Source organism: Lactuca saligna, chromosome 7 (genome assembly GCF_052625555.1).
Source record: "Lactuca saligna cultivar CGN05327 chromosome 7, ASM5262555v1, whole genome shotgun sequence".
In the NCBI taxonomy this organism is placed as follows: domain Eukaryota; kingdom Viridiplantae; phylum Streptophyta; class Magnoliopsida; order Asterales; family Asteraceae; genus Lactuca; species Lactuca saligna.
Window position 1 is genome coordinate 173,747,006 of NC_136423.1, and position 72,089 is coordinate 173,819,094.

Sequence of the window (72,089 nt, forward strand, 5' to 3'; positions counted from 1 at the left end):
ATCCACTTCTTCCGCATCACGTGGTTCTTTTTGTTCATCATCCATTTTTCCTGTCCCCTTTTCTTTCTTATTACTTCCTATTTCTTCTTTTAAAGGTGTTGCACGTTCCTCACTGGTGTTGCATGTTTCTTCACAGGTTTCCCCACCACTTTTCCCTACAAAAATTATCAAAAATACAGAATGAAACAGAAATCATTTACTGAAGCTGAAAAAGAAATCACTCAAATATAAGAAAAAAATAAGAAAACCAAGGGAAAATCTGTGAAAACTTTGTTTGTTTTAAATCTGTGAAAATTACCAGGTTAAAGCATCGAATAACCAAGTGTCTTGGCCAACTTAGTATGTGTACCAGTGCATCTTTGACCTTCACAATGAACTCCTCTTCAAGTGGAATGGGTATTAAAGCTTCTCCTTGTAAAATTGTTTCCATCACAACTTCAATGTTTTCAACTGTACATAAACATAAAAAATAATTAAGATCCAATCTTCTAAAAAATAAAAATATATAAATAGTAATAATGCAAATATTTTTCAAAATATCCGATGCACTATACTTCATTATGGTTCCTTTAGCGACTACATTTGCAGCAAATTCAACCGCAAGAAGACATGAATTATCCTACAAAAATATAGTATGTTAGTTTGTCGAAAAAGAAAATTCTTTAAATATAATTTTCATAATTGTCTTCAAGGACTTACAAGTGATTCATCCCGTGGTTTTTTTTCAACGTCTACAATGACGCCCCTACTTGGCAACTTGTGGCTTCAGAAACATTAAGTACACCTCTTTTTAGTTTCTCCAAGTCATCTTTAGGTTTGTTGATTCGTTTATCCACCCTCTCGTTCTCAATGTCCAAGTAATACTTAACATCATGGTTGCAGAAATCGCTAATCGGCTACTAATCGGCGGACTAACGATTAAGGATTAATCGGCTAGGCGGGGATTAATCGGGAGATTAATCGGGGACCATTAATTCTTAAGAAAATTATTAAAAAATTTATAAACCTAACTTTAATTCTCCAAAAAAAAGTGATTAATCGGCGATTAGGTCTGATTAGGTCCGATTAAGTCTGATTAGGTCCGATTTTGACCTGCATTGACCAAACCCGATTAGGTCCGATTAACTCCGATTAGGTCCGATTAAGTCCGATTAATTCCAACTTTGACCTGCATTGACCAAGCCCGATTATAGTGACCGATTAGCAATAAATCTCATCGGTGGAGGTCCGATTAGCGATTAATCGCCGATTAATCGGCCGATTAGGCCGATTTCTGCAACACTGCTTAACATTCTTAGGTAAATAAAAGTATTGCTGTGGCGTTATAAATTTACCCATCCCTCGTACACGCCGACGTTGTTCCTAAGTACCCAAGGCCTTTGTATGCACATCATGTGTTCCACATGTAACCTCTCTAAAGCTTCCAGATTTCTGCAGCTCGTCGTGTAAGAAAATTGGGACAAATGTTAGAAAAAAATGGGACAAATGTTATTTTTTTTATATATATTTGGCATTCAATGAAACTTACAAATTTATCAACAATCATCTTGACATCTAATTTGTATCCTCCTGTCTTCAACTCTCTTCATTTTTTCCACAACAGTGTCCTATCAATCTCCTCTTCCGTCTTGCCGGTTTCATGCATCTAAATTATCAAGAATAACAAAGTCAATTAACATAAATATATACAAATAAAATAATCAATACTTAGTGGGAATCATACGATATCATTAATGAGTCCGACATATCCTTTTCTACTCAAACGATGATTGTATTTATGATGTGCAGGGGTATTTTTAGCCTTTGTACTTTTCTCCTGCATTAAAAACATTAAAATTGTAACTACAAACTTTTAAATTTCCACTTTTTTGTAATTCTATGGGATATAAATGACTATAAGAAAAGTTTAACCAACCTCCCACTTTTTTATAACTCTATGGGATACAAAAACTTTCCAGTCTTCTTTCTTTATAAACAGATAATCTTTCGGAGGTTTGAATAGATTTATCTTCGGATCTTTACTTCGGTTCTTAATGAACTTGGCATATAGATAATGTTTGAATTTTCTCCACTTCTTCCTGATCGATTGGGGAGTTTGCTTCTGGCTCTTTGGGTCAACTACAAACTTTTCTTGAAACATAAAAAAAGGGTTGGTTTGAAAACAAATCTGAACATGGACAAAAATAGAAATAGTGGATAATATAACTTGGTTCAAAAACATCAACAAAAACAAATCAAAACAGGGACAAAAACGGGTAATAACAGGAAGAAACAAAGACTTACCAATACATATTGCCATAACCCTTCCCTTACTTCTTCACTAACTTCTAGCCAAGACTCATAGGTTATGGGAACCATTGTTCTTGCAACCATACCCTCAAAAGTAGACAGTTTTGTGGCTTTCTTTCCAACCAGGACACCTTTTTTTATTGTAAGTTACTACAAGTTTCACTTTATTAGCTTTTGCCTTTGTTGTCGGACCTCTTTGTTTGGAGTCCTCATAGTGATCAGAAGCTGAATCCGATTCCATGTCACAAAAACACAACCTGTTTCAACAAGATTCAAATAAAATTAAGTACATTGTTATTTGTTGCAGTTGGAAAAAAATTAATCACATTCAAAATATGAAATAAAAACATACCAAAAACTTTATTATTCTGCAAAAAAAATATATTTAAACTAATATGCCCTAGCCATCTGGGCGCGTACACAAAAAATCATCATCAAGGTCTAATAAAGCGGAGTCTTGTGTTAAATCAAAAGTAGCATCAAATTCCAACATATCATCAGTTTCACCATTTGATCCATACTTGTACATCCTATGTGGTATGAATCCAACAACATGCAAATTCTCATCTTGTTGATCTTGAACATAAAAAACCTGTTTGGCTTGACTAGCTAATACGATGGGTTCAGACTTTTGACCAAGTCTATCAAAGTTAACTAACGTGAATCCTAAGTCATCCTTTTTTACTCCACGACTATCAAACCAATCACACATGAATACAAGAATAGTAAACATGTGATAATCAAGATCCCATATCTCCTTTATACGATCGAAGTAAGTAACAACACCATACACAGGAGTGGAGTCTTTGGCACTAGCAATCTGCATAGTATATGCAACTAAAGATACTCCACTGCATTGAGTTGTTCTAGACTCATCTTGAGATGTTTTATGAAAATGATACTCATTTATGTCAAAACCACTATATTTACTAACAGTAAAATAGGCCCTTTGGCCAACCAACGAACATCATCACAAGTATCTTCCCCGTTAGCCAAACATTTTTCAACCTATTAGAAAAATATCTACTTAATATAATTCAAACAAAATAATTAAAAATATTGTAATTCTAACAATCTTATAGTAAAAATTAACCTCTTTCTTAAACCAACTAATAAATGTCCGACTATGTTGGCTCTGCAACCATGTACTTTTGCGAGCGTGACGGGGGTTCAGATCCTTCAATTCCAACATATGTTGCCTGAAGTGTATTACAAGTTAGAAGAATGTTTTATATGATAGATAATGGTATAAGAGTATACAATTGGAAAAAAAAATCTTACTCTATATACGGCTCCACAACAACAGTGTTTCGTAATACATAAAGATGAGCTTGATCAAGTAACTGAGCATCTACAACATCGATTATAGCCTTTAATAAAGGCTTGCCGCTGCGGATTCTTTCATCAACACGTTCATGAGGATTTCGAATTGATTTCCTGTTTTTTAAGTAGTTTAAACAAAATTCTAAGGCCTCCTCCACCACATAACATTCTGCAATGCAACCCTCAGGTCGATGATGATTTCTCACATACCCTTTAAGTGTTTTCATGTATCTCTCAAATGGATACATCCACCTAAAATGAACCGGGCCACACAACCTCACCTCTCTAACTACACAACTCATTGAAAAAATAACACATGCTTAGGATTGTTCTCCGCACCTTCACATCTAACACCCCTTTGATTGCAAAAGGGAGAAGTTGTTGCATTAGTACATGACAATCATTAGAATTCAAACCATTCATCTTTGAAACATCATCCGACATGGGATTCTTGAAATTAGAGCAATACCGATGCGGAACTTTTATGTTAGACAGGGTATCATAAAATAGATGTTTCTCTGCGGAATTCAATGTGTACTTGGCAGGCGGAAGCCAATGTCGATCCCCTTTTGGTTGAGGTCATAATTCAGTCTTAATGCACAACGCTTCAAGATCTTGTCGTGCTTTTAATCCATCCTTCGTCTTATGAGGCAAATTCAACGCTGTCACATAAACACTCTCGGTCACATTTTTTCTATGTGCATGAGATCTAACTGATGGCGAAAAGGCAACTTCTTCCAATATTCAAGTTAAAAAAAATCAACTTTTTATTCCAAAATTTAGATCTCTCGTCGATACTTTCTTTTTTCTTCTTTGAATTTTCCTTCTTTGGTGTTTCCTTCTTTGACGCTCCCGTCTTTGACTTTATCCTCTTTAACTTTATTTTCTTTGATCCTACCTTGTTTGACTTTATCTTCTTACCCCATGTAGTCTCAAATCCCACAAGATAGTCATAAATATCTTCACATGATGATGGTTATGGCATAAAATCGTGCTCATGTTGATTGTTGAAATGTTTTTTTCTTTTACGAAAAGGATGTTTAGGAATCTTCTATGCCCAAGGAAGCATACTTTCTTGGACTTTGGCAACCATTGTGAACAAGTATTCTGTGAACATATTGGACAAGCATAATAACCTTTGGTAACACACCCCAAAAGATTACCATATGCTGGAAAGTCACTTATAGTCCAAAGTAATATTGCTTTTAGATTGAAGTATTCTTTCCTATAAGAATCGTCTTAACGCCAGTTTCCCACAAGAGTTTTAGATCTTCTATCAACGGTGCCAAGTAGACATCAATATTGTTACCAGGTTGGTTTGGCCCGGATATCAACAAAGTCAACATCATGAATTTTCTTGACATACACAAATAAGGGGGTAGATTATATGTTATTAGGATAACCGGCCAACAGCTATGCTTGGAACTTAATGAGTTGTGAGGATTGATACCATCAGCAGACAAGGCTAATCTAAGATTTCGTTTTTCTTGTCCGAATTCTTTCCACATGTTATCAACAAGCTTCCAAGAAGGGGTATCGCGAGGATGAGTAAGCTTCCCATTATTGCCCGACCTTGTGCATGCCAAATTAAGTCATGTGCAATTTGTGGTATTGAAAACATTCTTCTAAATCTAGGGATGATAGGAAAACACCACAAAACTTTTGAAGGTACATTTTTGGTATTCTTCTTCTAACGAGAAGTGCCACAAGTTGGACAATGAGAAGCATCTTTATGTTCTTTCCAGAATAGAACACAATCATTTTCACATTCATGAATCTTCTCATATTGTAGACCTACTCCTTTTAGCAACTTCTTGGACTCATATATCGAGCTAGGGATGGTATTGTTTAATGGTAAGATATCTTTTAGGACAGACAACAAAGCATCAAAACTAGCATCAGACCATCCAAACCGAGCCTTCAAATGTTGGAATTTCAATAATCCACTAAGTGCATTATACTTTGACCCTACATAAAGTGGCTTATCACATTCTTCAAGAAGTAATTTCAGATCAGGTTCTTCGTATATATATTTGGAGGAATCATATAGCATATCCTTTGTATAAATAGCATCAGGAGGAATGGAATTGTTAGGGTATCTAGAATCACTCTTGGGTTGTTTTTCTCCATGGAAAGACCAAATCTTAATATTTTCATCGAAGTCATGGGCAAACAAATGATAACGGACATTGTCAACTGAGTGGTGACACAAATTGATGCAATTTACACAAGGACATGGAATGACATCTAACTTAGGATTATTACTTTGTGCAAACTCTAGAAAAGCATTCACGCCTTCATCATATGCACTTGATAATCTACTAGAGGACATCCATAATTTATCCATTAAACATTTGTTTCCAACCTACATAATTATATACCATTTAAAGCAACACTAATTATGCATGTATATTTACAAAAACTGTGCAAAAACAAAACTATACAGGGGCCAAAACTGTACAGGGACAAAAAAAACTGTACAAGGGCCAATTTTGACAAAAATACTGCTCAGGGGCCAATCAGATGTCAAATACAGATGGTCAATACACAGAAATATAACATTTTGATGAGGGGAGGTGGATTATTTTTTAAATTTCTCGAGACTATACTTAAAAGAAAGAAAAAAAGAACTAATTTTGTGAAGAGAATTGCTACCATGCGCAATGGAAAAAGCTTCTAGGATGGAATCTTGGATTTTATAAAATAGGAAAAGTACACTTTATTTCTTTATTTTCCAGTTAATATTTAACTTATATATATATATATATATATATATATATATATATATATATTTATGCCATTATTTATGTAACTAAAGTTGTCTTCTTATCTTTTTTGTATTGACTTGAGCAGCTATCTGATGCAATGATTTTCAACCATGACCCACCAAGATGTTTTGATTGTTGGGTAATGTATACATATAGTCTATTTAGAACTACATTTATTGGTGATATTTTTTATGTTCATAATTTTCTAAATAGCTTTATTTTTTATTTTTCACTATAGTTCTAGTTAGTAATAAAGATTTATATTGCCTCTTTACAGGAATGTGAGTTGTTCACTTTTGGTTTGTGTTATATGTGATTCATATCAATTTCATGTTGTTATGTTAATGAAGGAAGTGAGAGATGAGCTTTGTAAGATATTCTTTCTCAGGTAGGATTTTGAGATTTTCATTAACAGAAGCTTTCAGCCATAGCACATGAAAACAAACTTAAAGAATCTCATTTGAAAGTTTTCTCAGAACTAGCTGAATTATGCCAGGCTAACATGGTCAATACACATAAAAATTTAATGAGGGGAGGTGGAGCTGAAAGCTTTGGAGTGAAACAGTTGGTTATAAAAATTTTGATGTTGATTTTATTTTGCCATATGGGACAGGTTGCTCTTTCAAGAAAGTCTCCATATGTTCAAACTGCCCATAGGCCTTTCTTGACAAATAAAGATCATCTTGCTAATGCAAGGAGAAATAGGGGTATTTTGGGCATTTCATATTATTAGTTTGTTATGTCTTCTTACATGTGCACCAAAGACTCGCATCTTTATATGACACACATGCAAAACAATAACAGATTTAACTAACAATGATGTCAGTCTAAACTTTTAATTTACTTATCATTGTATTTGTTTGTATATCATCAATCTTACATTTGTAATTTGGTTTTTTGCTTACTTTTTCTCTTATACTTAAAATTCCCTACTTTTCATTCAAACTCCTTTTTTAAATGTTACTACTACAAAACAAATAGAAACTGTCTTTCACAATACCAAAAACTCTAACTGCAATAAGTAATCAATTCTTATTTCAATATGCACAAAATTACCTACAATATGTCAAATATCCAAGCATCAAGTTTCATTTTAGAAGGCTTCTTTATACCAATCTATATCCTATTCCTAATTGCTATTTATTAAATATTATTTTGTTTTCATGAAATAGATGTCAAGTAAAAGTGGAGGTGAGGCTGCAACAAGTAACATAACAATTGTTGCTTTATCACCCTTTGAGGCTGTAGGAAGTATCAGAACAATTGTAACTCAATGTAACTATATGCATATTGCAATGCACAATTATGAAAAAAATTATCGAACATTAGCATTTAGCAAGTTATGTGTGAAGGAAGGTTCACATAATGCAAGCTTGGATACTATACTTTAAACTAATTGAAACATGCTATCATCACTTTACCACATAAGGTACTAACACATTTAAGAGAATGATACTTGAATATGTAGTTTATTGAATGATTAATAACACATCTAAGCACAAAATATAATAACTACATCAGGTGTTAGTGGGGAGTACATGTTTGCTTGCGTGCCATGAATCTGTCACCGAAGTTTTATCTGAATACAATGTTCGGTTCAATGAGAAGAACATTGGTGTGAAGGATTTGAAGCATGGTACTGTGATAACTGATGCATATATATTCAAGAGAAATGGCCAACTAGAATCGTATTTAGTCTAATATATGAGTAAAAAATCATGGTACTATGATAATTGATGCATACATTGATGTTACTAGACATGTAGAGGGGTATGTTCAGGAAAGAAGTTGTGAAGCATGGTATGTTTTTTTCCAACATAGTTTATTGTTTGATATCAAAGATGAATTAATGATGTTTCCGCATTGATTTTACTATTTATACTTCATTTTAGACAATATACATATTTTTTTTTTATGTTTAGGGTTAATTGTGTTAGTTGATTTGGTATATTCTAAGCGTTTGGGCTCAAAGCATTAAATAGTTATACCAACTCCACAAAACAGGTACCAATTGTTCCAACCGTGCATTTGGCCATGAAACTGTGAACATGACTGGTGTGGTGTGATCTAACCAGTCCAGTTATCAGTTCTCATTATCGGTTTGAACCGGTTTTGGTTCCAAACCAGGTTCACCGGTTTATCGCCCCCAAATTGTAACTAATACCAAAAGGCCTGCTGCTAGTCCAATCATATTGTAGTGAAGGTGATAGACAAAACATGTTAGACAACAATAGTTGAACAATAGGTGATGTTTTTTTACTATAGATGTATTATCTATCTATATACAGGTTTTGTTGTTCATTTTTGAAAAGCTTATAAATTATTGATGTATTAGATATGCACACAATAATAATTGAATAAAAACATTTACAAGGTTTTATTTTATGCATATCAACCGAGCATCAGATTAATAATTAAAATATAGAAAGAAAAGTATACCCAACAGTAAAATCTAAAATGTAAGAAAGTTTTTACAGTGCAAAAATTCAAAGTGAAAGGGTTTCACAAAGGAAAGTAAGTGATGGTGATAGGCTAAAATATTGTTATGTACTGCTTGCTTTAGAGTTTGAGTTTACCAAATCACCCTGACACAAAGTCAGAGTCAAAGTCAAACCAACCCACAGGCAGTTGTTAAGTTAAAAATGAATAACAGCACTAACCAACCAATCCATAAATCGTATGATAATCATAATTAATAATGCCAAAACAGGTGAGAGTGGACAATTACCAACAAACTGAAGAAAAAAACAAAAAACTAAAGGTTGTTAGGTTAGTTTTTTTTCTTCTTGATTTAGTTTTAATTTTTGGGTGTTGATTGAATTTAGTTAGGTCTTTATGATTTAAGATGTAGGAGATTGAGAATATGAAGATTAGGGAAAAATAGTCATTTTACTTTAAAACCTTTTTATTAATGTCGTCGGTGCCAGAGACGAACCTTGCAGGAAACTAAATTTGATGGTGTTACCATTGGATTCTGATACAATTCGAAAAGGCAATTAAATTTACTCTTCTACACTACTAATTTGACAATTTAAAGAGTTTTTTTTTTCGGAAAAAGATGTGTCTTCTCTTTAAGAAGAATCCTCAATATATACTCAATACACAAGCTAATTATCAGCCTAAGTTACAAATTTCTAGCCTATATATTAGCTTACTAGAGTTATATATGAAAATTGCATGTGATACAGAGAAACTAAGGTATTGGCAAAAATGAAAACACATTTGGTTGACAAAATGGATGGAATTGGATCCCATCAGATTCCCGCAAAATGGATAGTGATGCTTGGAAACTCATACTCACAGAAATATGTCAGGCTCTTGTTTTAAATGGATTTAGAGGAAGGTTGAGTCTCAAAATTGAGGGTGAAGATTTTGTGACTTTGGTGACTAAATCAACTCACCAAGACACTGCAACAAGGATGACTATTATTGTACACAGAGCTTAGAACATAGGTAGATCCACAAGGTTGAATGCTAAGAAACAAGTGAGCTTATCAGAATTAATTTGTTGATGGATGAAGTGAAGGATTTGGGTGACAACATAGAAGAGAAACCCTATGTTATTAATTGGGATGGAGCCGTAAGGATTGAGAAGGTTGTTGATGAAACTGGAAGTAGAGAAAAGAAGGTCAACAAACGGAAGGTGAAATCAATTGAAAGAAATGTGCAACTTGAGGCTATGGATGTAGAGCTTGACATGAAGGAAACAGATAAATCAGGCCAAGTAAACAAGACTAACCTCGTTGGATTGGTTAGAGATGATGGGAAGACTTTTGTTTTAAGCACGAAAGAAGAGCCAAAGTTTGAAGAATCTGAAGAGAAACATCGCACAGGGGAGTTTGATAAAGAGAAGTTTGAGGGATTTTTCATCACTTTTCTTGGGCCACTAATATTATACTTACACGGTTAGCCAATCCTCACGGTGAAAGTTTAGGATAAAAACCAGACCAAATGTTCGCAAGATGAAAGAAGGGGATAAAAACATTACATACAACTTGAGAAGCTTGAGATTTACCTTGTGTTCAACTTGAAAAGCTTCAGTAAGTGAGAAACCCTTGAATGTGTTCAATTTAGCATCAGATTCATGGCTACCAGGCACTTCTTCCCCTTGTGTCAACTTTCTTCTGCTCTTTCTCTTCTGTTACTTGGTTCTCTAGCCAACAAGGAAGTTCACTTTGCCTAAATCGTTTCAACATGAACACCTTAATCGGAACTAGGGCATGCAAATTTGAGTAGTCTCTAATGATGTTAGTTGAGCCCAAGGTCGTTGGCGAGGCAAAATCAGCTGGAGGAGAAGTACCCTAATGTCGTCGGAGGAGACGTCGTCTGCAATGGGAGGCGAGTAAAGGTCTCAGAGTCGATCAATTGCAGAGAGTAAAGTGAATGATGCATAGTGATTTTTAGGATATTTTAGTAGTAACCTCGATTATTGCGCGCCTTTCATTAAAATTATAAGGCAACATTTATTGAGATGACACACATTTTACATAAAATGCGCTCCGTGTTTTAAGTTTTTTACATTAGACACTAATTTAAGGGCATGCAATAATACGCGACCTAAATCCTTCAAAATTTTGAAGAGATGCCGCGTTTTTAATGTCACTCTCTTTTGCGTAACATAGATAAATGAGCGTCGTGTTTTGTGCGTCATAAAAGGGTCTTTTTCTTGTAGTGAAGAGTTGTAGTGTTGTTCGAGAATTGTCTTAACAAGTGAGTGTAGTTACTTTCTTCTACCGCATAGATATGAAGTATTTGCTATGAAATACGTGCTATGTGTTTATACGTTGTTTGTTTACTTGAGATGGTTGTTAAATGAATGTTTATATAGGTTTTTAAATGATTTAAACTATATATGTAGTTTATATCTACAAATATGTTGGGTAGAACATGGGTAGATGAAATAGTTGGTGTGTGATGAAAGATGAGTTTGAGGAGGAGACGGAAGATGATATAGATCTTGAGATGACGGTGACAGGCAAAAAATGAGTGAAACCTTTACCCAAACGATGGACCTTGTCATTTAGCAGAGTAGGGATGACAACCATGGACTATTCTAGACAGTCATATGGAACACTAACAGGCTCGCAACTTGTAGGTGTTGTGGACTTGATGTTCACCGGTGTACTCTAAAAACCCATTGACATGTATTGCTATAGGAGTCTCGTAACCAATACTGTTAATAAACGAGATAAACCCCGACGACTTTGGAGTTAGCGCTTGGTAACTATGGATATAGTGTCTGTTGAGAAAACCCTGGCAATGATGGATTTTGTACCGATTCCTAAGGATAATCCTTAGGAATAAATAAACGAGGAAGAGTTGATTCTTAGGGTAATCTTTAAGAAATAAAAGGGAGATAATGGGGTGGGTAATTGGGTTGATTGTGTGATGATTAAATATAATATAATATTTTATTGTGGGTTGAAAACCCTATATGCTCACCAGACTCCCAAGCTTGACCCACTTAGTTTTCTTTGTATCACAGGTAGTGGCACAAGAGAATAAGTTAGTTGAGATGACAAGAGATTTTGGATTATAGATCAGGAGTTATAAATAACTGTTCTAAGGTCTATTTTATACTGTTTATGCTTTTGGTCTATATCGGAACATGACATCCCGAGATTTTGTTATTTAATGAAAATATATTTCTTTAAAGAAATGCTTTGATAAATTCTTATCATATGCATTTTGTTTTGGGAACGAATTCCGCAACAGTTTTCTTTAAACGATTACTATGATTTTTAAAACAAAGCATAAAGAAATCAGTATTTTCTATCCGTGAAAATTGGGGATGTTACATGCTTCCCTATTTAAAGGACATGATGGCCTCATTTGTGGTTACCATTCCCAGACATGAACCCTTTCAAACCCTAATTTATCGTCCATAGCTTGCTATCAGCTCCTTTGAGTGTTTTTAGTGGTGTAGAGTCATAAAAATCGAGACTTGGATGTTCAAATCAAACCATGCATGAGATATGAGCAATTTTGAGAATAGAGAGTGAGACTTTTGGTGTTTGTGACTTTTTCAGCCATGCAAAGGCTTAAAGTCACAGACTTTATGGAGTATGAGCCTTTAGGGAGTCCATATCGGAGATTTAAGATAAGGTCTTAACGGATTAAGACCAAGTGAGTAGGAAGAGCAAAACTGGGACATACGCTGAGCATAATCCCAATAAGCACATCGTAGGGTCGTGAATCCCGATGCATGCATGGCGATGGACTACGCCTAGCGTAGAGAGCTGGTACGCACGACGTACGCACTGCCATTAACTTTTAGTTGAATTTTAGGGTTTGATTAATTTGTGGACTATTAATGCCATGGAAGGGTAAAATGGTCTTTTATCCTTCTGTGAGTTTGTAGAAGGGTTAGTCTAGAATCTTTGAGAGTTGTTATTAAATAGACATAATTATCGTTTGTGTTAGGTGGAGGCTAGACCGGTGATTTGAGTTCGAGGTTATCCGATTTTGTGCGAGGTGAGTCTTCTCACTATACTTACCATGAGTGGTATCTTTGTGTGACCAAGGTGCCTTATGTACTTGCTGTGTACTGTGATATCCTGCATTATTTATTTGTGATTTATGCTGAGTATTATTATTATGAGCTTATTGAGTTAGGACCTGAGGGTCCACCCGATTTATGGGACCAAAGGGTCCCCACTGAGACACATTGACCGGAGGTTTGTATGTAGTTAGCCTCGAGTGGCTAATGTGATGTGTGTGGTATTTTGGGGAACTCACTAAGCGCTGTGCTTACCGTGTTATGTGTTATGTGTTTCAGGTACTTCTCAGGATCACAGGAAGGCACCAACTTGATTGTACACACGAGGCGGAGTCACATTTTGAGGATCCTGGATTGTGTTTAAACATTTTCTGAATATGTGTTTTTGAAAATATTGTCATTTGGGGTGTTGTGAACTATGTTATGAGGATTATGTGATTTTTACAAATGAAAACTTTATTTGAAAATTTATGTTGTTACAAGGTCAATACAATACCCCCACCCCTAGAATAGACCATACCCTTTGTCGATAACTTGCGCCATGGCGTGCTTCCGGACAACCCAGAGGAAGCGAGGAAAGTCAAAATCAGAGCACAACATTTTGCAATCAGGGATAATCAACTTTACCAAAGAGGATACTTAAGCCCATGGCTCAAATGTGTGTCTAAAACAGAGGGGCAGACGTTCCTCGAAGAAAGCCATTCCGGGGACGCAGCAGCACATGAACGTGCTCGTGCACTTACAGGAAAAATACACCGCCTAGGAGTATATTGGTGGGACGTGTACACCGATGTTGCAACTCTAACAAAGAAATGCACAGAGTGCCAAGCCTTCGCTCCTTTCCAAAACCAACTTGCCATGCCATTAACCTGTTGGATTAATGTCTAAGTCAGTAACCATATTTGGTATATACTTGACCCGAGTGTGCATGGTCCTTTTGGGTTGCCTTCACCAAAGCAACTTGACAAGGTAATTTGATATGAGAGAGGAGATATTATGATTTATTAATATATTATAAGAATAATATATTAAAGGAGAAATCATATTTATTTGATTAGTATTAGTCATAAATTAATTAGGAATTAATTTGGTGACTAAAAGAGACAAATTAAATAAAGGGGTATAAACTGTCAATTGTGTGATAGTTGAGTTTTGGGCTAGGAAACCTAATGGACTAATGGGGAACGAAATTATGATGAAGGATCATCATATTTTCATCTAAGGCCTCATTCCATAAGGTTTCTTGGGCTGCTTGGTGGCTAAGCTGTCCATTAGGGTTTTGACTGAAACCCTAGCACCCTATAGTATAAATACATACCCTATGCTTCAATTTAAGGCCACTTGATTCCAAGGGAACCCTAGGGCCGAAATTAGCATCATTCCCTTCTCTCTCTTAGTTGCCTTCTTGCTTCAAGGTGTTTGTGAGCCATTAGAGGCACTACAATTGTGGTGCTTGCTTTCAAGAGTTTTAGAGAGTTCAAGAGATCAAGGAAACTAGTTGTTATTGCTATATAACAACAAAGGTATGTTTTTCTACACTTCTATGTAAATTTCGAAAATTATAGAAGCATGCTAGGGTTTATTTTGTGTTCATAAAGTTGATCCAAACTAGGGTTGCATGCACACATAGGATTGTTTGTATAAAACCTAACAGTGGTATCAGAGCCATTGGTTTTTTGTTTTCAATTGGATTTGATGCATATTATGAACTTGACAAATTAGGGTTTATGGCAAGTAAACCCTAAGGCTTGGTGATTTTCGCAAATTAGGGTTGCCAAACCCTAGTTGGCGGTTTTTGATAGGGTTCTTGAAACCTTTTTGCCTAGCCTCCAAATTTCGAAATTAGGGTTATGAAACCCTAGGGATTTCGAAAATCCCTTGTCCCCAAGATAAGATCCCAAGATTTTAGGGATATGGATAATACTATCTTTGTGATTATCAATTTAATTGTTTAAACTAGATAATTGAAGATCTTGTATTATCCTTTCCATAAATTTAAAAATAAAAAGGCTTAAATAAATTAATAGTTTAATTTTATGATAATCCCTAAAGATTTAATATTTCAAATTAATTGTTTGATTTTGATAATTATTAAATCAAAGATTTTTGGTGTTTAAAATTTTAAATTAAATAGCCTTAATTCCGAAAATTTTTAAATACACATTAAGATACTAGTATTTTTGAAATGTTTTAAAATACACCCTTATACAATTATGATATTATAAGATTAATTATTATATATGTATAAGAATAAGCTAGTCTTATCGCTAGTAGGCCTCATTCACGAAGCCGGTCTATAAGGTGGGTATAAGGTTGATGCGTATAAAATGGCGCTTAATGGATGTACACTCACATCTACCGCTTGCTTGACTGGTGGAGGGTCGTTAGCCGAACGGATAGGATAGGGCACTTAATTCCTCATTAAAAGTATAATGGAAATATTAAAGTAACTACATTGTTTTACAAATTCCCACTCTTAGTTACTTTAGGGTAAAATGTGAAAATGATGCTAATCCATGGAATTACACTTCGTACCCTTGTCAAACGTTGATGGAGCGTGTGTGGTTAACCGGCACATCAATTTGGGGATGACATTGGTAGCGAAGGGTGACTCGAGTTTTGTCATAGATCAATGGAGCGTGTGTGGTTCACCGGCACATTGATTAGGTGATAAAGACATTGAGTGCACCGCGTTGATTCGCATGGTTATTCACAAATTTGTTTGCGATCCTCGGCATACCAGTCGCAAATTTGAAATGCATATCGAGATTTAAACATGCCATTGAAAAGTTCGATGAATCTCAAAGATCTAGGAGTTTTCAATACATTTAAAACCTAAATTGCTTTTTCGTTTTTCATGGTGAGAATTAGTGAATCGTCATTCACTTACCTTCAAATTATTTACTTTTAGAGTACGGCATCCCTTTCTAAGTTGTAAATAATGTTGTTGGATCCTAGCCCTAATTACTCATTTGGGTGTTTAATTAGGGATTCATTTCTAATCAAAATTTGTTCCTTTTCAGATGTCAACAAACAACAACAACAACGCTTCTGGGTCATTCTCGTTGATGAACTTGTGTCAGAAAGTGACATTTGATGGTTCAAACTTCACCGAGTGGATGAGGTATATCCGCATGATCACACGCTACGAGGACAAAGAATATGTCCTCGATGAAAAGCTTGAGAAGATCATCCCAGATGTTGCTACTCCTGAGGAATTGGCCGCCTTTGAGGCCCACGAGCGTGATGCCACGAAAGTTCACTGCATCATGCTGGCCACCATGAATCCCGAACTCCAAAAGTCCTATAAGGACATGTATCCATATGAAATGCATCAGGATTTGCTGGAAAGGTATTACCAGAGCGCGAGGCAAGAGCGCTATGAGATCATTACTAACATGATCACCGCTAAGATGGGGAGTGGAGAATCCCTAACCTCTCATTTGCAGAAAATGCAGAGGTATGTTGATCGTCTTCTCAAACTTAATGTTAAGTTTGATGAGGATTTGGCTATCGACATAATCCTCCACTCCTTGCCCTCCTGCTACAATCAGTTTAGGATGACCTACCATATGAATAAAGAGGAGGTCTCCTTGAGCAAGCTCCAAGGACTCTTGAGGACTGCTGAGAGCAACCTCAAAGACAAATCCGTTGCACCGTCCCCTGCTGTGGCCGCTCCTGTGATGGCGATAGGTCAAGGAAAGGGTAAAAAGAGGAAGGCTCCATGTAAGAGCCACCATAAGGGGAAACCCCGTGATGGTTCGTCCTCAAGTGGGACCAAAGTAGGCCCTGCTAGACCCTCTTCTGATCCTAAAGAAGCAGAGTGCTTCTATTGCCACCAAAAGGGCCACTGGAAGCGAAGCTGCCCACAATATCTGCAGGACATAAAAGATGGGAAGATCAAGCCCACATTTGCAGGTATGTATTCTATTAAATCTAATAACTCATCATTTGCTACTTCATGGGTTCTTGATACAGGATGTGGTTACCACATTTGTTCTGATTTGCAGGGCCTAAAAAGAAGTAGGGAAATGGAGCATGGGAAGATGAACCTGATTATGGGAAACAGAAGATCATCGCCTGTGACCAAAGTCGGTGTTTATTCTTTAGTGTTGAGAAATGGGTTAGGAATAGATTTAGAGAATTGCTGTTATTCGCCAGATATGGCAAGAAACATTATTTCTTTTCACGGGTTGTTTAGACAAGGTTTCAGATATTCTTTTGATAATAGTAATGGTTCTATTAATGTTTATTTGAATGGTGTCTTTTATTTCAATGCATTACCTTGTAATGGGATTTATGAATCTGTGATGGTTGTTGATAATTTCGGAAATAATGTTTTGAATATTGATTCGTCTACTAGTCTAGACAAAGCATGCTTGTGGCACTGTCGCCTTGGCCATGTCAACAAGAAACGCATAGCCCAACTCCAAAAGGATGGAGTGTTGGAGTCATTCGACCTTAGGGACGATGATACGTGTGAATCTTGTTTACTTGGGAAGATGACCAAGTCACCCTTTACTGGCACTTGTGAAAGAGGTGAGGGTTTATTGGATCTCATACACACTGATGTGTGTGGGCCCTTTAGATCCACCACAAGGGATGCTTGCCGCTTCTACGTGACTTTTACAGATGATTATAGCAGATATGGATATATCTACTTGATCAAGCAAAAGTCGGAAACCTTTGAAAAGTTCAAAGAGTTTAAGAGTGAAGTGGAGAATCAGCTGGGCTGGAAAATCAAGATGCTTCGGTCAGACCGAGGAGGAGAGTACCTAAGTCTTGAGTTTCACGACTATCTAAAAGAATGTGGAATCGTTTCGCAATTGACGCCTCCAAGAACGCCACAATTGAACGGTGTGGCTGAGAGACGTAATCGGACCTTGTTGGACATGGTTCATTCTATGATGAGTCGGACTTCGTTACCAATAGCTTTCTGGGGGTATGCCTTAGAGACTGCCGCCCGTATACTTAACTTAGTTCCCACTAAGAAGGTTTCCAAGACTCCTCACGAGATGTGGACAGGGAAGGCTCCCTCGTTGGCACATATTAAGGTTTGGGGTTGTGAGGCTTTCGTACGATGAGAGACTCACGACAAACTTGAACCTCGTAGTGAGAAGTGTTATTTCATCGGCTATCCACAGAAGTCTTTTGGCTACCTTTTCTATAGACCGAGTGACAATGTTGTCTTCGTTGCTAGAAGAGGAGTTTTCCGAGAAAAGGAATTAATAGGCCAAGAAGACAGTGGGAGGCAAATTGAACTTGAAGAAATTCAAGATCAAAGCGATGAAGGAACCTCTGACACTGACACTCAACTTGAGGAGGAAACTCTTGTTGAACCTGTTGACGTGTCCTTACCTCTTCGACGTTCCTCTAGGGCTAGTGTTCCACCCCAGTTTTATGGTTTTCATATTACTACTGAAGGGGATACGTTTATTAGTGATAGTACACTAGTAAATTTGGATGAACCTAGCAACTATAAGGAAGCCATGGCAGGCCCAGAGTCTGCAAAATGGAAAGAGGCTATGGACAGCGAGATTCAGTCCATGTACGACAACCAAGTTTGGAATTTGGTTGATAATGTACCAGGTCGTAAGACAGTCGGGTGCAAGTGGATCTTCAAGAAGAAGACGGACATGGATGGGAAAGTGCATACTTATAAAGCGCGATTGGTTGCGAAGGGCTTTACTCAAACTCCCGGAGTTGACTATGATGAGACCTTCTCACCAGTTGCGAAGATAAAGTCTATTAGGGTGATGCTTGCCATAGCTGCGTTTCATGATTATGAAATATGGCAGATGGACGTAAAGACCACTTTCCTTAACGGAAAGTTGGCTGAGGATGTCTACATGAATCAGCCAGAGGGTTTTGTCGATGTGAAGCATCCGAATAGAGTATGCAAGCTTGAGAGATCTATTTATGGATTGAAACAAGCATCTCGCAGATGGAATCTTTGTTTTGATGAGAAGGTTAAAGAGTTTGGCTTTCTGCGAAGCAAAGATGAATCTTGTGTGTATGTCAAAGCCAGTGGGAGTATAATAAGCTTTCTCGTATTGTATGTCGACGACATACTACTCATAGGAAACGATGTCCCAACCTAGCAGGAGGTCAAGTCCTGGCTTGGGAAATGTTTCGCTATGAAGGACCTCGGAGAAGCTGCTTATATTCTGGGAATAAGAATAGTAAGAAACAGGGAAAAGAGACTGATAGGACTCAGTCAGGATACATACTTGGAAAAGGTGCTAAAGCGTTTTAGTATGGAAAATTCCAAGAAAGGGGAGTTGCCAATCCAAAGCAATACCAAGCTGAGTAAGACTCAGAGCCCGAGTACAGAGATAGAGATAGCTGATATGAGCCGAGTACCTTACGCTTCCGCAGTAGGCTCTATCATGTATGCTATGACTTGTACTCGCCCTGATGTGGCCTTCGCTTTAAGCATGGTCAGCAGATATCAGGGGAATCCTGGTAGAGCACATTGGATTGCAGTTAAGAATATTCTTAAGTACCTTCGGAGGACCAAGGAATGGTTTCTAGTCCTCGGTGGGAGTGATGACTTAAGGGTACGAGGGTACAGTGATGCTAGTTTTCAGACGGATCGGGATAACTTCCGATCGCAGTCGGGCTGGGTCTTTACCCTAAATGGAGGAGCAGTGACTTGGAAAAGTTCCAAACAAGAGACCGTAGCTGATTCAACGTGTGAATCAGAGTATATTGCGGCGAGCGAAGCGTCAAAGGAGGCTATATGGTTGAAGAACTTCATTGGAGACCTTGGAGTTGTGTCATCCATAAAGGAGCCCATGGAAATTTTCTGTGATAATGAAGGAGCGGTTGCCTTAACCAAGGAACCAAGGGATCATGGCAGATCTCAACATATCGACAGGAAATACCATTTTATTAGACATCGGGTAGAAGAGGGACTCCTCGTTGTGAAGAGGGTATCGTCAGAAGATAACCCAGTAGATCCCCTTACGAAGGGACTGAGTAGGGTCAAGCATTTTCAGCACGCTAGGAGCGTAGGGCTGAAGGACGATATTAGTTCAGATTAGATAGGTAGGAAACTTGTAATAGATAATGTCATACTCAACAATTGATGATTAAATAAAAGTGTGTTATTTATAAGAAAGTTTCTATCATGTGTTGATTATTTATCTATTTTTCCGATTTTTGCATGTTTTGACTTCCTGAATAATGAGATTATTCGAACAGTCCACAATCGCTCATATGTTGGAAGTAGATATGAAGAAAGATTGTCATAAATTTGTTTGTAGATTGTCTGAAAAGTTTTAGACATAGCAAAGGTTTGCTACAAAGTTTATGAGTGCTTATGAAATTAGTATTGAGCATTGGAACAGACCCACACTTGCTGGTATTACTTCATGAATGTCATCACAAGTGATCGCAAGATGATAATATCATATAATCTTTAAATCTAGAGATATGGTTATTGTTTGCTAGTTGATTATACATTGATAATGCGAAAACGCATCAGTAACTTGATGTCATAAAACACATTATTGTGTATGGTTTAACTGGTAAATGATAAAGGCATATTAGTCGACGTTTTTCTGTTCCTTTTATTCTAGGAGGATAAAAGCGATATCTCGGCCACTTGATGATTTGGTTTGACTTATGTGCCGGGCCCGGTCAAGATGAAGTTGATGTGTTCAACTGAGTTCTAAGTCGAACAAATCAGAGATCAAGAAATAAAAATGCTAGACAATAAGTATTGTTAGCATGATATCTAGAACAGAGGATTATACGATCCCTTATCTAAAGGACAAGTTATTGGTCAGAGTTGACAGCGGCTATTGAAAGCTACGATTGCTATCGGGTACGGAAGTAATACGTGAGATATAGTTACTAGACTTATCCAAGTGGGAGACTGTTGGATTAATGTCTAAGTCAGTAACCATATTTGGTATATACTTGACCCGAGTGTGCATGGTCCTTTTGGGTTGCCTTCACCAAAGCAACTTGACAAGGTAATTTGATATGAGAGAGGAGATATTATGATTTATTAATATATTATAAGAATAATATATTAAAGGAGAAATCATATTTATTTGATTAGTATTAGTCATAAATTAATTAGGAATTAATTTGGTGACTAAAAGAGACAAATTAAATAAAGGGGTATAAACTGTCAATTGTGTGATAGTTGAGTTTTGGGCTAGGAAACCTAATGGACTAAGGGGGAACGAAATTATGATGAAGGATCATCATATTTTCGTCCAAGGCCTCATTCCATAAGGTTTCTTGGGCTGCTTGGTGGCTAAGCTGTCCATTAGGGTTTTGACTGAAACCCTAGCACCCTATAGTATAAATACATACCCTATGCTTCAATTTAAGGCCACTTGATTCCAAGGGAACCCTAGGGCCGAAATTAGCATCATTCCCTTCTCTCTCTTAGTTGTCTTCTTGCTTCAAGGTGTTTGTGAGCCATTAGAGGCACTACAATTGTGGTGCTTGCTTTCAAGAGTTCTAGAGAGTTCAAGAGATCAAGGAAACTAGTTGTTATTGCTATATAACAACAAAGGTATGTTTTTCTACACTTCTATGTAAATTTCGAAAATTATAGAAGCATGCTAGGGTTTATTTTGTGTTCATAAAGTTGTATGTCTTATAGTGAAAACATAGATCCAAACTAGGGTTGCATGCACACATAGGATTGTTTGTATAAAACCTAACATAACCAACATCACTAGCCCCTAACCTTTCCATCAATGGGGAATCGATATAGTAGGACCTTTCCCGCTGACACTAGGGGGCGTGAAGTTTTTGCTGGTGGTCATGGATTATTTTACTAAATGGATAGAGGCGGAACCACTGACCATCGTCACTGGAAAGCAAATGATAAAATTTGTGACCAAGAACATCCTTATCCGCTTTGGAACTCCTAGAGTCCTCATAAGTGACAACGACACACAATTTGAAGGAAGCCCCTTGAAGGAGTGGTGTAAAGACAAGAAAATCCATCGCCGGTTCACATCAGTTGCGCATCCTCCCGGACTTTCAGGTTGCCTCCGAGGGAAGCAAAGACAAAAAAACTACAAAATAAGAAATAGAAAAATTGTTCACTGAGATTACATCACAACAAATCAAAGAAACAATGCTACTTGTGTGTGACGGTTTTACCATCACCAGGAGAATAACTTGGGCTAGGGCCCGATCCATCGCTCTGAGCATCTTGGCAAAAGCCATGAATCCCGACATATCCAGATCACCCAGGTGAAGGTTGCCAACAAAGTCTGTTTCATTAAAAGCAGTCAATGCATCTTCCATCTTGTGAACCTTAGTGGCCACGTCCACATCAACCTCCAAGTTAAACTCCCCAACGATGATCAGCTCCTTAGTAGCCCTCTTTCCCTGCTCCACCCTGCCGCCACACAAGCCACCCGCACCTGAACCAAACCCTAGAGAAACTAGGGGCTCTTGGTTAACCTGTTCACCACCCGGTTGAGCCTGTTACCAAGGATCCAAGAAATATCCTTCTCCAGAACTCCCCCTGCGGTGTTCTTAGCAACCAAATCCACCTCTAGTTCCACCGACCGCCCGCTCAGACCGATGTTCTCCAAACTCAGGGCCCCCACATGATCAATCATGCACCCCACCTTGTCCTCTAGCTTTGCCACTTGATCCGCCAAGCTTGCCCTCTCGAGCAACACCGCCTCCTGCTTAGCCTCGTAGCTGATTTTTTCAGCTTCTAACTTCGCCACCTGGGCTTTCAGCTCTTTGCATTCAATGCCCCTCCTATCAGAATCGGACTGGAGGGTCTCCATTTTGGAGGTACATTCAGCGGTCGCGACCAAATAAGATGACACTTGAGTGGCAGAGGACAGTTAGGGCCTTAGTGGTGTCAGGAGGAAACGCGTGCTAACAACACTCGAGAGAGGTGTCATGATCGAAAACAACATCTTGGGAAGTCAGTCTCGAAGATGGATTATAGGCATCCGGATGAGAACCCACCAGAAGGGGGATGGTTGCAGTTTTACCAGAAGAAGTACAGGCAAGACCTTGGGGTGGCGAAGACCTAGTCCCTGCCTCGGCTCCAGCAGTTGTGGGAACAAGACTAGTTTTCTCGATGCTTTTTTCTCTTGTATGACAGGGTTGTTTAGTCGCTCTAGTTTGTGCCCCTTCCGGATGTTTCGGAGGACCCTCATCGGGGGCACGGTTGGAATCCTTGGTACCCTCCAGTAAGAAACCAAGATTACGTTTCTTATGAAGAAGGGGCCCGGTGTTGGCTGTCTTAGTTCGACCACTAGAAGAGGCTTCCAGGAAAGAAAAACTCCTCTTGACATGGAGAAGTCTCCTCAGGGACCCGGAAGGTATAGGATCCTTCTGAGAAACACTAGTGACAACTATGTCCTACAAATCTAGATCCTCGCCGGCGTCGGTGGCACTGCCAGAACCGACAGTTGCCTCAATTCCTCGGCCAGAAATAGGGGGTGGAAGAGCCTCAACAAGATCGACGTCACGACACTAAAGGTCATTGTCGAATAGACCATAAAAAGCTCTCTCTAAAGGAACAAATTCCTCCACATCTAGTAACAAAACAAAAAATAAATGACGGTTAAAAAAAATGCCGATTAAAATCTGTTTTTCCAATATTTAAAATAAAGGGGGGGGGGGGGGGGAGAGGAGCAAGAGACATACCCTCTTTCTCAACGAAAAACTCGGCCATCTTCCCACTAGCCCTCTAAGCGACGCTTATTCCGCTAACGACTAAGAGGCAGTAAAGCCAATCTTCACCATTGATGCTGATCTTCTCAAGGACATCAGCCAGTTCCTTGTCAGCACCAAAAAGTGTTAGAGCACGGTCAACTTACACCATAGCCCTCGTGTATCTGAGCACCACGAGATCGTTGTTCACCCGTAAGAACTTCTCCTGCCAGTTCTTTTTGGACTTCTTGTCATCGATAATAGTAGAGACTCCCCTCCGACAAGAAAGGGTTCAAGTCCCCGACTGAGTAGAGGCATTGAAGAAGTGCTTGAAAACCATAACAGTCGGTTGACGGCCTAGGGCACGACAAAGGAGTTCAAAACCCACCATCTTGTTGATAGCGATAAGGGTCAACGCTCTCACCGAAAACTTCTATTCCCGGATGATCAGGTTAAAGAAAGAAGTGGTGGACAAGTGCAGACTTGCCTCGAACAAGGCGATTAGGATGCTGACTTTTCCCTCATGTGGAATGTAAAGTGATGCATCGGGTAGAGGGATTTGCACTTCGTGTTCGGGAACGAACCCGAATCAGAACTGAAAAGACTCCCATTCTTCGGTGGTAAGATCTCTCCCCAAAGCACGAGAGCTAGCCATGAAAAATTATGAAGAAAGGGTTGAAAGGGTTTTTCTCAAGAACAAGAAGTCAAAGAGAGACAAGTAGAAGGTAAAGAGGAAAGTGTTGGGTTTTGAGAAATCTAACACTTCTTAAGTGTGCATGCAACCCTAATAAACCTTGGATCTATGTTTGTCTAAATACATGCAAAATAATAATTTTCCAAGGTTCATAACCTATCTAACATGGCATGGGGTACTTTTAAACATAAAAGAATTAGATGAGATTACATACCTTTTTGATGAGTTTGATTCTTAAGGAGTTTGAGGGCCAAGCACCAATAGTGCGAATGCCTCAAATGGAATCACAAATCACCACAAACTCTTGGAAAACTTTGAGAGAGTGTATACACACTATAAAATCGGCCACACACAAACACACACACTAGTGGCTATTTCATGCAACAAAAGCATGCTTATATAGTGTACATGATTAGGGTGAAACCCTAATAACCCATGACCTTTCCTTTTCCAAGGATCCATGGGTTAAAAGCTCCATGGATCATCCATGGACTTCCATACTAGCCTAGCCCATTAACAAATGGGTGTTAGCCCACACCATATAAAAACCAATAGCCCACAATCTAATTAGTCTTCCTTTTAATCTCTAAATTAATTCATAATTAATTTAAGACTAAGACTAACTAAATAACATGACTTCATATTAATATATTATAACTTATAATATATTAATAATCATATGTGTATAACTCTCATAAAATTATCCATAAATAGTTTGGATGAAATCCAACCCAAATGGACCATGCCGGGTTGGGTCAATTATATACCAAATAAGTTATGGACTTAGACACCTTATCCAACAGACTCCCACTTGGATAAGTCTAATAACTGTATTTGCCTATATTACTTCAGGAACCAACCAGCAATCGTAGCTCTCGAAAACTCTGTTGCGAAGGGCTTTACTCAAAATGTAAGAAGCCTCTCCGAGGTCCTTCATAGCGAAGCACTTCCCGAGCCAGGACTTAACCTCTTGCAGAGTCGGGATGTCGTTTCCTATGAGTAATATGTCATCGACATATAGAACGAGGAAGCTTACTATACTCTCACTGGCTTTGACATATACACAAGATTCGTCTTCGCTTCGTACAAATCCAAACTATTTGACTTTCTCATCGAAGCAAAGATTCCATCTGCGAGACGCTTGCTTAAGTCCATAAATGGACTTCTCAAGCTTACACACTCTATTCGGATGCTTCGGATCCACAAACCCCTCTGGCTGAGCCATGTAAACATCCTCAGCCAACTTTCCGTTAAGGAAAGCGGTCTTGACATCCATTTGCCAAATCTCATAATCATGAAATGCGGCGATCGCTAGCATCACTCTAATAGATTTAATCTTCGCAACTGGTGAGAAGGTCTCATCATAGTCAACTCCGGGAGTTTGAGTAAAGCCCTTCGCAACCAATCGCGCTTTGTATGTGTGTACGTTCCCATCCACTTCGGTCTTCTTCTTGAAGATCCACTATCCATCGCCTCTTTCCATTTCGCAGACTCCGGGCCTGCCATGGCTTCCTTATAGCTATTAGGTTCATCAAGATTTACTAGTGTACCATCACTAATATACGTGTCCCCTTCGGTAGTAATATGAAAACCATAAAACTAGGGTTGAACTTTAACTCTATCGGAACGTCTAAGAGGTAAGGATTCGTCAATTGGTTCAACCGGAGTTTCCTCCTCGGGTTGAACGCCAGCGGTAGAGGTTCCTTCATCTATCGACTCTTGAATCTCTTCAAGTTCGATTTGCCTCCCACTATCTCCTTGGCTTATGAGTTCTCGCTCTCGGAAAACTCCTCTCCTCGCAACAAAGATAACATTATCTTTCGGTCTATAGAAAAGATATCCAAAGGAAGTTTGCGGGTAGCCGATGAAAATACATCGCTCACTTCGAGGTTCAAGCTTGTCGTGAGTATCTCGTCTTACGAAAGCCTCGCAACCCCAAACCTTGATATGTGCCAACGAGGGAGCTTTCCCCGTCCACATCTCGTGAGGTGTTTTGGCAACCTTCTTAGTAGGGACTCGGTTAAGGATATTGGCGGCAGTCTCTAAGGCATACCCCCAAAAGAAGATAGGTAGTGAAGCACGACTCATCATAGAGCGAACCATATCCAATAAGGTTCGATTACGCCTTTCTGCCACACCATTCAACTGCGGTGTCCTAGGAGGCGTTAATTGCGAAACTATTCCACACTCCTTGAGATAATCGTGGAATTCAAGACTTAGGTACTCTCCTCCTCGATCGGATCGAAGCATCTTGATTTTCCTGCCCAATTGATTCTCCACTTCATTCTTGAACTCTTTGAACTTTTTAAAGGTTTCTGACTTTTGCTTGATTAAATAGATATACCCATATCTACTATAATCATCGGTAAAGGTCACATAGAAGCGGTTCCCATCCTTCGTGGTTGATCTAAAAGGTCCACATACATCGGTATGTATTAGGTCTAATAGTCCCTCACCCCTTTCACAAGTACTCGTGAAGGGTGACTTAGTCATCTTTCCAAGCAAACAAGACTCGCATGTGTCATCTTCCCTAAGGTCGAATGACTCCAACACTCCATCCTTTTGGAGTTGGGCTATGCGTTTCTTGTTGACATGTCCAAGACGACAATGCCACAAGGATGCTTTATCCATACTAGTGGAAGAATCAATATTCAAAACATCATTTCCTAAGTTATCAACAATCATAACAGTTTCATATATTCCATTACATGGTATAGCTTCAAAGTAAAAGACACCATTTAGATAAGCCAAAATAGAACCATTCTCATTATTAAAAGAAAATCTAAATCCTTGTCTATATAAACCATGAAATGAAATGATGTTTCTAGCCATTTCTGGCGAATAGCAACAATTGTTCAAATCTAAAACTAAACTATTCTTAAGCACTAAAGAATACACTCCAATCTTGGTCACAGGCGACGATCTTCTGTTCCCCATGATTAGATTGATCCTTCCTTTCTCCACATCCCTACTTCTTCTTAGTCCCTGCACATTAGAACAAATGTGATAACCACAACCGGTGTCAAGAACCCAAGAAATAGCATGATTAGAATCGTTAGATTTTATTGCATATATACCTGCGAAAGATGGCTTGATCTTTCCTTCCTTGATGGCTTGCACGTAATCCGGGCAGCTTCTCTTCCAATGTCCTATCTTGTGGCAGTGGTGGCACTCTGCCTCCTTCGGGTTAGAGCAGGGCTTAGAGGGATCAACTTTGGTCCCACTAGAAGAGGAACCATCTCGGGCTTTCACCTTTCGATAGTTATTTGAAGAAGCTTTCCTCTTCTTTCCCTTCCCTTGACCAATAGCCAAGACAGGAGCAGCAGATGGATTGGGAGTTGGTGCAACAGACTTGTCTTTGAAATTGCTCTCAGCAACCCTCAAGAGACCTTGGAGTTTACTTAGAGTGACCTCCTCTTTGTTCATGTGGTAGGTCATCCTAAATTGGTTGTACATCGGAGGCAAAGAGTGAAGCACCATGTCGATCGCCAAGTCTTCGCCGAAGTCAACCTTTAACTTGCGAAGGCGGTCGACATACCTATGCATCTTTTGCAAGTGCACGGTAAGAGATTCTCCATGACCCATCTTAGCGGAAATCATGTTAGTGAAAATCTCGTAACGCTCTTGTCTCGCGTTTTGGTGGTACCTCTCCAACAAGTCTTGATGCATCTCGTATGGATACATGTCCTCGTAGGACTTTTGGAATTCGGAGTTCATGGTGGCGATCATGATGCAATGTACTTTCGTTGCATCTCGCTCATGGGTTTCAAAGGCGGTGATTTCGGCGGGAGTAGCAACTTCGGGGTTGATTTTCTCGAGCTTCTCGTTGAGGACATACTCTTTATCCTCATAGCGAGCAATGGTGCGAATGTATCTTATCCATTCGCCAAAGTTCGTTCCATCGAAGGTGACCTTTTGGCAAAGGCTCATCAACGTGAAAGAACTAGCAGCAGCGTTGTTTGCGTTTGACATCTATAGAAAGGACAAAGATAGATTAGAACAAGAATCCCTAATTATCACCCAATAAGAAAAATTAGGGCTAGGATCCAACAATAACATTTACATACTAGAAAAGGGATGTCGTAATCCAACATGCAAATAAATTGAAGGTAAGTGAATGACGATTCACTAATTCTCCATCACAAAACTTAAACTTTTAGTCCTAAGTGTTTTTGAGAATTCCTAGGTTCGGATGAGATTCATTGAACTATTCAATGGCATGTTTAAATCTCGATATGCCCCTCTCGTTTCTGACTGGGATGCCGAGGATCACAAAGCGGGTGTGAATTACCATGCAAATTCACATGGTGCCTTCAATGTTACGATCACCTATTCGATGTGCCGGTAAACCACACACGCTCCATCGAACTATGATAAACAATGAATCACCCTTTGCCACCTTCGCTTAGAACCAATTAGTGTGCCGGTAAACCACACACGCTCCACTAACATCTTAGCAAGGTGCAAAGTGTAATTTCATGGGATTGCATCAATTCACTTTTTCTAAAGTAACTAAGATTGGGAAATTTTTAAAAAGAAAGTTTAGTTACTTCGTATTTCTTATTATACTTTTAATGGGAGGATGAGGTTGCCCTATCCTACCCGTTCGGCTAACGACCCTCCACCAATCAAGCAAGCGGTGGGTGTGAGTGTACACCCATTAAGCGCCATTTTATAGGCCGCAACCATATACCCACCTTATAGATCGGCTTCGTGAATGAGGTCTACTAGCGGTAAGACTAGCATTTAGTTATACATATATATATTATTCTAGTAATATCATATAAGTATAGGGTTGCATTTTTAAACTTTTCAAAATCTAGGGTTTTGAAATTTAAGTTGTCTAAATTAAAACTTTAATCACAAATATAAATTTCAAAACTTTAGGGTAGGTTTTAAACATTTAAAAACATAGAGGATCAAATAACAAATAATTCCAATTAACAATTAATATTCTAATTATCTTTATTTGATTTATCTTGATTTCTTTGAAGATAATTACCAAAATAATTAATTATTATCATATAAGGAAATTAGATATTTTATTAGATGATAAATATCTTTAATTAGATCAAGATAACAGTCATATTTATCAAAAAATCGGATTTACATTGATCTAATATGATTAAGGTAAGTTTCCATAAGATAATTATGAAAAAATCCCGAATCTAGCCATTCCTGACGCTTGGACTCGCCGAGTGCACAAGGGGACTCGACGAGTCAGGCCTACTCGACGAGTCCACCTTGGAACTCGATGAGTCAGTGACTCAAAACCCAAAAATTCGAATTTTGCAGGTTTGTTTCAGTTATTCAAGCAACAATTTAAAGAAAACCAATCTAGGCTCTGATACCACTATTGGGTTTTAGCCATAAGAACTTTCCTATGTGCGCATGCAAAACCCTATTGCTTGGATCTAGGCTTTCTAATAAACATGCTTTTGAATCCAAGACTTCTAATGGCTAATTAGGTTAAACAACAATATTAAAACAGATCTAGAATCATACCTTTGAATCCCTTGTTGATCTTGGTTGTCTTGGAGCTTCTAGAGTCACAATTGTCACTCCTCTAATGGCTTACAAACACCAATAGCAAGCAAGATGATTTAGGAGAGAGGAGAGGGGATGGAATTCGACCAGAGGTTCCTTGCTTTAGGTTCTGTAAGGTTGTACATCGAATTCCACATCCCAAGGGCCTATTTATACCTTTAGACTCCTTAAGGGTTTCACCCTAAACCCTAATTGGATAATCTTCTCTTAAGGCTATCCAAATCCATTCCATAGATAACCCTATGGACGATTTTGAGCTATCCTAAAGCTCTTAGAATCCGTCCAAGGTCCATCCTAATGGATTTACAGTCTAAAGTCTAACTATCAAACAATTGACAGTTTATACCCTCTTATTTAATTAATCTCTTTAAGTCACCAAATTAATACCAATTAATTTATGACTTATATTAATCAAATAGCTAAATATTATTCCTTATAATATTTACTCTCTCTTAACAAATCATCCTTCAAGTTGCTATGGTGAAGGCAACCCAAAAGGACCATGCACCACCGAATATAGTTATAGCCTTAGACACTATTCCAACAGATACGTCATACGAAAATGGTCATAACAAGAAGGTAAGGAGTGAAAAATGATTTCAATTGCCAACTCCTCAGGGAAGTTCACATTCAACTTCAGCAAACGGTCCACATACCTTTGCATCTTTTGGATGTGGGCCGTGACGGATTCACCGTCCTTCATGCGGGTTGTTATTATAGAGGAGATTATTTCATACCGCTCTTGACAAGCACTCTGATGGTACCTTTCCATCAGGTCTTGGTGCATCTCAAAAGGGTAGAAGTCCTCATAGGACTTTTGGAGCTCGGCTATCATGATGCATGCCACCTTAGTAGCATCTCTCTCATGTGTCCTGAATTCAGCGATCTCCTCAGGAGTAGCAGTAGACTCATCAAGCTCTTTTAACTCCTTATCGAGGACATATTCCTTGTCCTCATAACGAGTTACCATCCTGATGTTCTTTATCTAGTCCATGAAGTTGGAACCATCAAAGATGACTCTCCCACTAAGATTCATGAGAGGGAAAGAACCAGTTGGGTTAGAGCTCGAAGCATTAGTGTTGGAAGACATCTGAAAGAAGAAAGGAAGTTTAGATTAGATATATAGAGTCCTTAATAAGACACCCAAATGTAATATTCAGGCTAGGATCCAATCACAATATATTATACTTAGAAGAGGGATGCTGTAATCTAAGTATTAATATATTTGAAAGGTAGGTGAATGACGATTCACCAATTTCCACCACGAAAACGAAATGATTTATTAGGTTTTAATTGGATTTGAAATTCCTAGATTCTTTTGAGATTCATTGAACTTTTTAATGGCATGTTTCAATCTCGATTGTGCCCTTCAAGTTTTGTGACTGGGATGCCGAGGATCACAAAACAAGGTGTGAATAACCATGCCAATTCACTTGGTACCCTTAATATTATCACCTAATCAATGTGCCGATTAATCACACACGCTCCATTGATCTATGACAAACATTAAGTCACCCTTCATGATCCTTACTAGTCCAAGTTAGTGTGCCGGTTAACCACACACGCTCCACCAACGACTTGGTAAGGTACAAAGTGTGAATTCCATGGATTAGCACCATGTTCACATTTTTCCTAAAGTAACTAAGATTGGGAGTTAAATAAAAGATTTAATTACTTTATAATATTCATCATACTTAATGAGAATTTATAAGTCTTTATCTTTACCCGTTCGGCTAACGACCCTCCACCAGTCAAGCAAGCGGTGGGTGAGATTATCCATCGATTAAGTCGCCATTTTATAGGCAACAACCTTATACCCACCTTATAGACCGGCTTCGTAAATGAGGCCTACTAACGGTAAAACGACTAGTTCTTATATATGTATATATATATATATATAATAATTAACCATTAATGTTATAAATAGTATAAGTGTTGAATTTTAACTTTTAAAATTCTAAGTGTTGGAATTAAAGTTCATTAAAGTGTGTGAAACTTTTCCAAATTCCAAAACTTGAGGAAAAGTTTTGTAACTCTTCAAAACTTTTCATTTCATAACTTATGAATTAAAGGTTCATAAAATGAAGACTCTTCATTTTATGTAACTTATGTGTTTTTAATGTGTGTTAAAGAAAAGTGACCTTTGGATATCCATAACTTGAGGACAAATTATGGACTCCATTAAAACACATAAATGATCAAGAATTAATCCTAAACAATTTAGCAAATAATTCCTATCATCTTCTAAATTCATAAGAACATGAACATGATTATCAAAGTTTCAAGAATTATATGAACACATACAAAGCATGAAATTTTGATATATGCTATTGTAAATGGATTAGAACAACCATTACACCAACTAAAATAAGTTTTAAAACATCAAAACAGTTTAGGGTAAAGTTTCTAGTTCATTTCCAGTAGAAAAAGTCAAAAATCTGCATTCTAAACCTTCTACTCGCCGAGTGCACGAACCTACTCGGCGAGTAGGATGAATTTTGCCTTGGACTCGGCGATTCCATCATGCAGACAACAAAAATTTCGACTTTTTTCACTATTTTGCATCAAGTATCAAACAAGCAAGCCTAGGCTCTGATACCACTGATGGGTTTTGAGCAATCTAATAATTCCTAAGTGTGCATGCAACCCTAATAAACCTTGGATCTATGTTTGTCTAAATACATGCAAAATAATAATTTTCCAAGGATCATAACCTATCTAACATGGTATGGGGTACTTTTAAACATAAAAGAATTAGATGAGATTACATACCTTTTTGATGAGTTTGATTCTTAAGGAGTTTGAGGGCCAAGCACAAATAGTGTGAATGCCTCAAATGGAATCACAAATCACCACAAACTCTTAGAAAAATTTGAGAGAGTGTATACACACTATAAAATCGACCACACACAAACACACACACTAGTGGCTATTTCATGCAACAAAAGCATGCTTATATAGTGTACATGATTAGGGTGAAACCCTAATAACCGATGACCTTTCCTTTTCCAAGGATCCATGGGTTAAAAGCTCCATGGATCATCCATGGACTTCCATACTAGCCTAGCCCATTAACAAATGGGTGTTAGCCCACACCATATAAAAACCAATAGCCCACAATCTAATTAGTCTTCCTTTTAATCTCTAAATTAATTCATAATTAATTTAAGACTAAGACTAATTAAATAACATGACTTCATATTAATATATTATAACGTATAATATATTAATAATCATATGTGTATAACTCTCATAAAATTATACATAAATAGTTTGGATGAAATGCAACCCAAATGGACCATGCCGGGTCGGGTCAAGTATATACCAAATAAGTTATGGACTTAGACACCTTATCCAACAGAAAGGCTAGGAAGCACAGAGCCTTAAATACCACAAAAGGGGCAGCGAACCGTTTTCATGATGAAACTGCCGAACAACGTCGATTTTGCCATGCCAACTGTATAAGCTATCAATAGTAGCCCGCCAGGTGCTTGTGAATAGCCCATAACAACTCTACTACGTCACGAACGCAGAAGCCTACTGGTCTAAGGGATTTGTTAACATTACCATGAATGGTCACGTTAAATGTAATGGAAATCATAAACAAGGCGTTATCTCGTCAGGACTTTGGGCAAGGGCCGGTCTTGGACAAGGTGGCTTAGCGTCAGGGTGGCAGTTTGTTTCCCTCCAAGAGGGACAAATATCCCCCACGATCTTCTCATTCACTCACGACCAATTAGAATGTGACATAAAGCTTAGGTGATGCCCATAATTGACGTCACCAGGTAATTAGTTGCGTGCGCGTGATCCTCCCAGTCAGAAGAGGCCACGTTCATGCTCACCGAACGAGGTCCCCATGATCCGTTAGAAGCAGGTATAAAGGATCTCTTCCGCCTCAAGGAAGGGATCCATCTTCTCTCTGATAAATATTACCCTAAAATTACCTCCCTCGGAAAACTAACTTAATAGTCGGAGCGACGTCCCTGGAGAACACCTGGACGTCCTTTAATGATTCTTCTTTGTGTTGTGTTCTCAGAAAAACTCCTAAGATAGATCCATCATTTGACATCCACACCCCTGTTGAACATGCCATAATAGTTGGGATGCTAAAGAAGAAGAGGAAGAAGGATGTTGATAAGCCAAGGAGCCAAACTACAAAATCGAGCAAGAATTATCTCACAATTACATGTGCAAATTCTCATAAAAAAGGAATAATTCAAGGACATGTAAAAGGCTAGGGGCATTGGTCAATTATTGCAAGTTAGACAAAAGGTAAGAAACATGTTACAATAAAGGGAGGGGGTGCATGTTCTGGTAAGTAGTTGGTTATTTGGAGGTTCATTTTTGTAACACCCATCATCTAGAAGAATAATTGTGGAAATAAATTCCCTTTCCTAGGGACCAACACGCCGAGTTGATGAAGGGAAACTCGATGTATTGGAGGCTTTTGGGATGCACATTTTTATGGACCAACTCTATGAGTTGGTGAAGGGAAATTGGCGAGTTGGACGCTGATTGAGAAACCATAATTTTTAGGGTGTTGCACCCTATTAAAAGGCCTTAAGTTCTTTGGTTGGCCTCCTTACCAGCCTCTTCTATTCAGAAAACCCTAATAGCATGTATCATCTTCTTTTGTTAGTGTGTGTGAGCTTATGGAGGGTCTTGAGTGTTGATAGTTTGTGCTCTTTTGAAGAAGATTTGAAGTTGGAGGTGTAAAGCTTGGAGGGAAGACTTAGATCCAAATATTTCCCACTTATTGAAGTCCTTTGGAGGTATCAAGTTTAAACCTTGCTTTGTTGTTGTTTAGATCTTTTTGTTTTGGGGTTTTATCTTGATTTTGGGCTCATGGTTAGGTTGCGCAAGAAGTTGAGAGTTCCACAGGTTATCATGCTAGATCTGGCCCTTGTATGGTCTCATTTGGCTTAAAATTGTAAACTTTACTAGGTTCTAGGTCCCATTCATGCACTAAGTCCCTTGTTAAGCCCTTCTCGAGCCTTAGGCTTCTTTTTAGCATGTATGGACATAAAGTTAGAAACTTTACGTGATTGTCTAGCCTTTGAATGTTAGATCTGTATTTTAGGAATATGTCCTTGAAGATTAAGTGCTTGATGGGTCAAGCCATACTATTATGAGTTTAGGGTTTCGGTTTGATTTGTTTTGGTGGTTCCTAAGGGTAAAGTTGGAAACTTTACCCTTCTAGACATCATTTTGAAGAAGATCTGAGATTTGGAGTTCCTAGATTCGATGGAAGCAGCTTAATGCATTAAGTTGTTGGATTTCTGACTAACTTGACAAGTTCATTAGTGAACTTGGCAAGCTGATAGGATTTTTCCCAATTTGTGAAGTTAATGCAGAAACTCGATGAGTTAAAGGACAACTTGGCGATTTGGGTCAACACAGACCGTTGACTTTGACTTTTGACTTATGTCTTTGAGCAAGTTTGTCCCAAAGGGTACTTAAGGTAATCTGAATTGTAATTAAGGGAATTATGGGCTTAGTATAAGGCCCGTATAGGGTTGGGCCCAATTTGGAAAATTGGGCCATTAGTAGGCTTTGATAGATCTAGTTGTTTCTGGTATTTTGGGCTTGAGTTATTAAAGGGTCATCGGGATACAATGTTTTTGGACTTGAAAGAATGGTTGGGCCTTAAGGTAATGCCATGCAAGCAGTTTGGGCCCAATTTGGAAAATTTGCCATTGATTGATTAGTGGGCCTTTGGTCCTTTCAGATTGTAACAACCCAAAATTTTCAAACAACTTTTTTAATTTTTAATTAACCGAATCATTCCCATAAAATATGAAATATCAATGAAAATTGTTTTCAAAATCCATAACATCAATATTTTATTTCAAATATCAGAGTGTCCCATCAAAACAAATACTGAAGAGTGAATGTCACACCATCAAGCCTTGCCTTTGCCCTTAGGCTCAGATGTACTTGAGACAAATCAACAAAACTGTAAGCTAATGCTTAGTGAGTTCCTCATATCATACCCCACACAATCCACATAATCACATAATCATATTAGCTATAAAAGCTACATAAACCACATAAGCCATGCATACAACATATAAGTATGCCTTGGAAACCATCCAGGGTCTTACTCCGGGTGCCTCGGGAACCCCCCGAGGTCTTAGCCTAATGATGCCCTAGAAACCCTCCAAGGTCTTACTCTGGTGGCCTCAAGAACACCCCGAGGTCTTAGCCTAAGGTTTCCCTGGAAACCCTTCAAGGTCTTACACCTAAATGCCTCGGGAACCCCCCAAGGTTTTTACTAAGGATGCTTTGGAAACCCTCCGAGGTCTCACACATAAGTGCCTCGGGAACCCCTCGAGGTCTTTCATGCGAGTATCACAAATAACTAGCATACCCCATATCCTAAAACCAACTAGCATATCACATGACAAATAATGGGCATGCCTTGGTGCCTTAGACCCATTGATATGATGAGGAGACTCACCTCTCAAAGATGCTGAACCGATGATATAAGATCATATAAGTCCCAATGCTCAGCTCCAACTCAGTTGCCTACCATCATCTTGTAACCGGTCTTGTCAAAATCCCAAAATACCAAAAATACCCTCAAGGTCAAACTTGGTCAACCCTGGTCAAAGTCCAAGTCAATAGTTCATGTTGACCCCAACTCATCTAGAGCATCTAGCAACTCGTCGAGTTCCTTCAGAGTCCAGAAAACCGGGACAAACCCTATCCAACTTGTTGAGTTGTCTCATTAACTCGGTGAGTTCACTCAATATCCAGAAAACTAGGAAACCCGATCCAACTCGTCGAGTTGCCAGGGAAACCCATCGAGTTTTCCCCCTATTTGATTATTCAAATTAAACGTTGATTGGAGGGACTCTAGGGCGTAGATCTGAAACCTAAAGGTGTCTAAAAGGATAAAGTTTCTAACTTTATCCTCTAGAACCACTCTAAATGCTCTAAAGTCCTTAAAAAATGTTGGGAGGCTCAAAATCTTAACCATGTGGTTCAAGACTCTAGGGATCTAGAATCTCTCCTTCCCAGAAGAGGTTCTAATCCTCAAAACGTTCCAAAGCTGGAGACTTTATGGACATGCATGTCTTGGAGTCAAAATAGTCAAAAAGGGAAAATATACCGTAAATTCCATGCATGGCATACATGCTTGACCAAAAGCTAGATCCAACCCACTATGGGACCATTTTTCCCTAGAGATTAATAAAGTTGCAAACTTTATGAACCCCATGCATGCAATCAACAAGAATAAAAGGAAATGAAGAGTAAACTCAAGATCTAGTCATACTCTAAGATAAAAATCGAGTCTTGAGTGCTTACAATAGTCCATAAGATGGTCAAGCTCAAGAGTGAGGGCTTTATTTGTTGGATCTTCTCCTTCTTCTCACTATCTTCTTCTTCTCAAGCTCCAAAAGTCACTCTAGCTCACAATGTGAGAGAAAATGGAGATTAGGGGTTTAGCACTGATGTTCTTAGGGTTTGGAGGTAGATGGAAGGTCAGCCTCAAGGTTTTAAGGAGTTTATATACGATGCAAACCCTAAAATTTAGGGTTCTCCTTTACAGCGCCTACTCGTCGAGTTGGGCCTTCTAACTCGTAGAGTAGGTCCTAAATCCCGCATCCCATAATTGATCTATTCTCGACGAGTTGGAGCTCCCCAACTCGTTGAGTTCCAGTCTAAAACCCTAAAATTCTGGCAAGAATTGATATCTGAAATGAGCGTTACAAATCTCCCCCACTTGAATTAGACTTCATCATCGAAGTTTGTTGATGCGAATAGATCCGGGTAGTGCTCCCGCATCTCATCCTGCGACTCCTATGTCCATTCAGAGCCCCTTTGGTTCTGCCATTGCACCTTCACTAGCTTCACCTTTTTATTATGAAGGCCCTTGAATTTTCTATCCAAAACCACCAAGGGCCGCTCAATGTACTTTAGGCTCTAATCCACCTGAATTTCATCCGAAGATATAACCGCAGCCTCATCCGTGACACACTTCCAAAGCTGAGATGCATGGAAGGTGTAGTGAATTTGGCTAAGCTTGTACGAGAGATCCAAACGGTAAGCCACCTTGCTCACCTGGACCGAAATCCTGCATGCGCTAATATACTGGGGCCCTAACTTGCCCCCCTTCCAGAACCAAATAACACCCTTCCATGGTGATACTTTCAGCAAGATGAAGTCTCCCACCTGGAACTCAAGATCTGATCGACGTCGGTCAACATAGCTTTCCTGACGGCTCTGTGCGGCTCATAGCATGTCATGCACCTGCTGAATCAACTTAGTAGTCTTGAGCACCACCTCAGTGCTCCCCATGACTCGGTGCCCAACCTCTCCCCAACAAACGAGCTCAAAGATGACTCAGTGCCCTACCTCACACAAATGAGCTCAAATATGCACTCTTTTCACTTAGGGTTAACTTGAGGTTCAATTTTCAGATGGAAGCTGATGAGGGTGAAGACATTCGGGTCATTAGGATATTTATATATGGTGTATAACCCTCAAAACTAGGTTTTGGTCTGAATTGTGTTCGCGCTGCATACCTGAGGAGTACATCGGGTGCACGACCTGCCTTCTTCATGCATGAGTATGCCATGCGTACACCCCGAGTATGTACGACGTACGAACCAAAATGCTACTCGTTTAAAATTTAGGGTTTAATATGTACCTTCTCGGATCAGGTGTTACATGAGCATTTTGAATAGTTTAATGGAGCATGTGGAGCAGTTAGAACTCAATGGACCAATTGAGGTTCATAGAGCATGTGACTGTTGAGAATAAATCCCGAGATAACGAATGTGAAATATCAAGAACAATCAAGAATCAATCACCAACATATGCAAGTAATCTGATAAAGGTTTTTCTTGTATTGATTATGAGATGAACGTACAGAGAAAACCCTAATATGTTAAAAAGCTTACACCAAAAGTAAACCTAATGATTATTTATAGGGAACAATAAATATCTACCATAAATATAAAATCAATGCCTAATATAAAACCAATGCTTTAGCAGAGCTCGATTAAGAACTTCTACTGTAAAAGCACCGTAGGGAATCATAGAATGATTAACCCTAAAAAGGATTCCCTAAATAACCAAATATGCCATATCAGTTTCAATATCTCAAATACTCAACAATCTCCCCCTAGATGTTGAAAATGATGAAGATCATGATTTTCGATCTTCTTGGCATTTCTCCCCCTAAATTGTGAGAATCATCAGTACATTGGGGTCTTCAAAGCGAGAGAAATAGAAATAATCTTCCAAGTACGAACTCCCCCTTGAATAATCATCACTCCCCCTTGAATCTTCAACAAATACCATGGAGAGAATCCGGAAAGTTAAGAAAAGCACCAACAATCTTCAAAACCCGTCAGATGAGATGAAATAAATCCCTTTAGCAAAAACCCAATCTTCAAAAATTAAAACCGGAAAAATAACAATTTTTTTTTTTTTTTTGTATTTTTCGATTCTTAAACTTAGACAAAAGAATAGAAAAGAATGAATTATTTAGAAGGGTTTAAAAAGAATAAGACCAAAGAAAAGATTAGAAACTAAAATATTTTGGAAAGAAGGGGAAAAGGTGGCAAAATCCTAAAAATATTATGAAATATTGGAAATCTGTCAAACCACACAAACTTTGGGGACAGGAAATTAAAAGTTACCCATTGAATCAGAATAACACGCTTTTGACTTGTGAAGGTAAATGGAAACTGCCAAGTGGTTCAAACTCAAGGGACCGAAAGTAGAAAAAGGCTGAAGTTTCAGGGACCGATAGTGTAACATGAGTCATCTTCTCCGTTCATTCAGAGAACGATGTTCTTTGACTTTGAAAAGTCAAAATTAGAAACGTGAGAGAAAATTTCCGATCCAGAAAACCTTGCAAAACAAAACCAATCTCCAATGCCGTTGTATCCGATCATCATAAATAATAACAACGATATATGAAGACCAGAAAACTCATGATTTAATTCCAAGATCGAATTCCGATTTGATTTTCAGTTTCGATTGAAATAGGATTATTGATTTTCAATTCCTCTTAAATCCGATTTTAACTGCTGAGGACCAATTGACATTGCGATAACGAGAAGAACTCACGATTTTAGTTGACTTCATTGCAGATTCGTCCCAATGATTACCGTTTCCAGATTCTATTTTCGTTTTGAATCCAAAAAAAATATATCGATTTCAATTCGTACGACCGATTTCCGATCCCAAGTACAAAACGCCGAACGAAAGGACGAGTAGCGAACCAATCAATTATTCATTCAATTACGAGCAACTGGAAATCATCCGATTGTTTCTAAATGCTAATAACCTTCGTTTATAGAGAATTCGATTTCAAAATCTAGCCAAGAGCTGTGAATGTAAAGATTACACATCGTTCCAAATGTGCGACTGATCTGCGAATGAAAATGGCCTGTGCGAATTTGATTCCAAGAGCAAATCATAATCAACAAACAAAATCAGAATATAAAGCTTGAACACGAACGAAAGTGTTACAAAGCCAAATCGATTCCCCCGACTTTCGCTTCTTGACCTGCAATTTCTGGTGAGTTCGGTTCTTGACGAACCAACCTTCGCCTCTTGTGGCATTCGGTTCCAACTGTGAATCCAGATTCGTTCCTATAGCTCCCAATCGAGATTGATCATGAACCGAAAGCTAATCAAGGACCGAAAGTGAATTGCAGGTTCCTTTCAATTCCAGTTGCAGGTCGTTCCTTGATTACACAACCGAAAGCGAAATCAACCGAACGTTCGGCTGTGAACAGTAGGTTCGGGTTCGGTTCTTGTGAGTTTTGTTCTTAATCAAATACATACCCAAAGCGAAATAGACCGACGTTTGGTCTATTTCGGTTCCAATTTTTGCAAGTTAGCTTCTTCACTTTCGCTTCCACTTTTTGACAATTCCACTGCAAAGAATGAGACTTTGGATTCTTGATCTTGAGTTTCGCTTTTGGTACATCTTCGCTTCAATGAACGAATTAAGAACTGCTGCACTGATTAGGAGACGAACATCAAATTCCATATACGAATCCTATTGTGCCAATGCAAGTTCTTTTTTTTTTTTTTGGTTCTGGATCGTTGATACCGTGAATTGCAAAGAATGTGAATCCTATTTCATCATAGTTACAGAATTGACCCCTAGAGAATCAGTGAAGAATCAAATGCAGCCCAATGTACCGATCAAACTTCATCTTTTGAATTTAAGCTTGTATTTCTTCAAAGTTCTGAACCAGCCCCTGCTAAAAGTACATATGACAGCGTGCATCCACTGTTCACTGCAACATGTCAGAAAATTACCTTTTTCTCAGAAAAAGTTCATTTTCACCCATCTTTTCAGCTTTTTTAACCTTTTGTCAATTGCAACACATAAAAAATCAATAAAATTGATTTCATCAACATAATTTCATATATTTGACCAAATATTCATAAGATTTCACCAGACATCGTTTTTTTTTTTTTAATATATATATAGAATAAAAGTTGAAGCTTTTTATGGGACTTTTGGTACCCATTTAAGGTTCAACATAGAAGTTGGTTTCTTGCATACCCACTTATTTGAAGAAAATCTATCATCCTCTGAAAATAATACCCGCTTCTTAGTTGGAAAACAAAAATTTCCAAAAACCTCATTGAACCAACCAAATACTCTTTTCTTTTCCTTCCAACTTCTAACATTTTTAACTGAAGAAAAATGAGAATCATAGATTCTTTGAACATGCTTGACTTCAACTTTCTCAACTTTTTCACAAGCATTTGGTACTTGTACCTTGGGTATCCAAACTTTCTTCATTTTACTCTTGTTCTTTCTCTTCTTCTTTCTTTTCTTATTTCTAGGCTTCAGAAACAAATTTCTGATCTGAACAACCTTTTCATCTTTTTGAATCTGAGCATCTGTAGTTGTTCCAATAGAACAAAACTCCTTCACTTTCACGATTTCTAGAGATATACTTTGAGATTCTTCTTCAAAACAACTAGATTCGGATTGTGAAGCTTCTGAAAAACTTGAAACACTTGACTCCCCCTCAACAAGAACATATGGAGTCATTTTTTCTTCAGAAACTTGAAGAACATTATGAACTTCTTCAAGAACAACAAGAACATCTTCTTTTTCTTTTCTTTCTTTCTCTGACTTTTGTTGTATATGCTTCAAAAGTAAGTATTCTTTGATAATGATAAATTGTTTTAACAAATCTTTATCTTGCTCTACATAATTACTTTTAAATCCACCACTGGAGATCTGTGTAAAATCACCAATCTTCTCATCAATATAGAGATTATACATCTCAATGGCATTCTTCAACGTAGATTGTTCAGGAACATCCTAAAACAAATATCCTTCTTTAAGACAAAACTTTGGATCTGTAACTTTTAATCCTAATCTCTTAATTTCTTTTAACACCTTATAATTTGCCATTTAATTTTCAACAAGAAAGAAAACTTGAAGAGAGAAAGTAGATCTGATGAGAATTCTAGAGAGAGAGAAAACAGATTTAAAACGATTTTTAGAGAGATAAAGTAGATATGAACACGAAAATTCGAATAAACACGAAAATTTTCTTCTAATTCTCTTCTAGAACATGATTCAAGAACAAATCAGATGAGATATTAAGTAGAAGATAACAGATCTTGAATAACATTTTTCAATAAAAACAAGGTATAGGCATTTTCTTTTCAAAAAACTTACAAAACTTGAAGAACAAGGTGAGATTCATGATTCAATATTGCCATAAACAATATCGATTCTTGCAAAAATCACTGAGATCTACAAGAATCCGCTCTGATACCACTTGTTGAGAATAAATCCCGAGATGACGAATGCGGAATATCAAGAACAATCAAGAATTAATCACCAACATATGCAAGTAATCTAATAAAGGTTTTTCTTGTATTGATTATGAGATGAATGTACAGAGAAACCCTAATCTGTTAAAAAGCTTACACCAAAAGTAAACCTAATGATTATTTATAAGGAACAATAAAGATCTACCATAAATATAAAATCAATGCCTAATATAAAACCAATGCTTTAGCAGAGCTCGATTAAGAACCTCTACTGTAAAGGCACCGTAGGGAATCATAGAATGATTAACCCTAAAAAGGCTCCCCTAAATAACCAAATACTCCATATCAGTTTCAATATCTCAAATACTCAACAGTGACAAAGGAACAGATCATTTGAGATGACTTTGGATCATCTGAAAAAGGAACAAATTAAGTGACGAATTAACCGATCTTCCAAATGGGGGTTTATTGCAACTTGGAGTGGCTTGGAGCAACTTGGTGTTGTTTGGAGCAACTTGGAGCAACATGGAGCAAAGTGGAGCAACACGGAGCAATATGGAGCAACATGGAGCATCATGTTGCGCTATGTAGAGGGAAGTTGTGCCATCCTTAGGGATGTTGCGCCATGAAGGAAGGAGTTGTGCCATTTGGGTACATGTTGCGCCATGGAAGAGATGTTGTGACATGTTGATCCACGTACACTTAGAAGATGAACATGCTTAAGAAATACACCATGTTGTGCCACCATGATAGATGTTGGATTATTAGTGTTCATGATGTGCCACCTATGCACCATGATGCTCCACTATGAAGAAGGTGGTCTATCTTGTGTGTTGTTGATGCTCATGGGTTGTATGGCATGGAAGAATGTTCCAGAAGATGTTGTATGGTAGAATATGGTTGGTTGTCACCATTCATAGGCCTATGGGACAATAGGCTTGGCCCATTAGGGTTTTAGGTCTAATCCCTCAAGTATAATTAGGGATGCAGGCTACGTAATTTTGTATATTGAATTCTAGAGTTTTAGGTGAATATCTATGAAAATTATGCTTGTAACATTTGTTTGAGAGATCTGAAATAAAGAATATCCCACTCCCGCACGTGGACGTATGTCACTTTGACCTAACCATGTAAATACTGTGTCGTGTTTGCTTTTGGTTTTGCTAGGTATCCGCTCTACTTCCAAACGATTCAAGAGGTATGATCTCCTTAGTTTATGATTATCATTAGTAATATTTTTTATAAATCTAGTTGTTATGTTGTTTATGTCATAGATATCCATGGGGTAGGATAATTTGTGATCAGTTGTACTCTCAGCTTTATACTACATTCGATAAGGTTAAGAAGCATATAGATTAAGTGGTACAAAAACAAACACAACGTGGGTTTTTCCAGTTTCCAACAGGGTTTTCAGCCATGTATGATTTCCCGGTCATCTTCTATGATGACATTTTCGACATTAATTGAATTTTTCGGTGAATGTATGATTTCACGGTCATATTCTCCGGTGACATTTTCGGCATTAATTGAATTTTCCATCGAATGTATGAATTTTCTAGCAACACCTCCATTAAAGAACCTACTTATGGGTTTTTGAGCATACAAACAATCCTATGTGTGCATACAACCCAAAATAATTGGATCTATGTTTTCTCTATTAGATATATACAAACATTGAACATAAAACAAGAAACCCTACGAGGCATGTAGAATTTTCGAAAATAACATTATATTAGGATTAGGATACATACTTTTATTGTTATGTAGTAATAAAAATGATTTCCTTGAAGATCTTGAACTTTGAGAGCAAGTGTCACAAGTGTAACACCTCTAATGGCTCACAAACATACCAAACAAGAGGATGAGAGGAGAGAGGAGGAGGAAGCATTATAATTCAGCTCTTCTAGGGTTCAGAAGCATGTGGATGAAATCTCATGGGGTTGGGGCTCTTTATATAGTTGTTGGTTTCTTAGAGCCAAAGCTAGGGTTTGCTGGAGGAAACCCTAATTTCCTGCTTAAAGCCTAAGCAACCCATGGACTCCCCTTCTCATGGCCTTGGACGAAAACCTGTAGGGCTTCCCTATAGTTTTCGTGCAACCCACTTTAGGGTGGTCCAAGAGCCCAAAACCACAACTATTAAATAATTGCAAAACAATCCCTATACTTTAATTAATTCCTTTAATCCCAAAATTAATTTCTAATTATTTATTAATTAAACAACATAATTTCTAATTAATGTATCACTTTCATAATACATTAATAAATCATTTTATATACTAATTTATTATTCCAAATAATAAATTCAACATCTCTCTCTCCAAAAGTCATATTGTCAAGTTGTTGGTATGAAGGCAAACCCAAAAAGACTGTGATATGATCAATTCAAGTATATACCAATTATAGTTATGGGATTAGACACCTAATCCAATAGTCTCCCACTTGGATAAGTCTAATTACCATAAATGCAAGTTTAACTTCAAAATTAACTAGAAAGTGGTAGCTCTCAAAAGCTGCTATCGAAATCTGACCTACTCAGTAATGTGTCTTAAGATAAATGATCATATAATCCTCCAGTCTGCAAGATATCGTGTGGACAAATGACATGGAACAGAATCGTTCTCATTGTCTAACATTTTATTTCCCGATTTCTGATATGTAATGACAAAGAACTTAATTAAACACATCAATTCAGTCCTGAACGGGCCCGACACATAAGTCAACACCAAATCACTGAGGTCCCAAGATATCACTTTTCCCGTTAGGGAAAAAGGAACATATAAACTTCAAGTTATATTCTTGCACTATTTACTCATCAAATCATGCACACCAATACGTTTTGTAACACCAAGTTACTGATGTGTTTACGCATTATGAATGCACAACCAACTCGTACACAACAACTCATATATCTCAGTTTAAAGATTAGACGATATTATTGTCTCAAAATTACCCGTGATAAATTCCATGAAGTAATTCACTGAGCATGAGTTTAATCCAATACTTAAATCCCCATTTCAAAATTTCTCATGAATGTTGCGGCAAACCATTGCTATGTCTAAACACCTAGACAATCTACAACCCAATTCATGACAACCTTAATTCATTACATACATCCAAAGTATGATTGACTGTGATATTTTAATAATCAAATTATTTGGGAAGTAAAACATGCAAAAGTGAAACACAATGATAAATAATTGACAAAATATAGTAAGCAATACTTATAAATAAATCTCTATAATTTAATCATCAAATCTCAATTACATTTATTTGTTACAAGTTTCTAAATATCTATCTAATGAATAAAACTAATATCATCCTTCAGACCAATGCTCCTCGCATGTTGAACGTGCTTGACCCTACTCTGACCCTTTGCGAGGGGATCTGCTGGATTCTCTTCAGATGATACCCTCTTAACAACAAGGTGTCCTTGTTCTACTCGATGTCTGATAAAATGATATTTTATGGCGATATGTCGAGATCTATCATGATCTCTCGGTTCCTTGGTTAAGGAAACCGCTCCTTTATAATCGCAAAAAATCTTCATCGGCTTCTTAATGGCTGGCACAACTCCAAGGTCTCCAATGAAGTTCTTCAACCAAATAGCCTCCTTTGATTCTTTGCTTGAATTTATATATTCCGATTCACATGTAGAATCAGCTACGGTCTCCTTCTTGGAACTTTTCTAAGTCACAACTCCTCCATTAAGGGTAAACACCCATCCAGATTGAGAATAGAAGTTGTCTTGGTCTATATGAAAGCTAGTGTCACTATACCTAGTAACTCTTAAGTCATCACAGGCACCAAGCACAAGGACCCAGTCCTTAGTTCTTCGTAGATACTTAAGAATATTCTTGGCTGCTATCCACTAAGATTTACCCGAATTTCCTTGATATCGACTAACCATGCTCAAATTAAAAGCCATGTCAGGGCGAGTACATGTCATAGCATACATGATCGATCCAACGGCGGAAGCATATGGAACTCAACTCATTTCTTCTATCTCTGCATCAGTACTCGGACTTTGAGTTTTACTTAGCTTGGTATTACTCTTGATAGGCAATTCTCATTTCTTTGAATTCTCCATGCTAAAACGCTTTAGCACCTTATCCAAATATGTGCTATGACTAAGTCCAATTAGTCTTCTACTCCTATTTCTCAAAATCCTTATTCCCATAATATAAGCAACCTCTACCAGATCCTTCATAGAGAAACACTTTCCAAGCCAAGACTTAACCTCTTGCAAAGTTGGAATGTCGTTTTCTATGAGTAGTATGTCATCAACATACAATACCAAGAAGGTGAGTATACTCCCATTGGCTTTGACATATACAAAAGATTCATCCTCACTTCTAGGGAAGCCAAAATCATTAACCTTCTCGTCTAAGCAAATATTCCATCTGCGAGAAGCTTGTTTCAATCCATATATTGATTCCTAAAGCTTATACACTCTATTTGGGTACTTAGTATCCACAAAACCCTCTAGCTAACTCATGTAAGCATCCTCAGCCAACTTTCCATTAAGGAAAGCGGTTTGACATCATGTGCCAAGTTTTATAATCATGAAACGCAGTTATGGCTAGCATAACCCTAATAGATTTAATCTTAGCCACTGCTGAGAAGGTCTCATTATAATCAACCCCTAAGGTTTGAGTATAGCCCTTTGCAACTAGTCGAGCCTTGAAAGTGTATACCTTTCCATCCATGTCGGTCTTCTTCTTGAAGATCCATTTGCACCCAACTGTCCTACGACCTGGATTTAGAAACCCTAATTTCAAAAAATCCAACCCCTATGGTTTAAATGCCATAAACCCTAATTTTTCAAGTTCAATCAATTGTATCAGATCTAATTGAAAACAAAACCAAAAGCTCTGATACCACTGATGAGTTTTATACAAACAATCGTATGTGTGCATGCAACCCTAGATTAGATCTATGTTTTCTCTATTAGACATACAATGATTGAACACAAAAAGGAAAAAACCTAATATGCATCTAATAATTCGAAACTACAAAGATTAGATCACATAACTTTGTTGCTATATACTGATAACAACCAATTCTTGAAGATCCTTTGCTCTTGAGAACAAGTACCACAAGTATAGTACCTCTAATGGCTCACAAACACACTAGGGCAAGAGGATGAATATGAGAGAGAGGAGAGAGGAGTAACTTGCTCAGAAATTCGGCTCTTCTAGGGTTTCAAGAGGGTGCATGAATTCAAGAGCCAAAGGGCTCTATTTATACGTGAGGCTAGCTGGGGTTTTAAGGCGGAAACCCTAATTCCTTAGCTTAAGGCCTAAGCAAGTCCATGGACCCCTTCCTTAGGGATTAGACAAAAATCTCTAGAATGTTATAGGGATTTCGGCCCTCCCTAATAAGGTACCATTCACTTATCATCAAAAAGACAATTCATTCATGGAGTTCCTCTACAAGATGATTGCTATAAACTTTCCATTGATGAAGTGGTTGTACAAACTACATTTCTACCCCCATCAAACTAGAGAATTCAAATTAGTTGAGGATGCATATAAAAGTTTTGTTCTATGGCCAAAATACCTTGTGCAAACTAAGTCAGAGGTTTGTTTCAATATGTCCAATACTTTTTGCATTAAACTTTATTTTCTTCATAAAGTATTATACTAATTTTGTGATGAATTAATTTTATTGGTTTCAATGTTGTTGTTATAGGTACCAGAAATTATATCACATCAAAAATCAACAAAAAGGAAACCAACTTACATATCATCTGATGCCCTTCTGAAAAAGACAAAGAGCAATACAAACAAAAAGAATGCCTAGCTAGTTATGTTTAGGTTTTGGTTTATGATGTGTTTGATTTTTTAACCGTTATATAAATTCTTTAAATTATGCAAATTTTCATTTCTTTGATATTTTAATTAGGAATGTAATATATATATATATATATATATATATATATATATATATATATATATATATATATATATATATATGGATTTCGATTTCAATTATTATTAATATAAAATTATGAATTTTGTTTGTGTTTCATATTGTTGTGTTTCGTTACTTTAATTTAAAGTATTTTCATGTGTCTAAAATGTATAAAAAGTAACAGTAAATAGTAAGTTATAATGGCTGTAGTACGATCTTTGCCATGTTATATACAGTTTTAATGTCTCTAAAAATATACAATGGTTACTTTATATCAATTTGTAACGTGTGGCTAAATGGTTAATAATAGTCATAATATACAAGAATTATGAGACTACAATTGATTTAAAGTGATGTTTATTAAAAAAAATTGTCACTAAGTTAAACAATAACAACATAGAAAACAGTATATGTGGCAAATAAATACCATAATTGATTGTTGTTGAGACTAAATACTAGGAAATCGTCACATACATCATTAACTATATGTGTCCATTTACAGAACACGAACATGTTTACCGTAAATTATATGTGTCTAAAATATACCCAATAGTCTTAATACGATACCGAATTGTCCTTAATTTTAATAAAATGTGTGACTTTATAATACTTATGATTTTAATTCACTTCTTTATTTGTCTCTATACGTTAGGTTATAGTCACAAACGTTGATTTTTTTTTTGTGACTAATAATTAGCATCGTCACATATGAAAGTAAAGTACTTGTGGCCATTTAGCAAACATGGTCACATTCACCATAATTAAAAGTTTACAAAAGATACACAATAGTCTTAATAAAATTTAAATTGGGTGACTATATGTAAGAAAACAACTACACTAAAACATCATGAATGTCGCATTTTGGTGATATATAGTCACAATGTTAAATAAATATGTGTGACTAATAACTGTTTCACGCTACAATATTAGATATTTAAGGAACAAAATTCCGTACACATTTTCCACACTTTTATACTACGGCCACATGTTTTCATACCATACAAACACTACATTTTAAAGTGACCATAAGACCCATACGATTGCGTCACCTTCCGTCACACTTTCAGTGAAAAAAAAATGTCACTATACGGATATAGTCACACTTTTTTGGTGTGACTATAAGTCATATTTCTTGTAGTGTTTTGGGTATAGCAAGGAGCTGCAATCTTATCAGCCCAAAAGTACAGAGGTAAATAAGCAAAGTTGAGCATGGTTTGGGCCGCTTCACACAACAAACAATTTTGCCTTTCAACTACGCCATTTTGTTGTGGAGTATAGGGAGCAGAGAAGTTGTGAGATACTCCCTTTTCAGTAAGAAATTCTTCAAACTCTTGGTTTTTGAATTCCAACCCGTTGTCACTTCGGACATTTCTAACCACCTTTCGTAGTTGGAGCTCCACTTGCTTTATAAAATTTTTGAGCTTTAGAGTCGCCTCTGATTTTTGTTTAAGAAAGAAAACCTAGGTGAAACGTGAAAAATCATCAACTATTACAAGAATGTACTTATTACCACCGATACTTTCTATGGTCGATGGACCGCATAGATCGATATGTAGAAGCTCAAGAGGTTCGATGCTTTTTGTGTTAATACGTGTGAGATGAAATTTCCAGCTTTGCTTTCCCATTTCACATGCATCACACAAATGTTCTTTGCCAAACTTTAGAATTGGCAGACCACACACATGATCACCAAGAACTAGCTTGTTGATGTCTTTGAAGTTAAGGTGCGAAAGTCGTCGATGCCATAGCTAGCTTTCATCAGAGTGAGCTTTCGTTAGAAGACATACAGTAAATTTTTTTTGTCGAGCTCTTTTAAGGTGTTTCAGTTTTAATCATTCAACACTTGTTTGATTAAAAAAAGAAGAAAGAAGAAGAAGAAGTTCATGTTGTTCTTCAAGTTTCTGATGAAAAAGTGACTCCAGATGTTCTTGTTGAGAATGAGTCAAGTTTTTCAGAAGCTTCACAATCCGAATCTAGTTGTTCTAAAGATGATCTCAAAGAAACTATTCTGAAATCGTGAAAGTAAAGACCTTTTGTTGCATTGGAACTCAAACATATGATTCTCTATGTTTTGAAGATGTTTTTGAAGGAATGATTCCTTACAAAAAGCCAATAATTCAAGATGTACAGATTTATCAAACTCTTAAGGATTGTGTTCAAAAGTCTTCAAATGTTCGGATACGGAAAGATGAAAAGGTTGTTTATATTCAAAATTCGTTTATGAAGCCTAGAAATAAGAAAAGGAAGAAGAAGAGAACGAACAAGAGTAAAATAAAGAAAGTTTGGATGCTCAAGCTACAAGTACCCAATGCCTATGAAAAAGTTGTGAAATTTGAAGTCAAGCATGTTCAAAGAATCTCTGATTCTCATTTTTCTTCAGTTAAAAATGTTAGAAGTTGGAAGGAAAAGAAGAAAAAATTTGGTTGATTCAATGAAATTTTTGAATTTTTTTTCCAACTAAAAGGCGGGTATTATTTTCAAAAGATGATAGATTTCTTCAAATAAGTGGGTGTGCAAGAAGCCAACTTCTATCTTGAATCTTAAATGGGTACCAAAAATCCCATAAAAATTTATGTCCTTTATAAAAAAAAAAAAAAAAAAAAAAAAAAAAAAAAAAAAAAAAAAAAAAAAAAAAGGGACAAAGTTTTGGTGAAATATAATGGATTTGAGTCAAAGATATGATATTGTGTTGAATTGACAAAAGGGTGAAAGGGTGGGTGAAAAGTAACATTTTATGCTAAAAGAAGGCTGCCATCTGATACATTTAAGCAAAAGGGGTACAAGTTGTCAGTTTACAACATTCAGGGTCAGATTCTCTATTTCTTGAAAAAATTGGGGTTAGTTTCTCTTGTTTGCACCTTCCTATGTTCTTTGAAGTGAAAGACGCAAACAAAGTGATAAGAAGCGAACCCATCAAACAAAAACGAAAGTCTAGAAGCGAAAGTATTGAAGCGAACGTTCACTGTGGGTCTAGCATCAACGAAATTGGAAGTGAAACTTACGATTAAGAACCGAACTCACAAGAAGAAAAGTCACAGATTGGAATTGCAGAAAGGAACGCGAATCTACTGTTCATAGGTGAACGTTTGGTTGGCTTCGATTGTGTAATCGACAGAACAAACCTGCAATTAGATTTGGAGCGAACCTGAGATTCGCTTTCGGTCCGTGATCAATTGAATTGGCTGGCAATGAACATGGATGATTAAGTTCGTGTCCTCATATGCATCTACAGTTTCATGTTTTGGTCTCGTTTCACAGCTAACAAATGTGAAGGTTCATTCGTTCATTGCTATGTTGTTTGTTCTAGATTCACAGTTCTTGGCTCGGGAAGAATGAAATCAATAACGGAAAATGGTAAATGAAATATTCAGACACTAAAATCGGAATCGGGAGTTCGTCTGTAAACGATAGTTCGTAGTATTTTGGATCCAAAATCGGCTCTTGAAGCTTCATTCAGAAATCGAACAGAAGGATACGTTTCTGGTAAGCAAGTGCAATGAATTCTAAGTCTATATAATGTTGCTAATCAGCTACCAGACGTGTTCAATGAATTAGCAAATGTAATGAGATCTACTACAAATTTGCTTGTAAGGATAGATGTCCTTATGTGATTCCAGGATGAACATGTTGAACTAATCATACCCACCATGAAAAGAACATTGCTATCAATTTTGCAGTCTACTACTCTTCCCAAGAAAAGAGTAAGACTAATCGGTTCTAAGGATGTTCTACCTCGACAAACGATAATTTTTTTTTCATCCATTTTTCCACACAAAATCATTAAGGATCACAGTTACACATTTGAGGAGTATGTTTCCGAAGAAACACTAATTTCTCATCATCCCAATAATCTTCAAAATATATGTCAAGTATGTTGGATTATGGTATTTTAAAGTGAAACAGACTATCCTTGATGATCTGTTCATCTACCCAGTGACTATTGATATTATGAGCAATGAAGACATGGAACCACACACTATTGTTGAGTTAAAACATATAACATATTGGCCTTGATGAAACAAGTAATCCTTGATGAATTGGACTCCTTACCGAAAAAGAGTTTGTTTGGAGATGTTTATGAAACACTACCTAATCTTACTTCCTTGGCCTTGAAGATTCTTATACATCAGATGCTTTGTTTCTTAGCTAAATTAAGTATGATCATGATATTTTAAGACAAGTTAATATTCTTGGTTCAACACCTATTAGGAAACCTCTTGCAACTAACAATGTCTTCACCACCAACGATATTCTCTTTCATGAGTCTACTTTATACCGATCCTGTTTTTTTGGAGTTGTTTAATATTCGACTATAACAAGGCCATATCTATCATACATCGTTAATCAAGCAAGTCAATTTCTTCATTCTCTAACGGATGAACTTTTTACATTGGTAAGAAGGATTATATGATATTTCAAAGGTACTCTTACTCATGATATCCAATTCTTGTGTCCTAAAAGATCCATAATGATCCGGTACTATGATGTTGGCCGGGCTCATTGCATTGAAATGAAACGTTCCATCTACGGTTAATCAATCTTTTTTTTTTGGTGGAAATCTAGTGTCTTGGAGTGCGAAAAAGTAGCCAACAGTTTCCTAATGTAGTGCGAGTAAGAATACTGTATGGCCAACACCACTACAGAACTTATATGGATTTCTCATTTTTTTTTTTTTTTTTGACTTAAATGCATTGTCATCTAGACGTCCCACTTTATTGTGTGATAATCTAAGTTCCATTTTTTCTAAGACAAAATTTGGTAGCACACCGACAAGCTAAACATATTGATGTTGATTATCACTTTCTTTGTAAGCTCGTGTTTTTTGTTAAACTGCACACAAAGCTTTTACCTACCAAGGTGGCCAACATTTTCGTGAAGCTATTACTAAGACCGCTGCTTGAGATGTTTGATGATCAGGTACGTGTTTGTCCACCACCCATGCGCTTGAGGAGTGGTGATGGGGGAGGGGGTATTATACATAAATAACCTCCAAATTTAGTTTTATTTTATTAGTCTAATTAGTTATAATTTACCTTGTATAGTTCATAGAATTGAATTGTAATTTTATATTCATACTCATCCTAGTTGTCAATATATTCACAAGCAAAAATTATCAAAATATAATAAAATGTTAAAAAAAAAAAGGTTGGATATGAAAAATTCCTCCGGTGGATGCTTTTATATGATTCAGTGACATTCCATTGTTGCATGGTGTTTGAAATGGAAAATGACACATTAGACAATAATGTTTTTGAAATTTGTCAAGTCAATCCTTGAACTTTTTTTTTTTATGCTTTATGGGGGTATAAAGCAAATTTTAACTTGCTTATTTGATCCCTTTAACCTGGTTTTTATATTGCATGTAATCAATTGAATATGATGTTACTCCTGCTAAAGTAACATTAACATATTTATTCTTTCCCCTTTTAGGCTACTCAACATATACTGCAATACAAACATATTGTGTAATTATGTTATGATCGATGTTATTGATAACGAAAATGCCAACATAGCATGTTTATTAATCAGTATTTGTACCTTGTCGTAACATCGAAAGGCTCCAATTCCTAGAAACCTCCATACTCCGTCTTTCTCCGGGTAAGATGTGTATCAAACCTCTCCGGATGGACCCATTTCAAATTGAATTTCCTATATAGATTCCAACGTTTGTGTACTTCAAAATTTATTTAATAAAAATTACTTTCAGAAATATCGAAACACCCGATTGTGAATTGCGATTTTAATAGACGAGAATAATTACCACAATAGTGTCACCAAAAAGACGACTGTCTATGAAAGCACGCATTTCGCATGTAATAGAGTAGCACTGAACTGGAGTCCTGCTGCCTTTGAGGAAAGGGATAGTGTCGCAACCAAGGTAAATATATTCATTGTTTTTTCTTCCCCGTTGATCTTTGTACGCAAGATCAAGGTAAGCGTTTATCTATTCTAACACCCACTTTGGAAGAGGAATCCTCCAGCTGCTCCGAATAACCGCCCAAATTTTACTCTCCAGGAGCCTCCTTCTCCACCAATCCCAACCATATATCCATCATTATCTGTTCAACTCCGGCGGAGGCAGATAAGAATCGGCATAATCTTAGGATTTATAATTGGACTCCTATATAGCGATTGTCATTTGGGTTTACACACAAAAGATGTGATCTTGGAATCCATTGATAAGTCGCTTATTAGGTAGATGAGAATGGGCATAATCCTAGGATTTGTTGTAGGTGAACTCCCGTTTAAATTTGTGGAAAATGAAGCTTTTATAGAATACACAAATGCTCTAAACCGGAAAGTCAAAATACCATCTAAGAATAAAATTCCCTAGATGTCGCTAAGTTTTATGTTAAAGAAAGGAAAAGGGCACTTTATAGCTGATGATTGGGACACACATAAAATGATTTTAAATTTTAGACCAATAGATACTCATGTGGGGGAAGACATTGAATGTTTGTTACTTGAATGCATACATGGATAGGGAATAAAAATATGAAGAATATAAGCGTGGACAATGCCATTATAAATGACAAGACATTAGAATTATTGATTAACAAAATTCCCAACTTGTATGAAGGTGAAAAACATTTTTTTAGATGTGTGGCTCATATTTCGAACTTAATTGTGAGAGACAAGCTAATATCACAATACCCATGTGTCATGTGTTTAAAGAGTGGTGAAATACATTTATCATTCAACCCTTAGAATTAAAAAGTTAAGAAAACATATGAAGGAATCTGACTTAGAAGAGAATACGTTCTAATGTGGAGAGTGTCCAACGAGGTGGAATTCGGCGTTCCAGTTGTTGAAGAGGGCTTTGAACTTGAAATATTTGTTTTTCGAATATGAAGTTCAAGGTAAAAATTCATTTTCGTTGTTTTTTTGTTTTTGTTTTTTTTTCTAATATATAAAAACATGTTTTTTTTTAATAGAAAACTGCAGTTGTTTTAATAAAAAAAAACTGCAGGTCTTTTTATTATTACAAGTGTTCTTCTATATTTTTTTTAATAAATAGAGCAGTTTATTATATATATATATATATATATATATATATATATATATATATATATATATATATATATATATATATATATATATATATATATATATTAAAATTCTCCATCCTTATCCTTAGCTATAATAAAATTGATATCTTTTTGACTTATTTGGTTCACAAGTTTACATATATTAAAAAATGACCATATAATGAACTTGGGTCCTTTTTGGCAGAAATTGCTGTGTGCTTACAATTCTGTGACTTTTTGTTTTATACGTCATATTTTGTATATTTTTGGTGATACGTGTTCTTTCCATAGCCATAGCCGATCTAAACCAATAGAGATTGAATGGGTGTCGATCAGTTGCACTCTCCCAACAAAAGCACTGACTCCACCACACCACTGACTTAATATATGTTCCTTGATTCCATACATGACCGATGACCAGTGGTGCCTGAATTTTAATTATGGGTTTCTCCACCGTCGCTGTAATTAGTGTCACCGACTCAAGATCCATCGATCCAAATACCTCTCCTCCGTCTATGTCTATTGCTCGCCTTCCCCACTACTAGCAAAAATAGACCAACGATCCGCCTATTCACCTAATATCGATAACCCCTGTCTTTACGTTCACGACTACTCTCCACTGCCACTGGTAATCGGTTTTCTTTGGCCTGTTCCACCTTCCGCCTAATGTCATCTACGTGTTCCATTGGTCACCTTCTCTAATTTCCTTCGAGTTTCTGTTGGTTATGTTTGAGTTGATTTGTGTCTGTTTGCTGGGTTGGAGCTGATTTCCTTACATGTGTGCCATGTGTTTCACTATTTTTCGTTCAAGAGTACAACGATGTTACACAACAATCCGCTGCCTCATTGCTTTACTCTCTCACCATTCATGTGTCCCGTATACAGAGATGCTTATACAAGAACCAAGAGACACTCTCAGGTATGATTTCTACTCTTTTTCTTTATTTTACTGCAATGCTTTTGATTTCGTGTAACTTTAGGGATTTTCCGATCATCTTTGTTAGTGTCACAAGTTGAATAGAGCTTGATGATTGAAATAGCTACTGTAATCTGTCAAGCTTTTGATTAATGTATAGGATTAATGTATGAAAATGTCAACTTTTGAGTCTGATTACCTTATGTAAGCTTTTCTGTTGAATTTTGACTTTAAAGCTTTTTTGGGTTTGAAATATTATGCAAGGTACATTGTGAAACAGAGAAGCTTTACTTCTGATTTTTTACTAAAGAAAACCCTTTTATGTAATCTATCTTTTAAAGCTTTTATGAGTTTGAAGTAGATTCCGTCTTTTGACTTTTAGTGTGGAACAGGTTTGAGCAATTAGGGAAGGTCAATATGCATGAGTATCTATGAATCCCACCACTACTACTACTACTACAACTAAGACTATAGGTATACTCCTCTCACGCCCTACCACATTATTTAGCCCCCGATTATAGTTGATTCTATCCAATCTTGGTCCCAAAAATATTGTCATTTTACTTACTTTGGGGACCAAAAACATTATAAACACCTCAAATAAGGACTAAAAGTAGCAAAAGAAAATATTTTCACATTACTGTATGAAAGCTTTTCTGTTGAATTTTGACTTTGAAGCTTTTGTGTGTTTGAAGTATTGTGCATGGTACATTGTGAACCAGGAAAGCTTTTCCTCTGATTTTTACTACAAAAAATCCTTTTTATGTACACTACGAAAGTATTTTTAGACCAAAATAAAAAGAAAACAGATTTATTCAGAAATACGTACTTTGAATTGCATTTGAGAATCTTTTGGAGGCTTATGTTTTTCAATCATCCTTTTTATGGTCCATGTGACTTCATTTGAGATTCTCTTGCAGGTTAAGTAAGATGCGGAAACATTGATCGTGACAGTTTTTCCTATTGTTGTGTCGTTTTCTGATTTTTCTAAAATATGTTTTAATCAACACAGTATATCCAGTAAAATATTGATAACACTATATCCAACAAAGTATAAAACACTATCGTGTGCTAACCCGATCTCCGAAACAGGTGTATACATCAACTCAAATTTCAAAATTTATTGTTGGTTTTAGGTAAACAATTGCAAGAAGTTGTTTATATTAGAAAAATCATTTATTCACTTCTTTACCCTCTTTTTCTTTATTACTTTCCCCTCTTTCTGATGGACTAGCAAAACCCATAACTAAAGAAAAATCAACATTCTTTTTGCATGAAAATCATCACCTCCATGATTACAGTTCAACATATTTTATGGGTGTTTATTATTATTTTTTAATTATCTATTTTTTCCAAGTTTATAAATTTGTTGATAAACATGTTTGTTGTTGTTTTATGTATCGGTATATGAAATCATCTTTTATGGGTATTTATTACTAATTTTTTAATTATTTATTTTTGCTGAGGAAGATGGAGATGCAACAGAGGACTAGTGTCGATTTACTGGTAATAACTTCATCCTTATATTTGCTGTTTTTTATTTAATTATTTTATTGAATAGTTTATTATTATTTATAAAACACTGGTCATTTATAGTTTGACAGTTTGACAACATACTGTCTGTGTACTTGATTTACAATTTTACATCCTAAATCATGCTACTAGACAGACACTGTGAGCCACCATCCATGTTTACTGAAAATAAAAAAAGATAATTCATTACTTTCATTATTTAATCTTTTTTTTTTTTTTTTTTTTTTTTTTTTTTTTTTTTTTTGCAGATGTATTACCTTCTATTTATGACTCCATGCTACACAACTTCTACGACTATGCAACCAATGATCCAAAATTTCACGTTCTTATTCCAGAGGTGTTTTGTTTCCACAACCAACTAGAAAAATGTTTTCTTGGATTAGTTTCTCACTGTTTTTTTTTTTTTTTTTTTTTTTTTTGCCTAAAACTAACTGGAAAAATGGTTTCTTGGATTAGTTTCATTGACATTTTATATGTGGTTACTAGGAAAACCTTTTTAAGTTTTGACTAAGTAACTATCATTCAATTTTTATGGATCTTTTCTAATTGAAGGATTGAAAAATCCATTTCAGTTGTGACATTTCGTTCCTGACAGTTTTTGACATTTTCTTATGCAAGATTTTAATAAAGATTTCTTTCATACCATGCACGTGAATGGAACGGATTCTATTGTGAGAGTTGACATACGCATTTATGACAGATAAACACATGCAATGGATTCTATTGCGACACTTTTACTCCTAATAAACCATATAAGACCGCAATATGCACATAACCATGGAGTGGACGATAAATTGCTATTTATTATTGGATTAAATACAAGAAGTACCAACGTACCTTCATTGATTTGTTTTTTAGTTATAGTAATGCAATTAAGAAATAGCAATGAACATTCATTTTGTTCAGCATATTTGACTATTATGCTTTTGTAAATGGTCAAATTGTAAAGAATAACAATATACTTTACTGTGTCTACCAAACATTTTCGAACCCCCGCAACGGGGGACCCCTTCTAGTTATTATTATTATTATTATTATTATTATTATTATTATTATTATTATTATTACAAATAAAAGTTGCTCGGTAAAGTATTTCTATTAAAAGGGCCGTTTTTTATTTATTAAAAGCTGTTAGATGAAGTTTTTTTAATAAAGTCTTTTTAATAAATAGTTGGTTTTTTTAAATAGTGCTGTTTTTCTAATAACGTTTGTATCATTTTGTAGACACCTCATTTGCACATTACCTAAGTAGAGTCCCCTAATATATCGATTTCGAAGTGATAGAAGAGGTTGTAATGTTCATTGAAAAGTTCAAACAAGAATGGAGATGTTGTCGGCTTCAACAAAAGTGTTGGTACAAACTGTTTTACGGAAAATTATAAATGTTAACCAAAATCTAGAAACGCATTCAACAAAAGTGTATGTTTGTCACATAATCCTGGACATGTGTTCAAAATACAAATAAGTATTGGCGTTGAATAGAAATTTTGAATTATTTCACATGTTTTTCCGTATCATTGGACCCCCAAATGAAGTCCATCTTTTTTTCGTCTGTCATTAAGAAGATTCGTCTGTCATTAAGAAGATGATCAAGAACACGAGAACGGAAGAAAACATATTGTTGGATAGCAGCATAGGATTGAAGACGATGTCTATGATGCAGGAAATTGAAAAAAGAATGAAAATTTTATTTAGAATCTATGAAGAAAAATATGCAAACATAGGCTTATCTGAAAAGGTAGAAAAAGTTGTAAGTTGTGATGTGGACACTTTCCTAATGGGACAAGGAGACACGTGGGTGATAATTGAAACCAAATTGAGAAGATTTTTAAATGAACCTAGAGTGACTTTCGATAAAAAATTTGACACTCTAGGTTGGTGGAAAAAAACGCATTGCGTTTTGCGGTTGTCGCTGGTATGGAAAAAGGTAATTCTACTATCTTATTTAATTTCGGCTTCTTTTAGTTTAGTTATAGTTTATTGAACTTACAATTTTATGACGGTTTGTTGTTATATATTTTGTCCATACAAGTGATTACTATGGCATTAGAATTTGGTTTTAGTACTTGTGGTCGAATTCTAGATGTGTATAGAATACGTTTGAATACGTCGATTGTTGAAGCGTCGGTATGTATCCAAGATTGGGTAAGAACATTACGGAAACCCATTATAGATGCTAATGAAGACATATTAAAGGATGATAGCATAACGTTAGGTATTAAATTTAAATCATCTTATTATTTATTTCTTGTTTATTAAAAAATAGTTATTATGTTATGGTGTTGATTATATAGAGATCGATGTGGCGATGGAGGAACAAGAACATAGAGGAAATAAAAAGAAGCCGATTGAAGTTTAATTGTTTTTTTTTCATGGATTATTTGTTTTGGTATAATCATAATTTGGTTTGGTGCATAGTTATTATTATTTTTATATTGTGATATTTTGGTTATTATTATTATTTCCATACAATAATATTTTGGTAAATTTTGCTTGATACTTATTACCTTTGCTCTTCTTCTTTTATGTATTCTTTTAGTCGAATTATGCAAAAAACAAAGATAGGAATGATGGATGTTAAGTAGAAATATTATAATTTGAATGAATATGCTAGAGAGTTACATGACATATAAAACCCGAAACCGTAAATAACAAAGATACGGAACTCAGTTTGGTACCCGGAATAGGACCGGACTGAAACCGTAAATAACACTGCCAAAATCTAATTTGTTCTAACACCCGAAACTTGGTTTAATGTCCCGAACCAAACTCAACCGAAACGTGACCCGATACACCAAAAAATAATCTGGTTTTCAGGTAAGGTAATTCATGATTTCCAGTATTCGGACCGGTCCGGTCAAGGTCCGGCCCGTTGCTCATCACTAGCTTCAAGTGCGTACTTCATTTATGAAACCGGTTATATTATATATGAGTGACCAAAAGAGCAGCTTGAAATTAACTTTAATATAAACACCAAAAAAAACTTTAGGGACTGATTCAAGAAATTTCAAAATGATTGTTAGGCTAACGTGTAGTTTTCTTGAAAGTATCGGGATTAAGGGGAAGGGTTGGTGTTAATGGGAACACATCGAAAAATAGTCAAAGAGTTGATTTCTAGAAACGATTAAGAATGATGGCGGGCTGCTTTCAAGTCTGTCAACAAATTAAAGAAAAAAAGTTACCTGCCACTTTGTTTATTGTAAAATAAAAATATCATACAAAATTTTAATTTATTTTACAATCGTCTCGCTGTGGCTTTCAAGTTTCTTAGAAGATTGTATTTAATATATTGTTTTTTACAAAAATACATGTTTCTAAGTTTTTGAATAATGCTGGTGGCCCGAGACAAGATTTATGACGTGTGTGGTACGTATTGATGAAATTGTTGGGAAGTTTTGCACTTTGTTGGGTGCGTTTGGAGTCATGACCGAAGATACAAACATAAAAGAAAAGTAAAGGGCAATACTAATCTAAAGATTTTACAAGAAACAATATAATGTTACTAGATAATAATCAAAAAAGAAATGTTAGATGTAAAGCGGTTCATATTTGACACAATTTCATTAGAATGAGTTCACTCTCTGCACATGTCTCCCTATCTCTCCCACCATACAACGGCCGAAGCAATATGGATAAAAGGATTTGTACCAATGTTAGCAAGATTCAACAATGTTAACAAGAACATGCGTGGAGTGCCAGGCCTACTTGCCGATACAAGGAACTCCAACAGCATCCCTAACGAGTATCTCAAGCCCCTAGCCCTTCTACCAGTGTGGGATCGACATCGTGGGACCTTTTTCCGAAGCTCCTGGGAGGTTGAAGTTTTTAGTTGTCATAGTATACTATTTTACCAAGTGGATCGAGGCCGAGCCACTAGCGTGCATAGCAGGGAGACATATAATTAAGTTTCTATGGAAAAACATCATAACGACGTTTGGAACGCCAAAGCTACTGGTCAGCGATAATGGGCTATAGTTTGCAAAAAACCCGTTTAGAAGTTGGTGTGTAGAAAAAGGAATAAAACAATGATTAACATCAGTAGCATATCTCCAAGCTAACAGGCAAACAGAAACCAGGACAATGGTGAATGAGATTAAAAAACAACTAGGAACGACCAAGGGTAATTGGGTGGAAGAGCTTCCTAGAGTTCTCTGGTTGTACATGACGACACTAAGGACAAGTACAAAGGAAACACCATTCAACCTGGCCTTTGGCACGTAAGCAATGCTACTGGCTGAACTAATGATTGGCTCACCGCGCACAATGCACTTCCAGGGCAAGAACAATGATGAGGACCTAAGGAAAAATTTAGATCTCATTGAGGAGAAGTGTGAGCGATCGAGCATTCAAAAAGAAGCCAATAAGAGTGCAGTGGAAGGATAAGAGTAAAGGAGAAAACCTTTGAGGTAGGAGACTAGGTTCTAAGGAAGAACGATAGCACATCCAACCACAGGAGAAACTAGGTCCCACGTGGGAAGGACCATACAAAGTAACTGGCGCACAAAGGAACGGGTCTTACACGCTTGTAACAATCGAAGGCAGAACAATCCCAAGAACATGGAATGTGAAAAATCTTAAAAGATTCCACTTTTAGTCTCCATCAACATGTAACAAGGGGAAGTAGAGAACCCACAACCAGAAGGGATAACAATGACCTTGTGACAATGTACCGGTTGGGCTGATCACCCATGCCGATGGACAATACTTTGTATATGTTAGGCTCAGTGTACCTCTAAAATACTCAGTGTATTTCATGACAAAAGAGCTTAATGTACTCGTTTCAATGCTAAATACTCAGTGTATTGCATGACGAAAGAGCTTAATGTACTCATCTTAATGCTAAATACTTAGTGTATTCCACGACAAAAGAGCTGAATGTACTCACTGCAATGCTAAATACTTAGTGTATTTTGTGACAAAAGAGCTTAGTGTACTCAATACAAAGTCAAATACTGAGTGTATTTTGTAACATCCTGTTTCGGATCGTCTGTGATCAGGGTTCGTGGGCGGCAAACCAGGCATGAGGAGGTCCCGGGGTTGCGACGAGCTGCTAGGAGCTTAGGGTATCTCGTCACCTTTCGGGGGGTTTGAGTTTCGTGGGAATCGGGGTTATATCGAGGAAGCGATGACAGTTTGAAGATTGGGCAAGATAAGTCCTTCAATTGAAAATGGTGGCAGCGGAGTACGCTGGGCGTACGTGTGTGTGCGCTTAGCGTACTCACGTGTGTGACTTTTAAGCGGAGCCACCTAGTACGCTACACACACTAGAGGGTACGTTGGGCGTACTAGGCACAGAAGGAAATCCCTAAATGAGAGAAATGTCCCTATATAAATAATGAGATGGCCTTATTCTTGGCCACCATCCTCAGTCAATAGACCCTCTCAAACCCTAATCCTCGTGGGGGAGAACGGACCATTCATGGTGAGGGTGAACGAGGCAGTCCAGCCACGAGAGCTAAGAGATACTTGCAGCATGGGTGTTTAGGGTTTTTGGCTTATGTTGATGATACTTGGGTCGAAGGGAGGAAGTTTATTGAGGATGTACATGTTGTTTGAGATTTTTGTGACGTGTTTCTTAAGGATTTCCTAGGAGTGCCTCCTAAGGGGTAGGTGGAGTTTCAGGTTGATTTAGTTCTGAGTGTGGCTCCGATAGCCAAGACATCTTATCATCTTGCACCTCCTAAAATGCAAGACTTGTCCACGTAGAGTCAGGAGCATCTGGATAAAGGGTTCATCAAACTCGAGTAGTTCTCCCTGGGGAACTCCCATTTTGATTGTAAAGAAGAAGGACGGGTCCTATCAGATGTTTATGACTATAAGGAACCGAATAAGTTGGCGGTAAAGAACTATTATCCACTCCCGAGGATCAACGAGTAGAAAGAGTGAAACTGGGATGTACGTTAGGTGTAATCCTAGTACGCGTAGCGTAGGGGTCGAGCATCCTCGATGCATGCGTGACAGCAGTGTACGCCCAACATAGAGAGCTGGTACGCGCAACGTACTATCTATCGTTGACTTTTGGTTGAGTTTTAGGGTTTGGTCAATTTGTGGACTATTAAGGCCATTGAGTGGTAAAATGGTCTTTTACCCTTATGTGATTTGTAGAAGGGTTAGTGTAGCTTCTTGAGAGTCGTGATTAATTAGGGATAATTTTCGTATGTGGTAGGCGGAGGCTAGACCAGTGATTTGAGTTTGAGATTATCTGATTTTTTGCGAGGTGAGTCTTCTCACTATACTTACCATGAGTGGTATCTTTGTATGACTGAGATTTCTTATGTGCTTACATGTGTATTTTGATATTCTGCATTACGTCTTTGTGATTTATGTTGAGTAGTATTATTATGAGGATATTGAGTTAGGACCGGAGGGTCTCCACTGGAACACATTGACCGGAGGGTCATATTGAGTTAGCCTCGAGTGACTAATGTGATGTGTGTGGCATTTTGGGGAACTCACTAAGCTTCTTGCTTACCTTGTTATGTGTTATGTGTTTCAGGTACTTCCTTGTTATGTGTTATGTGCTTAGCTGGATTTGTGATAAACAGTTTTTGAAATATGTGTTGATGTTTGATACTTGAGATTTTTAAGAAATGTGACATGTGTTTATTTGTGTTTGAAAATGAAAATTTTGGTTCGATAATTTACGGTGTTACAAGTTGGTATCAGAGCCTTGGTTTGAGGGATTCGGATGCACCTTCGGGTGTGTTTGGACTCAAATTGAGGATTTGAGAAATTTTTTCAAAAGAAATGATTTTACTAAAACAAAAAAGGGTTTTAAGAGAAAACGAGTTGGAGCAGTGTGTACAATAGCCAGAGCCCGAACGGTGATTTCTTAAAATACCCTTACTTTCGTGTTATGAGATATTTATGAAATATTTTATTAGAAATACATGCTAGAGAGCAGGCTAGGCATTTCATATTCTAGGGCTAGAGTTGCCTGATTTGTGATGCCTTAGCCTAGGAGATGCTTTTGATAAGTGTTATCTGTTATTTTCTTTGAGTTTGTGCTAAGTTCTGACTCTAGAGATAATCTAGGAAGAGATACTTAGATGAGCATGTGAGTAGCCTACTGAGAGAGTAGTCTGAAATTTGTGAGAGATACAGTACTTGTGAACTAGAGTCCGAGGAGAAGGACTTGGGGTGACTACAGGTGGGGTGTGGAAGGTAGTATTGGGCCCATACTACTGAAAGCACCCGGTCTGTATGCAATCCAAGTAAAGAATACTTAGGATTGTAGCACCTGGTTCGTGGTATGTAAATCTTAATTGAGTATTTTCCTTTTTAAGCCTTGGACTCGGCGAGTCATTGGTCCGACTCGCCGAGTAGGGATGGGACCCGAGACACGTTTAAGTTGGCGACTCGACGAGTCCATATCCTGGACTCGGCGAGTCACCGTTGTTGGATGAAACCCTAAGTTTCAGGGGTTTGCACCCTATTTAATCCCCCTTTCCGCCCCAAGCCAGCCCCCATTCACCCTAAGAGCCATATACCTCGTTCTAAGCCTTGTTTGTGTGGATTTGAAGCCATTTGGTGTGTCCTCTTGAAGATTGGAGTAAGTAGGGAAGGAGATCAAGAAGAAGAAGAGAAGGTCAAGCACCTGTGAGCAATTTCAGAGTGATATCTAAGGTATGGCTCGTTTTCCCCCTTGTATCCATGCTTATGGCCCCATTAAAGTCCATCATGGCTCATTTCCAAGCTTGTATGTGCATAATATTTCGAAATAAGTTGATTGGTCTCTAGATCCAAGCATAGTTTAGCTCCAAGAGCTCAGATCCACTACCTTTATGAGCTCATATTGCATATAAACCTTAGATCTACTCTTTTGGTGCATTTTGAACCCTAAAAACCCCATAGATGGATATTTACACGTAAAGTTGGAAACTTTACGTGTTATTCATGCTCTAGGAGCCCAGATCTACGAATGACATGGATTGGATTCGAGCAAAATCGCATTTTTAGCTCTTGCATGGAGCGGACTCGGTGAGTCGCTCATATGACTCGGCGAGTCCAGTCGCGAGTCTCCGGGTTTGTCCCTGTTTTGTTATGTCGAGTCGTGTGGTGAGTCCAGGAGGGACTCGGTGAGTTGGAAGCCAAAACTCACCCATAGTGGAACTCGACGAGTCGATGCCCAGACTCAGCAAGTTCAAGGCAATCTCCTTAGATCAAGATCAGACTCGGTGAGTTGTTCATACAACTCGGCGAGTCACAGTATAACTTGTTCATCGGATGAAGATGAACTCAGCGAGTTGTTCATATAACTCGGCGAGTAGGATGAAGGACTTGAACATCAGTTTGGAAGGAGAACTCGTCGAGTAGACGCCTAACCCGACGATTAGAAACAGAATTCAGGTCAGTCGTTTGGACATGGACTCGGCGAGTTGGCGAGCCAACTCGGCGAGTCGGGTCAACTAGAAGTTGACTTTGACTTTGACTTAGGGCATGATCACGGGTAAAACGGTCATTTTACCCAAAGGTCAGTTAGCAGTTTTTGACTAAGTGTTTGGTGGGAATACAGCCAGAGGATTTCCGGAACAGCAGCAGCAGCAGTCAGGCTATTCCCACGAAGATCAACAGCTACTCCGAGGTGAGTTACCTTCCAGTAGCGATGGGTCTAAGGCCACAATGCCGGCCCACCAGTACGAGATGTATGATTAGATGATTGTCTCTGTGATATTCATCTAGGGCTGCTACTACCTGTGTTATGTTTATGTGTTTGTATGATATGATGCTATGTGCTAGTGATAACAGGGGAGATAGTCCCCAGGTTAGGTCGATAGGGCCGAAGGGGCAGTCATGCCCAGCCATGCTAGATAGACTATGTGATATATATGTTATGTGGTAGTAGTAAGGGGGTGAAATAGTCCCCGGTAGCCGGTCGAGAGGACCGAAGGGGGGGGGCAGCACCCAGATATGCTCGGTAGTATCCGGTCGAGAGGACCGAAGGGGAGGCCAACACCCAGATATGCTAGGCAGTATCCGGTCGAGAGGACCGAAGCGGTAGGTCGGGCACCCAGATATGCCTGACAATTTACGTATGTTATGTGATTTTATGGTTTGTGGTACAATGGGGGAACTCACTAAGCTTTGTGCTTACAGTTTACAGTTTTGGTTTCAGGTACCTCTTTATCGAAGGGGAAGGAGCTGGCTCGGTAGCGGCACATCATGCACACACACAGGTTTCCGCATTTATTAGATTTCTCTGGGATTTATACTCTGATGTTTCGATTGGTTGTATGACTTGACTTTTGAGCATGGTTTCTGTCGTGATGTAGTTTGGTCAAACAATGTTTTTATTTATTAACATTTTCTAAAGTAATGTTTTAAAAACGAAATTTTTGGACGTGAAAATTGGGTCGTTACAAGTTGGTATCAAAGCCCTGGTTTGAGGGATTCGGACACACCTTTGGGGGTGTTTGAACTCAAATCGAGGGATTAAAAGATTTTGGAAAGAGAAAATGTTTTCTAAAAGGGTTAAGTAAAGGGTTTTAAGAAAGAATAATGTGTGTGATGTGCGCAACCGGCCAAGCTCAAGTAAGTATTCCCCAATGTACCCATACAAGTTTATTTCTGTTTATCAGTTTCTGTAGAACAACATGCTAGAATAGGACTAAGGATCTAGGAGTGATGCCTTATGTGCCTGCTTTATGTGCTTCAGTATATGAAAAAGCTGCATGCTAGAGCTGAGTAGACAGCAGTAGGGTAACCTGTTTAGGTTATTCCTGATAGTACGAGTTTAGCATTGTATACTAGTTCAGTTCTCTCTTCGAGGATGGAGTTGCTTGAGATTGTTTTCTTACGTCCAAAGGCTGTTTGCTTTGTGCTATGTGGGCTGTGAAGTGATGGGAGTTAACCGTTAGGTGAATACGTTTAAGTCACATGTGATCAGGGTTGAATAATCTCAGAGTGTTGGATTTGACTCTATTGCGTAGCTCTTGTTTGAGTCTTAACCATTGTAGAGATGAGTCCCTTACTCGAAGGATTATCTGAGCCTTAGCACATGTGATTGTATTCAGGTAATAGTTAATTGGCATCACCAAGAGGCCTTCAGCAGCTGAGGACTAGGTTGGGTGGAGTTAGAGGTTTCCTAGGGTAAGCCTAGGATAATGAGTAGCAGTGATCAGCAGTAGGGGAAGGGACCTGGTCGAGTCGAGGCGGTCTTTGGGGAAGATACGGATAGGTGTGGAAGGTAGTATGGGTCCGTACTACTGAAAGTAGAGGATCCGTACCCGAACCGAGGAAGGCTAAGATAAGACTAGGGAACTAGTAGTGGGTGGGATCCCTCCAAGGGTATCAGTATCGCTAACAATTGTTATTTCTTTGTATTTCAGAATTATGGTACTACGCCCGAGACCAGCAGTTGGCAGTTCAGGAGAGGGATCGGGTTCGGGATCAGGTTCTGAGCCAGTAGATGAGAGACTACGCGAGTTCATCGCGTCAGAGATCACCAGAGGTATCCTTGAGTCGACCCCCATTATCTCCGGGTCGATCAAGGAAGGGATCATCGAGTTGATGGAGGATCGCCTCAGGGCGTTCAGGAGCGACATGGCATCTGGCCAGTCGGGATCTCACATGCTATCCTTTAAGGACTTCAAGGGGCAGTGGTGCACCAGATTTCCACAGAGTGAAGGACCCCATTGTTGCCAGGCGATGGATCGCAGACATCGAGTCTGCACAGTTGACTAGGTTCTGCCCTGAGGGGTCGAAGGTGAGGTATGCAGCAGGGTGTTTACGAGACCGAGCTCGAGATTGGTGGGAGTCAGTGGGTGATTCTTTGGGAGCCTCAGATATCGAGGCTATGACCTGGTCGGACTTTGTGACCAGGTTCAGGGCAGAGTTTGCGCCGACTGTCGAGCTTCAGCAGCTGGCCAGGGAGTTTTTGGATATGAGGCAGACGACTGAGACTGTGGCGGGGATCACCGCCAAGTTCCGGGAGAGGGCACTGTTGGTGCCCCGATATGTGGGTGATGAGGACATGAGGAGGATCCGCTATCATGACATGCTCCGGGCCGATATCCGGGAGCACGTTAGTTTTTCGGCTTGCCCCACCTTGGACTCCATGATTGCCAGGGCGAGGGAAAGGGAGATAGATTTGGAGCACATCCGAAAACGGAAAGCGGAGGAGGGGCAACCAGGAGGGGCTTCAGGGAAGAAGCCCAAGGGATCAGATGTTGGGCCAAAAGGCCAATAGGGACGGGGCCGCTGCAGGAAATGCGGCAAGACGCACGAGGGGGCGTGCAGGTTGGGATCATCAGGCTGCTACAAGTGCGGCAAGTTTAGGCACTTTAGCAGGGATTGCATTGCTCCTGCAGCAGTTGTTCCGACATCGGAGTTGCTGTGTTTCCACTGCAACCAGAGGGGCCACAAGAAGGCCAATTGCCCCCAGTTGACAGGTTCAGCGCCGGTAATGGCGCCAGCTCCAGCGACCCTGCGGATCACAGATGGCCGATAGGGCAAGGTAGGGGCTCCAGTGATGAGGAGCCGAGCATTCCAGCTGACCACCGAGGAGGCATGCGCAGCACCTGATGTGGTGACGGGTATGATTCTTTTCCCTCTTGTTTATTTATATGATGTTATGATATTGATATGTGTCCGGTATATGTATATGTGTTAGGATCGTTCCATGTGAACGGTATCCCAGTCCAGGTGTTGTTCGACTCGGGTGCATCCCGATCGTTTATGTCCCTTGCGCTTAGCAAGAAGTTTCCTGAGTCTTTGAGCATGCTGGATTGCCCTTTGGAAGTAGAGATTGCTGATGATCGATCGGTGCGAGCATCGATGGTATTTCGGGACTGCGTATTGCGTTTGTTCGAGGAGCGCTACTTGGTGGATTTGGTTCCTATTCCGTTGCGTGGGAACAAGGTGATCATAGGCATGGACTGGTTGAGCCCTAATGGGGCGGTGATAGATTGCGCGCAACAGCTAGTGCGAGTCAGGACCCCAGGTTGGGGAGAGTTAGTGATTCATGGCGAGAGGCCACAGCGCGTACCCGCTGTATGTTCAGCAGCGAGGGCTAGACGTTACCTTCAGCAGGGATGCGCAAGATATCTTGCGTACGTGATGGATACCCGGGAGGCGGGTAATGCGATCGTGAGCGAGGTGCCGGTGGTGCGAGATTTCGCAGATGTTTTCCCAGAGGAGCTTCCTGGGATACCTCCTGAGCGATAGGTGGAGTTCAGGATTGACCTCGTTACTGGTGCGGCCCCGATAGCCAAGGCACCATATCGGCTGGCTCCTCCCGAGATGCAGGAGTTGTCTATGCAGCTGCAGGAGCTGCTAGACAAGGGATTCATTAGATCGAGCAGTTCACCCTGGGGACCCCCGATTCTGTTTGTGAAGAAGAAGGACGGGTCGCACTGGATGTGTATAGATTATCGGGAGTTGAATAAGGTAACGGTGAAGAACCGTTACCCACTCTCGAGGATTGATGATATCTTTGATCAGCTTCAGGGAGCATCTTGGTTCTCCAAGATTGATTTGCGTTCGGGTTATCATTAGATGAGGGCCAGGGAGGAGGATACGCAGAAGACCGCGTTTCGGACGCCCTATGGCCACTATGAGTTCATGGTGATGCCGTTTGGGGTCACCAATGCTCCTGCCGCGTTCATGGACCTCATGAACCGCGTATGCAGACCGATGTTGGATCGGTCTGTGATAGTCTTTATCGATGACATCTTGGTTTATTCCAAGATGCAGGAGGAGCATGAGGAGCATCTGAGAGAGGTTTTGGAGACCCTGAGGAGGGAGAGCTTGTATGCCAAGTTCTCCAAGTGTGAGTTTTGGTTGCGCGAGGTGCATTTTCTCAGACACCTTGTCAACCAGAATGAGATTCTGGTCGATCCGTCCAAGGTCGAGGCTGTGATGAGATGGGAGGTTCCGAAGTCTCCATCTGAGATTCGGAGTTTCCTAGGATTGGCAGGCTATTATCGGAGGTTCATTCATGATTTCTCCAAGATAGCTGTACCCCTGACACGGTTGACGAAGAAAGCCGTGGTCTTTCGGTGGGGACCCGAGCAGCAGGCAACATTTGAGACACTGAGACAGAGATTGTGCGAGGCGCCGATCTTAGCTCTGCCAGAGGGCGTAGAGGATTTTGTGGTTTATTGTGACGCATCTATTTCAGGGTTGGGCGCGGTATTGATGCAGAGGGGGCATGTCATTGCCTACGCTTCGAGGCAGCTCAAGCCTCATGAGGCGAACTACCTGATGCATGATTTGGAGTTGGGGGCAGTGGTTTTCTCCCTCAAGATTTGGCAGCATTACCTCTACAGGGTTCGGTGTACCATTTACACGGACCACAAGAGTTTGAGGTACCTCATGGATCAGCCGAATTTGAACATGAGGCAGCGGCGGTGGTTGGACGTGGTGAAGGATTATGATTGTGAGATCCTTTACCACCCGGGAAAGGCCAACGTGGTGGCCGATGCGCTTAGCCGCAAGGCGGCGCCGATCAGGGATATTTGCATGAGGATGAATGTGGTGACTCCCCTGTTGGAGCAGATTCGGGAGGCTCAACAGGAGGCTATCAAGGAGGAACATCGGAAGAGCGAACGTGTGGTGGGTCAGGTTTCCTCCTTCGATTATGATAGTCGAGGACTATTGACACTACACCGCAAGGTGTAGGTGCCGTATCACGGAGGTGTGCGCCAGATCTTGATGGAGGAGGCGCACAAGTCCCGATTCTCTATTCATCCCGAGGCGACGAAGATGTATAGGGATCTTCTTCTAGATTATTGGTGGCCCTGCATGAAGCGGTATGTGGCATGGTACGTTGAGCGGTGCTTGACCTGCAGGAAGGTCAATGCCGAACATCAGAGACCGCATGGGAAGATGCAGCCGTTGGACATCCCGTTGTGGAAATGGGAAGACATCACGATGGATTTTATCACAAAGCTTCCCAGGACTGCGCGCGGAGTAGATTCGATTTGGGTCATCGTGGATCGATTGACCAAGAGCGCCCATTTTATTCCGATCCAGGAGAGCATCTCGGACGAGAATGTGACAATCGTCGATCTTGGGTCAAGTCAAATCATTAAGTCAAGACCGGTCAACTCGATTAAACCTTGTGTATTAGGGTTTGTGTTATGTTCATACTGTATAACTTGCTATATTAATGGGAAAACATCACTTGAGAAAAGTCTTGTGT